Below are 72,089 nucleotides of genomic sequence, written 5' to 3' on the forward strand. Positions count from 1 at the left end.
ATAGGACCTTAGGAGATCCAACAACGTATCCTTTTTTTTTTTTAAACAATAATATTTGTCTCATCCCAAGATGGCGGTGCAGTCCCTACTTGTGCGTCTTGGAAGGTGGCCAATTATCTTCTTTTAATTCTTGAAAAAAAGTTTTGGAAACCTGCAATGGTAATTTATCAGGCCCAATCTGATAGGATCGTCCAGGATAGCTGCATCATCCTGGCTCAACAGTTCGCTACTTAGATTCTGCAGCATGGTCTCGCCTGTCTGCCCAACGGGGTTATTTTCTGTATACTATCCCTCAAAGAAGGTATGAAAAACACTTAAGATCTTGAACGGAATATCAACTAACTAACCCTGTGCATCTTTCATTGTATTGATTCTCTACGCCGCTTCCTTGGAGCGAAGCCTTTGCGCGAGGCACCGCCCAGTAGCCTCCCCATGCTGATACTCTTCCTTTTAAGCTTATTTTTAAGGGCAATTTCCTTGCTCCAATGTAAGTTTACTTCAACCTTACATCGGGCAACCTCGGTTTGCGACGAGGCGGTTACGACACCTGCTTGTATTCCCCGCATAAGGTTTTCTTCAGCTACTTTGAGCTTTGCAAATAAATCTTGGACCACCAATTTCAGTTGCCTCTGTTTAAGTAATCCAATGCTGAAGACCTCCCCCTAATCCCAGTCTTTAAGGCATCCCATACATAACCACATGAAGTCGATTTACTGTTGATTTCTAAAAATAGCCTAATCCAATTATTCAAATGGTTGACGAATGCTGCGCCCAGCAAGAGCTTCCTGTCAAACGAAAAAGATCTTGAAAGAGAAAGTGTGCTAATTGCTGGAATATCAATCACCAGTGGGCCATGATCCACGGTAATCCTAGGAAAGACCTGAATTTAAGCCCCAGCTAGTAGTGCTGTTGAGATCAAAAATAGTCTAACCTCACTAACTTATTATGTGGGTGGGAATAAAACGTAAATCCAGGGTCACGATCCTGTAATGCAGCCCATGCGTTGGTCAAGCCATTATCAACCAGAAGGTTCTGTAGTGTCTTAGAAACTATGGGTTTCCTGCCCCTATAGTTCTTCATACCCGACTGTAGATCCTGACAACACAAGTGTATATTAAAATCACCACATAAGATCAAAGGGGTGGACCATGATGCTGATTCTAAATTAAGCCCCTCCAGTATGGATACCTCATCCAAATTAGACCCATAAACTGAACACAAGGCACACTTAACTGCCCCCATTATGCATTCAATGATAACCCACTGGCCTTGCTTATCAACCAGTGTTCTACCCGAGCCCTGGATCCAATGTTTAGCTAAGACAGCTACCCCCAGTTCGTCGTAGACTGTTGTGTACATATCAACACTGAATAGCCTACTTCAGCTAAAAGCTTCAGTTTGCACCACGGGATGTGGGTTTCCTGTTGGCAAACCAGGTCAGGTTGCATTTCACGTAATTCAGCTGCCACCCGTTGCCTCTTCCCATTATTATTTAGCCCACAAACATTAAAAGAGCAGAAGCGCAATCCTGAAGGAATCATCCTATCCCCCAGCGTATGCTGCCAACTCCATCCAATTACTGACCCTGCTAAATAGCTCCACCAGCCTGTGTTCTTCTATCTTCTACATGTTATGGATTGCTTTTGTTTTTCCCCCTCTCTCGACCCCCACCTCTCCCGCCAGCCTCCCCGTGCTCCTCCACCCCCCTTGTATCCCCTGCCCACCCCTGCTCTCGATCTCCCCTTCACAGGGCTTCCAACGGCACCCCACTCCCTCTCCTCACCCTGTAATAAGGCTTTAGGACTAATGGTTCTGAAGATGAAAAGCTCCCACTACCCGCAATATCCCCCCTCACACACATTCATATATATAATCTAAGACAGCAGACCCCAACACCTGAATTAGAGAAGAAGAAAAAGAGAGAATGAGAAATATAATACAGAGAGACTGCCTAGAGCCTGAAAACCTATCGAAATAGATTGCAAATACTCTTTGGAATGCAATTCTGAGGTGAAAAACCAGGCATGCTCACAATGTAAGACCTTCAGTTTGGCTGGATTGAGCAAGAAGGCTTGGGACCCTTTGTCTTGAGTTGTCACAACTGCCATTGTTTTTCCAACACCTGGTGGTAGAAATCTGGTCTGACAAACAAATTCTGACCCCTTTCCAACCCTCTTTCTGTCTGGGCGTGCAGATTCGTACACTGCTTGGTGAGCCAAAAAATTATTGATTGAAATTAGGATTGCTCTGGGTCTCGTACGTTGCGTAAACGGGAATCGATGTGCTCTTTTGATCTCTTGATTCCAGTCCCATTTACTAATGTTATTGAGACCTGTGTAGTCTTTAGGGGAATCCACCATGACAGGGGTAGCAGTGAGGTGACCTCCACGTCAGCCCAGCCTCAGCATTAAAGACACTGTCACCCCCTATTTTACTCGGGCTCTTATGTTTACCGGGCGAGCTCATACCCTGGTGAACCATGCCCCCCTCAGCATGTCCCTGGCTGACAGAGGGATTCAGGGGTTTGCCAATCTCTCCTGCCTGTCCGACCACATCATTATCAGGAGGAGTATGTCGAGGGTTGTGGTGTTGTTTTTTTTCCTTTACCAGGTGAAACAAAGGGGGTATAATGCGCTTACTAGCATTCTCTCCAAGCGCACCCTCTCATTTCTCCCCTGTTGTTTCTCCAGTGCTGCCACTCTTGCCGCCTCGTTGTTGTGTTGAGCCACTCTTGCGGCTCCAGAGGTGTCGGCCAGGCGCCGAGGTTTCTCTCTAACAGATTCTGGAGGCAGCCGGGAGCAAAGCCTGCACAACTCCACCCTCAATCCACAGGCCTCCCTCAGCCATTGCAACAGCACAATACAGACGCGAAAATTAGAGAGGACGCCACACCAACCCGCAGCAATGTCGCAGCCAGGACAGGGGCATCCCCGAAATTCTCCAAATCATGTCACATCTGGGAGGCGGCAGGTCAGTTTTATTGACGGGGTTGCAAATTTCAGGTGCGGGGAGAGGGGTCTGGGAGCGCTAGCCTCTTCACCACAGTATTCGAATGAACCGGTTGTCTTATTACTTGTACTGTACATTTTTATTCTGGTCTTTTGTTATTAAATATTTTCACTAACAAGATACTCCTTACCAATCCGTCTTGATTACACCTTGCATTGACAGCTGCCATCTTCGCTTTACCTCTGCATGTCTGCTATCATCATCCGGTCCTCTGTGCACTTACTTGGTGTTGTTCATGTAAGTTACTATCTCACATGATGTAAAGCCAAGTTCCTCTAACATTAAAATATGCCTACCCTCTCATCATGTAAAACCTTATTAAAGCAAGATCTACTGGTTTATTTCTCTCAGACTCTGATTGTGGCCTTTTGTCATATTCTTATATTTGTTCGGTTTAAATTTGTACTGTACTTTAGATGAAGGCTCTGCAATAAATAAAATAAATAAATGCACACATAAATGAATAAATAAATGAAAATGTGATTTGCTTACACAGGAGAGATACAATTTTAAAGATATATATTATTTTGGGCAGAGTGTTCATCTTTAGTGTATATGTCCTATACCAGACTATATCAACGTTCAAGGTCATGTTAAATAGTCTGATACATTTTTAGACTAGTGGTGAAAAGGGTTTTACATTATGTGTGGCGGAAATTTCTGGGTATTTTAGATGTTTTGCTTCCCAGTTGAATACAAATGAGGCAGTCACTTTTTGTAACTATGCTCGAAATGAGCATTAAGACGACTTAGTTCACTTTATTTTATAAGCTGGGGAGCTGCCAAATGTTTCCATTATATCAGATATTTCAAGAATAGATAGGACTTTAATAAATTAAAATCCTGCTTTTTATCTTTGGGCGAGTTCAAAACTTGGTCTGCCAAATGATTTCTATGTGATTTTCTCTAAGAAAAAATTGGCAAAAGGACCCTGCCTTATTGTAGGAAGGCACACTCAGTTCTTTCACGGCGGTCATTACTCTTTTATTTTCCCCATTGTTTAATACAACGGTCTTGGTCGTAACTCCACTTTTCCATGCTTACATTTTGTACTCAGTATCTGTTGAAAGTTATTGTGCTGTTTACATTATCAGTAGATCTGTTAAAATTTAAGTTTTGGGACCAGCAGTTATCTGAAGAGATTCCCAGGTACATATAGGTAATATAAGTATAGCTGTGGTTCACAGGGAAGTCCAGAGGCCTACCTTGAACTTGTTGCAGGAGTTGGAAAGCAGCCGCACGGAATTGGGTATTTTTAAAGCAATGCGGGGAAGAGCAACCCCCCGCAACACTGGACAGTGTTTTAATTACATGACTACTTTGTATTCTTTTTATGACCAAAAAAAGCAGAGATTGCTGAATGGAAATCACAAGAGAAGTGCAAAAACTGCGCACTTACCAATCTCTTATCAAGAGTACCTCGTGTAACACCTTAAGACCACAAAATAAACATTGGGAAACATTGCCAAGGGGGCTCAGTTAGAACTAATCGCCAAGAAGGAAAGTCTTGTTCCATCTACAGTCATTACCAGTTTAAAGTGAAACTTTATTACTACATGGTAAATTACACCAAATCACAGTCTGGCTCAGCTTTTCCCCTTAGGGATGTACAGCTGTAAAACACACAGACATAGTGCTTAAAAAACATACAGCAATATCCGAGATTGTATGTTATCCTCCATATGGTGCCTCATTACGAACTGCCTTTAATTACTTGTGTTCTAAACCACAAGAGAAAAACTGCGACCACTAGGGACATGGGGTGCCACTTGAGTACAAGTGACAATGGTCCCTATGTAAATGAAGCTTACCTCATAAATAAGAAAATATTACTTCAGATGTAATATCAGTTGCAAAACAAATAACAACAGTCATCAAGAAGGGTTCAGTGAGGCGAAAACACTGTGCTAGGTGCTCAGGCAAGCACGATACACATGTTTAAGTACAGGTGTATATATGTATCACAATTATTTTATATAGGTACGCCTCATGTCACATATTGGTTTTAGCAAAAATGGATCGCTCTGAAAGGTCGAGGGCATTTTGATCCATGTAAATATTTGGATCATCTGCATGATTCTGAATTAACATGATCCCGATAAGTAGCTACGTTTGAATAAAGGGGAGAAGATAAAAATTGGGAAACATAATATTAACTGATTTGTGATATGCAATTTTTATTTTGCGATTGATGATTAAATGTGAAGTAATATTTTCTTATTTCATTACTTGTAGTAATCATGAACCTGGTAAAAACTGACAATCCAGAGTACAATATTTACTGCAGGCGGTACTACCAGATATTCTTATTTCTAACAATAAAATGAGAGGCAACACTATCACAAACAACGAACAACTTGACATCCAATAGTTTCAGTCCACAGTCTCCAGTACAAACTGCAAATCCTTTATTTTCTTTCACATTCAAAATTCTTTTTATTCAAGCAACAGGTGCAGCCAACAAGTTTCGCCCATAACTACGGGCTTCTTCAGGGCTGCAAATATATATGAATACATATATATATACACTAATGTAAACACACTTCGTGTCTCTGGGCAAATCTGCTTGAACTTACTCTGCGCTGTCTTTGGAGAGGCTGCTTCTGCTGCTGGGCTGCCGGTGAGACAGCGGAGGGGAGCTTACCTGGACTACATCTCCCAGGAGCGTGGGCGGTCACTCAGGTGTGTTGCGCCTGACCTCCCGCCCTCAATCACTTAAATACCTCGCGGAACCCGCTGTTGCGGGTCCCGCTTCGTGTCTCTGGGCAAATCTGCTGGAACTTACTCTGCGCTGTCTTTGGAGAGGCTGCTTCTGCTGCTGGGCTGCCGGTGAGACCGCGGAGGGGAGCTTACCTGGACTACATCTCCCAGGAGCGTGTGCGGTCACTCAGGTGTGTTGCGCCTGACCTCCCGCCCTCAATCACTTAAATACCTCGCGGAACCCGCTGTCGCGGGTCCCACTTCGTGTCTCTGGGCAAATCTGCTGGAACTTACTCTGCGCTGTCTTTGGAGAGGCTGCTTCTGCTGCTGGGCTGCCGGTGAGACCGCGGAGGGGAGCTTACCTGGACTACATCTCCCAGGAGCGTGTGCAGTCACTCAGGTGTGTTGCGCCTGACCTCCCGCTATTGGCCCATGCATTCTTTTAAACCAGACTTTTCATCCCGCAGCGCGGGACGCGCGCGGGCGCCGCCGGGCTAAGCCCGGGCAAAGGGCGGGCCGTCTGAGGCCGTCCGAGGACGACAGAGGACGGGACGGGCCACTTCACTTTTGTTTGTGGTAGAGTGATTCTTTCATCGATACTAAGTCCGAAAGGCACTACTGTTGACTGATATTGCTTACAGTTTTCACCATTATAATAATGTGCTGTCATTAGATATTGTTATAGTTCTGTGGTAGCATGTCAAAACCAAAAATGTCCTCAATTTCGAACACCATGGACAACTATCTGATACAGATTGTTAGTAAGATCAATAACGACAGGAGGGTGTCATTGGGGTCAACTTGTTCTACTAATCTTCCCTTACCGATTCCCCTGTCTGATTCGCTGCTGGCTTCTCCCTCACTGGTCAATAGTAGCACTCCAACTGACACAGAGGCCTTAGACAGTGACATCCTTGAACTAAGTGTGCACCCAATTGCCAATTCGCAATCTACTACTGATTTAGACTTGGCTATGGATGTTGATCTGGTCGCATCTAAGTCCCCCGCTCCTTCCCCTAGAGTTAGGGCAGTCAGAGCTTGTAGGAAATCCCAGATTAAAAACAACGGGACTCGCCCAGGGAAGAAAAAGGCTACATCCGTAATTAAAAACACGAAAAAGGCAGAGGCGCTAGAGCTACATGTAGTTAAAAACTCTGAGAATGAACTACCTACAAAAATAGTAAATATGATTGACACCAAAATTGAGAGTATTATCACTCCCTTGGTAGCCAAAATCGATAAACTAATGGCAGAGGTAGCTAGATTGAGTGCTCTAATAAATAGACCAGTGGAAGAAGTGACCAGAGTTATGTCCCCGGTATCAAGTAGATCTTCTCTAAATGTTCTGCCCGTTGGAGGCGAAGGAAGGGCTACGCAAAAAGAGATAGTGAATCCCTCACCTTTGCAATCTAGAAATGATAAGAATTCCCAGAAGGTATCCAAACCCGATCCTCCACCTAACCACATTGCCCATCGTCCAGTGAATGACCAATTCCAATGTATTGTTGAGGCCGACCCCCTTACATTGGTCCTTGCTAATGTACCTACTTTGCCGTCAGATAAAATAGAAACTACATCTTCTCTCATTAGCAAATCTTTGCACTGGATGGTAAACAACATGAGGATGTCCCCCGGGGGAGTGCAGCAATTAGCTGGGGAAATCATCATGGCAAGAAGAGTCTCATGGCTAGGGTATAATCCCAAAAAATACGCAGGAGACTGTGTGGTTGTTAACTTTTCTAACCCAGAAGTTCTTCCCAATGTTTTGAACAATATATTTCCCCCTCAACGAAGACATGGTGCTATCATTCCTCTAACACTAAAATATTTTTATTGTGGGAGGAACTGGGTAGCTCATCGAGCGACATTGAGGCCAGGGTGGATCCCAATGCCTAGCATAGGGGGTAGGAGTGACTCTACTAGGAAGTGGAACATCAGCTTAGAAAATAGGTATGGGGTCTTGTCAGATTTAAATGATTTTGATTGACTTGACGGGGAGGATAGACTAGAGAACAAAACCTTGGTATTGTTTGATAACTTGTCCACTCTCATAGCTCCCGCCAGCTGTCAAGAAAATAGCGTAACATGTAATTTCAGTAAAACCCAGTCAGACGCAATAGAACCGCGCAGGTTAATATACCCCAGCCACCCAGGACATGGAAACATAGGATCAAAAGTATTAATAAATGAATCATCAGGTATCCCTTGTATTAACGTTGAACACATGAATAGGATTGACGGTGAGCTCCAAAGCCCATTAACAATAAATGAGTTTTCTCGTTCTCTTGAAATCGAGTCACGCCTGACCCTCTTATCCTGGAATCTTGCAGGAATAGGCAATAAGCTACATTTAATTGAATGGTACAGTTTTGTTGACCAGTTCGACATAATCCTATTTCAAGAGTCGTGGTCCTTGGCTCCGGTTTATCGTTTGGGATTCCTTAATTTCTATATACCTGCCACCAAAAAAACTAAAGGCCGACCATCTGGTGGCCTAATAATTTGGATCCGCCAATCCCTATGTTGCAAAATTAATCAATATAGCCTTCAATCTAACGACATTTTGTCATTAAACATCACTTGGCCTAATGACCAGGGAATGGTTAAATCCAACATTTATGCTAGAGGGATGGTCGGAGGTACCTCATCCAACGTGACATCTGCCCTAGATCATCATCTTTCTACACTACCATTGGAGAAGCTTATTGTAGTGGGTGGTGATTTTAATACGACGTTCGAGCCCCTTGGCCCTGAGGACCAGTTCCTTGCTGAAGAGGAGGACAGTAGATGGGGCGTTCCTCAGCTGGATCTTCCTCCAGTTAAGAGATGGACCGCTGCGGCCATTCAACTTAAAGCACTCTGTTTAGAGAGAGGGCTCAGAGCTGCTAATGGGCGTACTAGGTCAGATCGCCAGGGTGCTAGTACATTTGACAATGGTAGGTCCACTAGCCGTATAGATTACTTCCTGGTGGACATTAGGATTTGGTATAGATTGAATGATATGACCATAATTGCACGGGAAGAAAGCGATCATAATGCCCTGTGCTTGGAACTACAAGCTCCTAACGGGCTTATTGAACCCAAAATTGGTGGGGCAAAAACTAGCCTAGATATTGTTGTATCAAACAACATGAGGCTTGTTAAATGGGGCAGATTTATAGAAAAGCCGGAGAAATTAGAGGACCATAAAAAATTGGTAATTGACGAAGTGGCTAATTTAAAAGCCCGATCGTCTGATAATAACTTTTCTTCATCTATGCTTGAGGCCCATACTATCCTTTTCTCAAATCTCCAAGGGTTTTTTATGAAGCCCTCTAGGGAGGGAAACTTAACAAGGGCAAACCATTTGAGGTGGGATGGTTTAACAAAACTTGTAGAGCAGCTCGCCAGAGATTAAGTGTAGCTCTCAGATCAAGAAACATCGAAGATGTGAGATCCGCTAGGAAGTCATATAGACAAGTACAGTTAGTGGCTAAGAAGGAATGGGACGAGGAGCACTGGCAAGACCTGAAATCTGCTTGCTTGGCCAAGGATCAGAAACAGTTTTGGGCTATAGTTAAGTGGGACAGAGGTGGGGTTGCGCCATCACCCCAAAATAATGTGGCAAATAACCAGTGGGTTGACTTCTTCAGACCGCAATATGCTTCAGTTTTGTCTGAGGGAGAGCACTCACTTCCTCCCGCTATCTATTTTCAAACGCAGGTGTTCTCGATTAAAGATGTTAATTTAGCCTTTGATTATATAACCAGGGGCCGTGCTCCTGGTATGGACGGGATACCTGCGGACGTATTTTTAACTGATAAATCATCTTGGTGTCAATATTTCCAATGGCTAGCTAATTCTATAGCTATCGGCGCACCCATTCCCCCTTCATGGAAAGGGGCTGAAATAATCCCAGTTTTCAAAAAAGGGGATAAATCATTACCAAGTAACTATAGACCTATTAGTCTTATTGACTCTGCTCAAAAACTCATAGGTCGATTAGTACAAAACAAATTACAAACTTGGATTGAAGAAAATAGCATTTTATCCCCGTTCCAAGCTGGGTTTAGACCGTGTACCAGTTCGGTTGATCAGGTATTTTATTTCCTAGCACTCTATTGGAGGAATGTGAAGCTGATCAATGGGACCCTTTATGCGGTCTTTATAGATTTGAAATCAGCATTTGACCTAGTGCCCCGCTCTAAACTTTGGAGGGTTCTCGACGATGCAGGGATAGCACCGGAACTACTAACGTTACTTGTCCGCCTGCATGAGAACAACTATGCACGAATTAGGTGGGGAACACAAGGGGAGGTGACTGACACATTTCCTGTAGAGCGTGGTGTTCGGCAGGGATGTGTCTTGACGCCCACGTTGTTCTCCCTGTTTATAAATGGCATTGTTGAACATCTGAGCCGTTCGCCCACAGATGCCCCTGTATTGGCTGGGTCTCGCGTGCCTGTTCTCATGTTTGCGGACGACACGTTGATAGTTTCACGGACACCAAGTGGCCTGCAGAAGGCACTAAATGCATTTGGTGACTTCTGTCGAGAACGCGGTCTTGAGATAAATACCTCCAAAACTAAGTTTATGTGTTTAAACCAGCGGCAAAGTTTTAGAGGTGTTATTAATTTTAACGGTACCCCGCTGGAGCAAGTTGAGGCATTTACATATCTAGGGATATCCCTCCAGAACAACATGAAATGGACTAACCATATTGACATGGCTGCTTTAAAATTTCATCAGCTAGCGGGCGCAATTGTCTCTAAATATAAATCTTCTCTGACAAAACCTATTACTCCAGCCTTGGAAATTTACAATATGAAAGTGATTAGTGCTTCACTATATGGTTCGGAACTATGGGGTTTTGGCAACCTGAATCAACTAAGATTAGCAGAAAACAAGTTTTTACGTTGTTTAACAGGAGTTCCCCAAAGTACCCCAATGATTCCATTAGCATATGACCTAGGCAGGAAAAAAGGAGAGGACTTGGCACGATTACGCCCACTCCTTTATTGGCGGCGGATCATGGTAACTCCGGAACTAGCTCATTATGCCATCGCCTTGAAGGATATTATTAGGGCTGATCGTTTTCATTCCATTGCATGGCTTAAAGAAATTAGAGATTTGCTAAAAAAACTAGAATTAGGGCATCTATGGAATGACCTAAATGGCTTAAGTTTTCCATCTAAGTCTGCACTCAAAAAATTGTACTGGGATATGATTTTGACTTCTGCCTTCAGTTCTGGTCAGAGTTCCAATCTAACAGGTCGTTTTCTTGACGTTAAATTTATTCCATCTTGTGAGGCATTTTGGGATTTTATAGAAAGGCCCATTGATAGAAAACTGTATTTTCAGTTTAGAATTGGGTCTCTTCCTGTAAATGCATTCACCTATAGATGGTCACCTATCCAGGACAACAAATGTCCCCATTGTCGAGACTTGATTGAGGACTCTGGTCATCTCCTGTTTGTCTGTCCATTGTATGTTGCTCCACGTCATAGGTGGATAAAACCAGTATGTTTAAATTTGGGAACACGCAGATATAAGGAAGCCCTAAGAATATTTGAATCTGATTGCACCCCTTGTTTGGCTATTGCTGTCGCAAAATTCTTGGGGTGGGCATGGATAATACGCACCCGTACCCTAAAAATTCTAGAAGCTGGTCAATGAGTATCGACACTAAACGTTGTTGATATATTTTAAATATTAAGATTTTACTTTTTTAATAGATAAATTGATGTTGCTAAAATCATTGGAACTATTCGCCAGCATTATGATTTAATGTAATTTTAAATTCATATATTGTATTTTAAAACAGTATTTATATTTATGGTATTGTTAGGATGTTAGTATGCTTTTATGACATGCTGTCGAATAAAGCTTTGAAATTTGATTCGTAAACACACTTACATCTAAAAACACATTTATATATTAAATGAACGATCAGACCAAAAGCAATAATGCAAAACGACATTTTAACCCCTTGAGTGCCCATGACGAGATGGTCTCGTCATGGGCCGCGGTTGCGCTGTGCCCATGACGAGACTATCTCGTCATGAGCCCCGCCCGCTAATGAAACGCCCGGCACAGGCCGTGGAAAGGGCGGGGCACTCAAGGGGTTAAAGACAAGTAATGGTCAATAAACAAACTACCCAACAGTGAAAACAATACTTGTAACAACACAGACAAGTGACATAATGTACATACATTTTAAAATATCTAATATCATTCTATTGATTTTATATTCTTTTTGCATTGAATCCAATTGCCAAGGCTGTGGGTTCATAAATAATACCCAACTACAGTTTGACAGATAAGCAGAACATAAGCGTGTAAGAAAATTTAGATAGAAAAAAAATTCTTATCTCCCAATATATACACTGATGACGAGTCAAATCGGGGCCAAAGTAAGATTACTAAAATGCGCACTTTTCTACTGTGTATCCCAGATAGTTACCCCAAAACTTACAAGACTGGTTGACACCATATATGATAAAACGAATTTTGCCACGGATCCAAAGTTCCTCTTCCACTGTCAACACTTGGCCATCCTTCAAGTAATACTAATAGTAAAAAATACAAAATATAAGTGCCCAAACGTATTTAGGTCTTACCATGTAATCCTCAACCTCAAGGGTGCAAAAAATAAGCAAACTTGAGAAACCCAAAATAGTGAAAAGTAAAGAACAGGTGATCCTCAGGGTGCAAATGCAGAGTCCTTGTTTTGCACATACTAAAGAAACTAGGCCACATCATGCAAAATAAACACAGTAATTCAAGGCAACTACCTGTTGTGGTGTCAATAAGTTTGTGCCCATTACATCAAGATTTCTTCAAAAGAAAAGTATACATCCCATAACTCAAGCCATCTTGTGTTGTCCCTTATGATATAAATAATTCACATGCATTGTACCTTAAGTTGCACAAATTGAGTAAAAGTACTCCAATGGGGTGTGATAACAAATCTTTTAAAGGAAAAGGTCCACGTAAGAGAGCAAACAGTCAAACTTCAAAACTCCATTGTCCTGTACCAATCAAGAAAGAAAAAAAGAAGAAAACAAGGTGGGGCGAGATGTAAGCCCACATATCTTTTCAAATGCACAGGACTAGACAAAAGCACCTATAAGTTTAGTACATATACACGGCCAAACAAACACACCTACTTGTCTGTTAAAGAATCTTGCAAAGGGTTCCACAACCCCACGCCATCATCACATGACCCGAACGATCCACTAGTGGGCACAATGTATCATATGCAACCTATTCTTAAATGCTGTCATTGCATGTTTTACACACGCAAGAATTGTCAGAGACATAGCTTCAATAGTGTTTTATGCACGCACTCATAATCGGAGACACAGCTTCAATTAATGTTACCATGCCAACTAGAGTATTTCCAGACCACACTCCTTTTATAATCCAATATGAATACACTGTCTGTAGTCTCAATTTATCGAACTACCTCGTCGTGTTGAAATGCCTCACAAGAGCCCCCTCAAACCTGTGTACAGAAACACTTGACCATGTTACAAATACACCCACATTGCACGCTATTTCCCAAGTAATCAGCACAGAACAAATTCAAACATCTCGATCTTTACTTACATGTTTTCAATTCCAAATTCCCCACCCTACGCAAAACATCTTGCTCATCGCACGTCTCTCCTTTGATTAAAACACATTCGACTTCCAAAAGTTTTACAAAGGAGGCTGCATCATTGTTTTGTAACACTAGACTGCTAACCAAGAAGTTCCTGACATTCAAAGCAGAAACCGCATCATTAATTTTGTAACACTAGACCACTGATCTAAACTGAATATTGCTTCTTTATAGCCTAAGTCTCTTTACGGTTCACATTGTGGCCCCCTTTTCAATATTCAGATTCTGCAAAAGGGCTACAATATTAAAAGTTGAGGGAAACCTAATCCCTAAAAAAGAATACCACAGTATTCTCACACATCCTTATTAGTAGAAACATTCTGGAAGGGCAACTAAGCGTAACCGCTAATTTCCTTACGTCAAGAGTTCCATCCCAGAAATGGGATTCAACTAAACTTCACATCTACAAAAAAAAAAAAAGAAACATACTGCGGAAAGCTGTATAGTTAGGAGATAGGATTCATCCAGTGGTCTGCTGTTGTGTCTTTCAAATTTTGCTGCTGCCCCCTGCAGCATGCAGCAGGAGCATTGGATCTGGGACATTAGCACACACGGTGGTTCCCTTTAGTGCAAGTGTTTTTGTTTTTATTTTATCATTTCTATAATGTTGCCTGATGTGATAACAGGACGCCTTTGGAGTGAGCACAGGCCACATTCCAGCTTTATAAGTTCCTGTCTCCTGCCAATGTCGTCGTAAATTTCATTTGTAGTAGCCTTGTTTTCCGCACTGCTGCTAACACATTTGTTCCTCAACTAGTTTTCAGCAATGGTTGTTTGATAAACTTTACCCAGGAAGACAACCAAACTACAATGTTTAATTTCCAGCACATTTGTAACACTTTTATTGGAATATAGGTGTGGTATAATTTGGGTTTTAGTATTTAAATATTTTATACTGTGTAACTCTCTTTAATTCTTTCTTTTTTTTCTTCTTTCTAGTCTTCTTTCTATCTTTCTAATTTGTTGTCTTCTTTCTTTTTTGACATCTTTAGTTTTTCTTTCCTTCTTTCCTCCTTTCTTTTTTATATTCTTTCTTTCTTATAAGCCTTATTTATTTCTATTTTCCCATCTTTCTTTTTTCTTTCCTTATTTCTCTTCCTTCTTTCTTTCTTTCTTTCTTTCTTGCTTTCGTTTTTTCTTCTTCATTCTATTTTGAATTATTTCTTTCTTGTGCCCATTATAACTTCTTTCTTTCTTTTTGCCTCCTTTTATACATTCTTTAATTTGTGTCCTCTTTTCTCATTTTTACCTTTTCATTATTTCTTTCATTTTTGCCTTCTTTCCTCTTTCTTTCAGTTTTTTGATCCTTCTATCTTTCTTTTCTTCCCTTTTTTCTTTTCAACTTTTTATGTATTTAATTTATTCACTCCTATCTTCCTTTCTTATTAGCCTTCCATCCTTTGTTCCTTTTTCTTTGTTACCTTCTTTCATCCCTTCCTTCTTTCTTGCCTTTATTACTTTTTCTTTTCTTCTTTCTTTTGTGCCTTCTTTCAGTTACTCTTTCTTTTTAGTCTTCTTCCATTCTTTTTTGCCTTTTCCCTTCATCTTCCCTTCTTTTCTTTTCCTTTTTTGTTGCTTCCCTCCTTTGTTTTCTTTTGCTCTTTCTTTCTTTCTCATTATCTTTACTTTTACTTTCCTTCTTTCTTCCCTTCTTTCTTTCTTGCTTTCTTTCCCTTACTTCTTTCCTTCTCTCTTTTTTAATTCTTCCATTCTTTCTTTTATGCTTTCTTTCTTGTCTTCTTTCCTTTTTTCTTGAGTCTATCTTGAATTATTTCTTTCTTTTTGCCAATACAACTCCATTCTTTATTTTTTTTTGCCATCCTGTTTCCTTTCATAAATTATTGTCTTCTGTCAGTCTTACTATCCCTTTTAATATTTGTTTCATTTTTTCTTTCTTCCCTTTTTTCTTTCATTCTTTCTTTTTGCCTTCCTTCCATTTTCTTTCCTTTTATATTTCTTGCCTTTGTCCCTTTTTCCTTTTCATCTTTCTTTCAGTATTTCTTTCTGCGCTCTTACCTTTCTTTCTTTTTTGCCTTCTTTCTTTTTCTTTTTTGCCTTCTTTCTTTCATTTCTTCTTTCTTCCCTTCTCTTTCTTTTTTGCCATCATTCCTCTTAATTTCTTCTTTCTTTTTTGCCTTCTTCCCTTTTTCTTTCCTTTTTTGTTCTTGCCTTCATTCCATTTTCTTTCATTTGTTGCCTTCTTTCTTTCATTCTTTCTTTTTGTTTTCTTTCCCTGTTTCTTTTTTGCCTTCGTTCCATTTTCCACTCCATATTTCCTCCTTCTTTATTCTGCCTTTCTTTCTTTCTTTCTTTCTTTCTTGTTACTTGCCTTCTTTCTCTATCTTTCTTCCTTATTTCTTCCTTCCTTCCATGTTTGTCTGCCTTTCTTCCTTACTTTTTTGTCTGTCTGCCTTACTTCTTTCCTCCCTTGCTTTCCTCCCTTCCTTTCTTTCCTTTTTTCTTGCCCTTTTTCTTTTCTGCCTTCATTTTCAACAAAAAGAAACTGGAAGCCAATATCAGGCCAACTGGATTTTTAAAGATCTGTGCTAGCCAATACCTTTTGATTTTTTACAAAAAGCATACATATTCTTCTAGTTACTTATAGGGGTTTTCAGCTCAACTTCATCCATGAGTACACAATTGTGTCATATACTTTTTTTCACCCACTACAGCATGCATCAAGGGGTCAAATGTCACCCATTTCAGCCATTGACTGACCTCAAGAATGAATTACCGCATGCTTCCCTTTCACAAGGACTACACCCACTCACAAAGTAGTTCCCTTTAGTACTATGGTAATGTGCATTTTTTTAGACAAAAACATTTTTTTCCTTTAGTCAATGTTTGTTTTTTTAGATTTGATCATGGCCCAGCAGCTTCACAAACAATACAGTTTCGCAAAAACCATGAAACATCAAAACAGGATTTGCCAAACGTCTGAGACTACCGCTAGACTTCTTGGCTTTGCTAATGCTTGTTTGTACATGTGGCTACTTCCTAATTAGTAGTGGCTGGGGCGGCTCCGAAAAGAAGCTCCAGGTCTGAAACGTTTCATTACATTTCGTTATTCTACTGGAAATAAACTCTCACAAAACTATGCAAGTGCTTATAAATAGATGTTGATAATTAAAGCTGTGTTTTCTTGGGTTAGAGGGCGACCGCTTGGGTGGGGGATGCAAACATATATCGACCATTTAAACTGGTTACTCTCTTACGCAACGTGGAGAAATTGAATTTTGACTGTACGTTTTTATGAATGTAAATTGCTTCCTCATAGATTTTTCATGTGATTTGTATGGAACTTACTAATGAAATAAATAATTCTGTGTGCCTGTGATCGATCACTGTAATTTAAAAATGTTATGTTCTGCCAAGGCCTCCTCAGCCAGACAACTGCACTGGATGTTCTTTTTTAATGAGTACATTTTGGAGATCAAGCTTGGTTCAGGCACAGAGAACAGGAGTAATATCCAGGGTCAATATCAGGACTCATCAGAGAATCCACATCAGCCCCGATGCCCATTCTCTCAAAGAGGGCTATTGCAGGGTCGACTCATGTGATAACATGAGACCTTAAAATTTGTTGAATAATGATTACAGGACACAGTCAGTTCTGTGTCCAATGGGCAATGGTTGAGGCATAAGGCATTACTGTTATCTCATCTTCATTACAAGACCATCTCCTAGAAAGGGGCTATTTTTTCATCTTTGGCCGGTAACCGAATAGAAGGCAACATTCTACATGTAGTTTGGCGCCATTTCTGGTGAGCATTGACGTCCAAATATGCGGAAAGGTTTGTATAAATGGATACCACTTCTCGACCCCATGGGAGAGTCTCCTTGCAAATCATGGAGGCTTCTACAACCAATCCCATACCAGACTGAAAACCTTCATATAGCCCGACTACACAAGGTTGCCGTCAGTGTTTACTGCTGGATGGAGACAATAAATAATGCTCCATTTCTAGAAGGAATTGCGCATGCGCCTAGTCGTCATTGCCGATCTCTGAGCCTGCTGTCCTCAGATGGACGGGCTAATATCCCCTGCTATAGCCCCAGAGGTATATTGCATAACATTAATATTGCACCTTTCTAACCACTACATTGCAGGGTAAGTAGAGATCAGTTGATGTGAAGGTGACGTTTGCGATTATACCCTCCCCCTGTGATGCAGTGGTTTGGTCAATGTACTTGGACGCAATTGTATTGTAGATCGATATTATCATGTCAAGATAGTGCCACCCAAATTAAGAGCCAACTGAGCATAACACCAAGGCCAGAAAACAGCATTTCTGATGTCACTCGTGCAGTATTTTCACCGTGGGGTATTGCTGCTGTATTGTTCACTTAAAAAAAAAATCTCCACCTTTGTCATTAGTGATGTCTTCTTTGTGCCTCTCTGAACATTATTCTAAGACCTTTCAACATCTCTGTCTTTATTATCAATCAGAACATATACATGAAGTGCAGCAAGCAGCACAGCAGAATCTAGCAAAAACCAGAGGACCCTACAACTCTGTGTGGCTGCTCACTTGGGCCCATGAACTCCATTACAAGTGCGTGATCATGTTTCATTTTCAATACACATCTATATCACACAGGCACAAGGAGAAGTGAAGCCTTCCTTTATGGGCCCGTACACGATTAGTTTAATGGTTAACCGAGTTGCTGCCATAATAAAACTGCGCAGGTACACCTATACATCCAGAATTGCATGTCTCTCTGCCAAAGCCATACATTGAACCTACAAGTCACTCTCAATCCCTGGATGCAGATGGTTATCAAGAATAGCGGGTTAAATGGTACTAGAACTGCATTAAGCTGTTTGTTTTCCCTCATATAAAATCATGGACTGGTCAGAGGAGCCAGTGCGACATGTGCATACCCCACCCTTAGAGCAGCTTTTTCATGGAACAGGGGATGGGAGATATCCTTAGGGTTGGGCTATCATGGTGTCCCTTCTGCCAGCTCTTTTTGGGAATCCCTGGTCTCTGTATCCTCTTGAACCTTACACTCGGGTTCCCAATCCCCCGGAGCTGAGCTCATTCAACAAATTCTATAGCTCGAACTACAACATTATCCATATTACATGGCACATATGCATCCCACGCTGATCTGATCCCGTCCGCGAGCTATTTCGAACAACCAAACCAGCTGGCTGCTCACAATCCCCTGCACTGTTCTAGACACTAAACAGATACTTGTGCAAGTCTTCTGACTTTTTTGTGTCTTTCTCAACTCACCGGATTCCTGACCATCAATTTAAAATGGTCAAAAGCTATAGGCTTGGAGGTTTTCACCACAGACCTTGAATGCTGTCACCCCACTCAAGAGCAGGTGCACGTACCAGTTGCGCAAATCCCAGTTCTGGCAGTGGTCCTAGACTGTTTGTGTGGTACCTGGCATGCAACAGCCCCAGATCGAGCCAGGGTCAGAAAAAAATATATTAGTTGCTACATCCAGAGAAACAGTATGTCACATTACATTCAGACACTAATAACTAAAAAGGATAATTACTAAGGGGCGTATTTAAAAGAGGCTTGCATTGCGTTTGCACCATGCAGCGTGGTACACACATGACGCAAACTGACAGATTTAAGAACCCATGCAAAGCCACTTTGCATGGCTCTGAATGGCTTCATAAATCTGGAGTAGCGCAACACAGATCAAATCGCTGCGCTGAGCTGCGCTACTCTGCACTAAGTAGGGGTTCACTGAGCATTGCAGTAGGTGTTGCCATGCAATTCCCATCGATTTTGACGCATTTCCAGATTTACAAGACAAAATCTTACTCCTTCCCAGGGGAGGCGTAACGAAGAGAAAGTATTTATTTCTCCTTGTTGCTTCCTCTTTGTATGTGTGCTGCTGAATAGAAAAATATGCCTCCCGGCACTGTTTTATGCAGGAAGGTGTCCCTACAATAAACCATGGTGCAAGGGGGCCTGTGCTGGTGCTAGTCTGCCTAAAGTGCGCCAGTGCAGGGTAAAAGCCAGGAATGAGCCATATCCCCATAAATATAGCGCATTCCTGCCCTTTCCCTATTGTGCGGCACAGTGCAGCAAGATGACTTGCTGCACTGCGTCAGAGTTTCTTAGATTTGCCCCTAAATGAAAAAGGAAATACACTAGCAAGGGCTTGAACTAACTGGTCATGCATGGGAGTATGCATATTGTAAGCCTTTATTTACTACTGATAAATATACATATTTTCAAGACTTGGGATGAATACTGGCCATCGCTGAGGATTAGTACAGAGAATGGCCTAGGACTGCAAAAAGATTGGGCTGAGCATAAGTATTACCCCCAGGTCCCTAAGTCCTCGTCCCATTCATTGACAACATGGAGATAACCATCTCCCAGACAGAAAAAAAGACCAGAGGAATGCTGGGACCCTAATACTGCCCCTCCCACCGGAGTACATATACAGTACTTACCCAGCATCCCGCCTGTTCTTTTTTTCTGTCTGTCGACAGAATGGACTTGAATGTGCAGGTGCTGCTCCTGCTGGGCAGGGGTGGCAGTTCTTCTCTCCTCCCCCCGCCAGGCTGCCTGGCTGTGCGGACGGTGGGGGTGTTTCCTGGTCTGCCTCCTGGCCTGCCGGACTTGCTGGGAGGCAGGACTGTTCATGGCCGGCTCTGCCTCTTGCCGCCCAGCCCTTTGCGGCTGGTGCGCGGCCTCCCGGTTGCTTCCGGGTCATGTGCGCATCTTCCTTTGGCCTGGCAGGGCGGGAGACGCACCATGCTTGCTGGTTTCCTGGCCTTCCCGGCTCTAATGGGACCGCCAGCTTGGATCCTTTGGGTGGGCTATTGGGAGGGGGGCCATGTTCTTGATGGTGTCTCGGCCCCCGCTCCGGGTGAGTACCACGTAGAGATCTTTTTTTCCCCTTCCTGCACTCCCTGTTGTGTGGTTTCGTGCCTGCCTTCCTTTGTTTGGTGGGGGGGCGCGGCGCTGGGAGGCGGTAGGTGGGTTTGTGTTGCAATCGCCAGTTGCTCAAACTGTTGCCATTGAGGCGTCTGACGCGAGCTGGTGCATATCGTGTGGTGCTTGTGTATGGTTTCACTGTAGTAGCCAACCCCATGCACTGAGTACGTACTTGGAGTTTGGCATTATTTACATTGCCCATGCTGTGCACCCTAGTGGCTGACCGGGTGGTAATTGCCACACATCACATTACCATGAGTTGAATTTGTGTGGCTCCAACGGTCTGTTTGAACCTCAGTGTGTGCTCCGCACTGAGTTGCGACCTTGGAGTTTGGGGGCCTCGATTCTGGTCTCGGCATCCCCACTTGGCTTGCTGCTTCCTACTTCATACTGCCCTTCCTGCCTTGCTGCGCCTGCTCTCGCCTGGTCTCTTCAGTGGTACTGTGTTCGTCTGTGTTGCAACTGGTGCTCATGTGTGAGTTGTGCACATGTTTGTATTGTACTAGTCATTGTGATGCGGTCCGTCACTTGGTTCCTGTGCAGCTTGATCTGCTTTAGCGGTTGTGGAGTGTCAGGCCTGGTTCATGCCTGGTTGGGGGGTTGCCTGGCATTACTGGGTGCTGTGGGCTTACATTGCCCTGGTTTTGGTTCCTGGGCTGGTGTCTTTGCCCGGCTGGTCCTCTGCGCCTCTGGTCGTGTCCTTCGAGGTTGCCTGGCTCTGGCCCGGTCGTCTTTTGGCAGTGGCCTGGGTGCCGGGGGTGTTGCGCCCTGCTGGGTGCTGCCTTGGGGCTGGCCCCCATGGCTCTTTTTGTCTCCCCGGGCCCTGCAGCCTGTGGTTGCTGGTTGACTGACATCTGTTGCTGCCCTCTTGGCTGGCCTGGTTTCCTTCTGCCTGCTGCTGGTGGGGTTGCGCTGATGCTGAGTGTTCCTTCTCTGCCGCCCTCCATGCCAGCCTGACTGCTCCTGCTCTTTTCTGGTCTTGGAAGTTTGGCGTGGGTTGCTTCCTGGATGTGTGGCTGCCTGGAGCTGCCAGGTGCTGTCAGACTTTGAGTTGGGTGTAGGTTGCCTGCGGCTGGCTTGGAGCCTGTTTGAATGTTTCTGGTCTGGTACCCTGTACCTGGGTCCCTCGGCTTCGGCCCTCCTGGTCGTGCTCTGGTGATCCCTGGCTTGATCTTTGGGTGCGGCGGCCCTGTTGTGTTGGTCCGGGGTTCGTCCCGCTGTCGGTCCCGGGCGGTCTGCGGCTCTGTGCCTGCTGGGCATGCCTTGGCGTGCTGGCCTCCTCTTTGGGGAGGGAGCTGGATTTCCTTTCTTGTCCCCTCCTGCTGCGCTGGCTTCTGTGTTCTTCTGTTCTTGGGAGCCCTGTGTGGCCAGGGGGTGCCGGGGTTTGTGCCTGGGGCCCCCTGCATGTGCGGTGCTCTTTTATTCCGCCCTGGCTTTGGCTGCGTGTGTTTGTCCTCTGCCTTTGGGCTGTTTCGTGCAGTCTGGTTGACTGCCGCCGTGTCCGGATACTTGTCTCTTCCGGGGTGGGGGCTGCTGTCTCTTGCGGTTGCATGGTTCCTGGCTTCCATGGGACCCTTGGCTTGGCCCTTGTGTTCCCCTTCTGTTGCGCTCCGCTTGCTTCTCGAGGGTTGCCCTGGTTCGTCTTCATGGTGTTCTGGGCTCTCCGCTGTTCGCATGCTTGCGTTTGTTGGCTGGGGCTTGCTTCGGTGGCCTCTGCCTTTTCTTTGGGTCGGGCTTCTCCTGTCTCCTGGTTCCACCGGTGGTGCTGCTCAGTCTGTGGTTACTCCTGCTGCAGCCCCTTTTTGCTGGGTGCTTCTGCCTGGTGCATGTGCCCTCCTGCTTCGCGGCTGGTGCTGGTGTTCGGTCCCTGTATTTTTCGGGGCCTGTTTCCTCTGTGTGCTCTTCCTTTCGGTAGTTGCTTCCTTTTCTGGGGGTCCATGGGGGTCCGGGATCCCCGTCTGTGCTGTTTCTGCCGGGCAGTTTTTCGCGGGTGGTTTATCCTGGTCCTTGGCACCTTGTTTTCCTGCTCCTCTGTTGTTCTCCCTGTATGGGGTCCACCTGGGGTTCTGGAGAGGTTGCTTGGCCTTGTACCTGTTTCCCCCTCAGTCCTTTCCTCCCTGGGAGCCTTCTTTTGGCCCTGCGTCCTTGCCCTGGGCGTTCTTGGGGTGTCCTGGCCTGACACGTCGGTGTTTCAGCTGTGCCCTTGTGTACCCTCCTGGGCCTCGTCCTGCCCGCTATTCTTCATGGGTTTGCTTCGTTGGAGTGGTGTTGGGCTCCGGTTTCTTCCATTGCCATGGCTTGAGGTTCCGTGTGGGACGGAACGACACTTTTGAGTGGTGACGAATATGGATGAGTTTGATGTCTACGAACCGCAAATGACGAGTATAGTGGGTGTACTCAGTTTCGCTATGCAACCACGTATGGTTCGTCTTATTTCTGGGTTTGTTCATCCGAACCCTCGGGTTCCATTTTAGATACAGCATCCATTTTGTTTCTTGCCCTCAAGTAGCCAGCGAACAGACTTTGTCCGCTTCGTGACCCTGGGATTCCCAAGCTTACACGAGGGACACGTGTTTCTTTGAGGGTGACTTTACGATGAGGGAAATGACACGGCGAAGGCAGATGGCCCCGCTCGAGGCTCATCTTGCCGTGCCGTTCTATTGTTTCAGTCATGCATACATTGGACACGAGGTCTTTGATCCCGTTATCAAGTTTCCTTTATTACTCCCAACACTCTTTCCTAATCTGTTGTGCATCCTTGTTCTTTCTTTGCATCTGTTTTCGTTCCCTTTTTCTAATGTGTTTACGGTCAGGATGAAATGTGTTTTATTGCGGAAAAGATATGTTTTTACAGTTGGGAACCGGCAATGCTGTTGTAATTATGTTCCGGCCTCCTGAAACATGAACACTATTTTGGTGAAGTTTATTGTGGGAACTGAGTTGTAACCTTTGTTCGCCATACTGTGCAATGGCAAAAATGTGTATAAAAGGAGCGATCCACTTTTGTAAATCGAAGCAGTCTCCGAGAACCTACACGTTGTGTACTTCTTGTGACTTCTGTATCCCTGCAGTAAATAAACGCTGATCTCTGACGTCGCTGGAAGTGTCCCGTGTCTCTGTGTTTTGTACGCCGGAACAGGTAACCCACAAAGGTTTCAGGTGTTGTTCCCTGGCACCGCTGGGTCTTAGAATAACCCAGTCCTTCAGTTGGCGCCCAACGTGGGGCGACATCAACGGTACCGGTCCAAAGCCCGACGATCGTGAGGAACTTCGTGTGAAATCTCCGAGGGAAGGTGCACCCCGCTTCATCGATCCAGTTGTCGAAATAAGTGGCCCGAAGACTTTTCCCGCGAAGATCCCCGCCTCCTGACGGCTGCGACGGACTGATGCCCTGACTGTCGACCTGTTTTGGCGCCTGGCGTAGTCCTTTGTACGGCGAGACGATAGACGGGCCTTCCTGGTGACGCCATTGTTCTCTCAGTTAAGTATTTGTGGGTCGCTCCCAGTGTTCCTTCGTTGTTTGCATGGTTCCATAGCATTTGTGGTTCTTAGTTGTTGGATTTTATTTGACGATTGCAATTGCCAAAAACCGAGGGTCTTGCATTTTTGTGCGAGGACATCATAATTCGATAGCCCTTGAAGTTTGTATACTCGGTTAGTGTGCACAATGCCTGGCCGTAGTACTTTGTTTGGGTTTTTCAAATGTTGCAGAATGGATTTCCGGCTGGAGGATTCGTGTCCGATACCTCCGGGTGGAACTCCAATTTACGAGCTCTATAGTCGCCATGGCGTGGGTCCTATCGTATATAATGAATATTGGGTCCGCTACACTAAAAATGACGGCGTTCTTAGTTGGCCATCACATGGTAGTTTCGAAACTGCCGTCTTAGATAATTTGGAAGCTAAACTGTTTAAAAAGAAGGCTAGGCCGGCCATGTTTGATTCCTTCCGGTTATGGCGGAAAGAGGCTAAGCAGAAAGAAATCAAACAGAGTAAGAAAAATAAAAAAGAAGGTGTCATTACGGTGATGCGAAATGCAGAACAGTATCAGCGAGACAAAGATGAGAAAGAGCAAGAAGTTAGTGCTCGACTTCATCATATGGCAGTGGATAAATGTTATCCGGTGTTACCGTCTAATGCCGATAAGACGGGAGAAGAAGCAATAGAGGATTCGCTACTATCTTATTTGTTGAAATCGCCACCTCCCTATGCTCCTGATACTGTGGGTCCTGTGATTCTACCTCTTCCTCAACCTGCTGTTTTGGCGGCTGCTGGTCAGCCCGCCGTTCCTCCCGCTCTCCCGAATCCTCTTGTACCGCAGATCGTTCATCCTCCTTTGCCGGCTTTTCTTCCTACTGCGCCTCTCCAAGTCCCTCCTCAGCCTGTCGTTCCCGCTACTCCTGGTGCCGCGTCTACTTCTACTGCCTCTACTCCTACTGTCGCTGCGCCTACACCTTCTTCCTCTTCTCCTTCTGTTCGTAGCCGTCTCCTGACTGCTGTTGCTACTCTTTATTCTCCGCTTTTTGGGCCAATACTCGGCTCGACTCTTTCAGATGTTGCCCAGAGGCGCAGCCAGCTTCCTGATGGTAGGGAACGTGAATCGTTGGTAAAAATGGCACGTAAATGGATTCGTAATCCTGTTAAATACTCTTCGCGTGTAGTGTTTGAAACATTTTCCCAGTTTAATGCGCCCACGCAACGACTCGTGTTTGAGGAAATGTGTAAATCGTTGAGGGAGGAGTGGGATCATGATGTTGTGGAAATATGGATTTTTCTGATCAGTTATGTCCCCTATCTTGGACCCCAACGGTTTCATGTATGAATCACAAGTACATGTATGTTCCCTCCAGTTCCAGTTATGAAGACGCAAACACATGTGCGTCCACCGTCAAACTGTCCTCTTTCAGATCCGCCACGAATAGGCCATTCCTAAGTATGAAAGGCCACCGGCTTTATGTGGTTCACTTATGCCATTTTACAGTCCAGGCAAGTAGGCCCTGATTCTGTCATCAAACTCTTCTTGCCTTCTACCTCTGAAAGCTCCAGTCTGAGCCTGCATCTGTGACCATGAACTTTGTCTCATTCCCTGCGCGGCTCACAAAGCCTGACATCAGCTTGCTGCCTGCCAAAAACTGTATTTCACCTTCGAAATTATCTGCTCCGTTCCCTGCCCAATGCATTCCTGTCTAGTAGTTTAAGTAAACATTCTTCCAGCTACCGAGCAAAGGCCCGGCTTCTCTGTCTTTATGCAAGTAATTCATAGCCCTATTACTATGGAAGATTTCTACCCACGCATCTAGTGTAGACACTTAGACGCTTGTACACGCACTAACAGTCAGTATAGTCAGTATAGAATAAGATTCTACTCTAAGAAGACCTCTCTTTTGGATAACATAGTTCTTTAAACATAGGATGTTAGATATGATTTGGGATTAGGTTGACTTGACCCTCCAGACTTCTGTCGCCACATGTAGAGCTAAATGTCAAGTCCCCTTCACCCCCTAGTTGCACGTCAACCACACGTCATGCTGCTGCGCGCGCATTTCTGCCAAGTATTTCTGCTGACATTGCGAAATTCTTTCATGTAACCACCCTCTTATGACATCACATCTGATGACGTTCTTCAATCACACCCAGTTACGCCTATTTTTGCTACGTATGAATATATTATCACCACTATCAATTGTTACGCCTCTTGTATTTGCTTCACTGTAATGCCTATTGTATAAAAGTAATTGATTGTCAATAACGTATGTACTTCACTTCCTGAACCTTCGTGGTGATGGAACTTGGAGCAACCGATTATAATCGACCACTGGAATAAAGCCCATTCCGAACCTCTAATACCACGGATTCTGCCTCTTATTTACTGAGCTATTTTATTATGTTTCTGTATCAAATTAAGTCCCGGTAATTAAATTATTTACCACATGAATGGCGCCCGAACAGGGACACTTTCTCATCTCACGCGCCGGCGGTGAGTTGCAGGCCCGGTCTCCTGCCACAGCTGGACGGACAACAACGCGTACCAGCAGGATTTCCTGTATCTCCCTCCGGTCAAGCGGGGGCGACTGAGGCTGCGATCAACACCCAGACGAGGCGGTGAGAAGTGCGAAGTATCCCGACCAGAGCCTAGCTGAGAGAGCAAGATCCGAGGTATACAGAGGCCCACCAGTTTCCGAAGTCCCGAGTCGAGTCCAGTTTCCGAAGTGTTCGAGTCGAGTCCAGTCCGGTTCAAGTTCAGTTCAGTTTTCCGAGGCCTTCCGTTTCCGAGCTACCCGGTGAGTACCATTACTGGGGAGGCGTTCTGACGTGCACATAGGTTGTGCCGGTCAAGACGGGTTTGGGTACACAAATCCGGTCTGCACTGTTTCAACAGTGTATCTGTACTGTGTAGCAGTATATCTAGTATATCAAGTATATAAAATTCAGAATAATTCAGTTAAAGTCGAGTATTATGTTTAGTGATTAAGTTTTCCTTAGACCGTCATCATCATTGTTGCTCAGTTAAATGTTAAATGTTAAATGTTTTAAAAAAAAACGTTCTGCATATCGTGGTATGAATGACTGTTCATTATTGTGTTTACTGTATTAAGTTTGTTCAAAATCAAGTATCAGATCAGTTTTCAATATGCCGCTCTTTTCGAAATTGAGACAGATCACAACTAGAAAAGGGGTACTCGAAGAAGCTGTTCCTATTCCTCCTAGGGACACTCCAGGGTATTTCATGTATCATAAACACGGCTTAGACGCTATATTATTTCTTGATTTATGGGTAGACTACACCAAGGAATTACCAGAAAGTCAGAGGTGGCCCGCAGCTGGGACCTGGGATGCAGAGTGCATCATGAAAGTAGAGGAAGAGTTATGGAAAAGAAAAGTCAGACAGTCACAGAAAGACGCCATTGAGTTATGGCGTAAAGAATCTCATAGACGTACAGAAAAAGCACTCCGACAGGAAGAGAAAAATAGAGAGAATATAAAAAAAGTCCGAGAAAATCTATTAATTGAAGAAGGTACCCGAGTGAAATCAGAACAAGTAGACAGACAAAGAAATGCCCTTATGAATGGTATGTATCCCCTTCTGGCTAAAGGAGTACCTAAGGCTACTCCGGAGATACCAAAAGACTTGCCACCCCCATTATTTCCAATAAAGGTACATCCTAAGGGGCATCCTAGAACCGCAGAAGATGTTTTTCTTTCCTCATATTTAGATGACGCAGCTCCCGAGTATGCTAATCCCGCCCCGCATAGACCGCCTGCCAGGGATATTCAACGCCAAGATCCAGTACCCGTATCTCTACAGCAACAAGTCTTGACACAAGTTCCGGCAAGCACATCTGTTTCTGCATCTGTTCCTACAGCTACTTCTATAGCTGTGTCCACACCTATAGTTGCTGTATCACGTTCAACGAACCCTTTCACACCCGATACCCCAGACGGGGCTACCGGAGGTGCTACCAATAATTTTTCTACGCCACCCAGAATAAATAAACTTACCTTTCAAGAGTCAGCACATTCACGTACCCCCAAACTCATAAATGCCCGTACGCTTAAGGAACTTCTTATATATTGTAGATATGACCCTGTGCCCGGCAAAGAGGACGAAATGATCATGGCATCATTACGTATCAGACGAGCCGCGGTGTATTTAGGGAAGTTACCAGGAATGACTGCGCATCTAGATAATATATACCATTTTGTCCAAACAGGGCGAGATTCAGAATGTATTAACAGAGCTATGGAATACCAGAAAGTGGAGATACAGGGGGAACTGTTACGTTTCCTCATAAATTGTGTGATCAGAAATCAAGACCGACCGGGGGTAGACCCGGAAGCAATGCAAATTCTTACCAGATGGAGCCAGAATATATCAGAAGGGAGACATGATAAGCAAAATTGTATAATAGCCATGTGCCGAAAGATCCGTAAAGAAATAGAACGCCTACACGAAGAGAGATTGGCGGTAGACCAGTTCGAACAAAGCGAGGAGGAAGGATCAGGACTGCCCGCAGGACAGTCAGACGCCATAGCCTATGTAGGTAGAGGAAGATCTTGTAATAGTACTAGATGTTTTATTGACCCGATACGTCCGATATCTCCAGATAATACCAGGAATTTCCAAACACCTATAAAAAATATAAGGTCCCCCGAGCACTCGTTCCAAACCGCTGACAAATTACTCCGAGAACGAAGGGGTTATCATTTTCTCGATTCTAGGGATGAACAAGAATTAGCCAGGTCAGCCGTTCAATGGGTTGATAGTCCCGGAATGTATGGTGATGATACAGTAGCACACACATTTTTGAATCTCACCCCAGCTGAACAGCGTTTAGCTGGGATTTATATGATTCAACAACTCCTTATACTATATCAGAGTCAGCATTCAGATCCTGGTCCTTTACCCGAAATACTGACTGAATTACTCAAGAATAGATGGAGAGGTTCAGGTACTAAGTTAATTAAAGAAATACTAGAATCAAGAAAGCAGTACATTCTTTTTGTATGCCCAGAACATGTCTCATTGCCCATCAAGGAAAGAACCACGTATTACATGGACAGACAGAATCCCTTACGAGAAGTACACCCAATAAAAGGCGAGGACAATGAGTTTAAACGTGTATTTGTATATACGCCCATATCAAAAATAGAATTGTTAGAAATGAAGAAAGTGGTACCCAGTCATGACAAAGACCCAGCAGGTTTTCACCGAGAAATTAAAGACATGTTACTCATGGGAGAGTATACCTATCCCGACATTATGACAATATTAAAGGTATTAATGCCTGCTGGCATTTATGAAAAACTCAGGGAAAAAGAGTGGGAGGTAGGCGACCAAAAGATAGAATGGTCAGCATTAGAAGCAGAAGAAAAGGCCCGAACTGCAGGAGCAGGACTTGGGGATAAAACTAAAGCACTACCAGGTTTACTAGTACAGGTACTGCCACGCTTATTAACTACGAAAAAGGAAGATTGGGGTACAATTTCAGCCTGTAAACAAAAGCAAGATGAAGACACTAGTGATTTCTATGCCCGATTTGAAAAATGTTTTGGTATAAATAGTGGCATAAAAGCAAGTAGCGAATCATACCCACATCTGTTCGTGACAAAATTAGTTGAAAATTCCTTGCCTCAAGTGAAGAATAGAGTATTAAAATTCGAGAGTACCTGGCAAGGTAACACTCCATCACAAATGTTACAAATGTTACAGTACCATCATAATAGAATTAGAGAGGAACAAGAACATGAACAAAGACGCATGAAAGACACGAAAATGAAAATGCTAGTCTCCCAGACAGTTCCAGCTGAAGGACATAAAAAGGGTACGACACATTCCGGTGATACAACAGGACCTATAAAAGGGACATGCAACTATTGTAAAAAGCCAGGTCATTACGTACACGATTGTCCAGTTTTGAAACATAATATCGCCATAGGTAATACAAAAGAAAGACCACGGCCACCTAGACAGGATCAGAATGAACAAGGAGCCCCGCAGCATGCACAGTCCATGCCAGCTCCACCACAGTCTATACAGTTTGTGCCAGCTGCACCAGCGCTGCCTGTTGCTACCACACAAACCACGACACGACAACTGTACCAGACCGCACAGTATGACTATCCTGATTATCAGCGATACGCATGAACCAGCCTAGAGAGGGAAGTTGACCTACCCCTTATCGAGGTCCCTGTAGACCAAGAAGGACCTTATGTACATAGTGAATTATTAGGCCAAGATAGAAAATTTTTACTCGATACAGGGGCAAGTCGAACAACCATAAAACGTAGTGAAGTTCCAGGGGCACCCCTCTCAGGCTCACAGAATATTTCCCTTGGTTTTTCAGGAAAACCTATTGTTAATGAAGTGTCACAACCTCTTCCACTTACGATAGGACCTTTGACCCGAACTACAGATTTATTGCTTACTAAATCATGTCCAGAAAACTTGTTAGGTATAAAAACACTGAAAGCTCTAGGAGCTATAATATGTTGTTCTCCGGAAGGAGTAAGATTGTTTTTACGTGATTTCAAAGGTCATTATGTGTCTAGAGACATGGATCCCCGATTGCAGACTTTACCTACACATCTATGGGCACAAGGCCCTACTGATGTTGGTTGCATGAATATTACACCATATCGAGTCACACTAAAAGCAGGAGTGGTACTACCACGAATGCGACAATACAAGTTACCACCAGATGCTGTAGTGGCATTACTGCAAATCATTGACGAGCTTATTGCCCAAGGAGTGGTTGTGGAAACAGACTCCAATGTATGTAATTCCCCGATAATTCCGATTCTTAAACGAACAGATCCGAAGGCCCCGCCAGTATATCGATTGGTTATTGATCTGCGCGAATTAAACAAATGCATTGTGCCACAATTCCCTGTGGTCCCAGATATCTCATCATTACTGACAGCTATTGTTTCCGAAGCAACATTCTTTACTGTAATTGATCTCAAGAATGCTTTTTTCAGCGTCCCAATAGATCCGGAAAGCCAATATTTGTTCGGATTTAGTTTAAATGGACGTAGCTTTAAATTCTCACGCGCACCTCAAGGATTTACAGAAAGCCCCAGCATCTATAGCCAAGCACTGAAACGAGAACTCGACAGTATCCACATGCCAGTTAACACTGCTTTGCTGCAATATGTCGATGATCTGCTGATCACCGCGAGAAGCGAACCCGAATGTGAGAAAGCATCACTGACAGTTTTAAAATTTCTAGCCGAAAAGGGGCACAAGGTGTCCCCTTCTAAGCTGCAATTCTGTGTCCAGCGAGTTGTTTATCTTGGACACTCGCTGTCCAAGGAGGGAAGGCAGCTTACACCCGACCGCATTCAGTTAATAGCTAACATGCCAATACCCAAGACACAAAAGGAGGTGCGGGCTTTCATAGGCCTCACTTCATATTGTAGGCAGTGGATCCCTCAGTATGCATTTCTAGCAAAACCACTCATTCAGTTGACAACACAGGAGGCAGCCACATCGACTGTTCTCCCTTGGACTCAGGAACATACACAAGCTTTTGAAAGCCTAAAGAAAGCTTTATGTCAAGCACCTGTTTTAGCAACACCATGTTACAGTAAACAGTTTACACTCTTTGTTACAGAACGCGAAGGTACTGCCTTATCAGTACTCACACAGGAACAAGCAGGAGCACACAAACCATGTGCTTATTTTTCTAGTACATTAGATCCCGTAGCTCAGGCTTTGCCCGCGTGCCTAAAATCAGTGGCAGCAACCGCTTTGGCAATCAGACAAAGCGATGCCATAGTGTTAGGACATCCATTGACAGTTCAAGTACCACATGCAGTAGAGGTTCTTGTAAATAGAACGCAAACACAACACTTGACTATAGCGCGACTTACAGGGTACGAATTAACATTGTTTCAGCCACATATAGAAATCAGACGTTGTAACACATTGAATCCTGCCACACTTTTACCTGTAATCGGAACAGACCCACTAGCCCATGACTGTATTGAAGTTATTACAATCACGACGAAACCCAGACAAGACTTGACAGATGTCCCATTGTCAGACCCAGACCTGACGTTGTATGTAGATGGTTCATGTATGAGAACAAGTACAGGAGAGTTAGTGGCCGCTTACGCAGTCACAACAGATACTGAAATTATTGAAACAAATTGCATAAATACCTTGTCAGCTCAAGCCGCAGAGCTCATCGCTCTGACACAAGCCTGTATTCAAGCCACAAATAAAAAAGTCAACATATACACTGATTCACGTTATGCATTCGGAGTTGTACATGACTTCGGCGTGCTGTGGCGAGAGAGAGGTTATTTAACTTCTCACGGTGCCCACATTCAGCACGGACCCCTCATTCATGCCTTATTAGATGCAATACATCTACCAACTGCAATATCAATTATGAAATGTAAAGCTCATACGAAAGTTACTGATATCATTTCTCAAGGCAATGATCTAGCTGACAGAACAGCTAAACAGACTGCTCAAACTCAAACATCCGACATGACAAAGACAATAGTCCTGACGCCAACACATTGCATGACGGTTAAAGATCCTACTCTTGACGTAATTGATATACAGACACATGCTACACCAGACGAAATAAAGAAATGGACTGAATTAGGAGGGATCCAAACGGATCAAGGATGGATGATGAAGGAAAAGTCTGTGTGGTTCCTTCCTGATTCAATGGTCCAGGTTATAATTAACACTGTACATAGTCCCGCACATCTAGGAGAAAAAGCTATGCTAGACAGCATTCAACACATTTGGTTCAATAAACATTTACGAGCAGCAGCCAAACAAAAAGTTCGTACCTGTATGATCTGTTGCCAGTTCAACCCAGGAAAAAGCGTTACCGTAGAACAGGGTGGATTTCAGCCTCCTGATCATCCTTTTGAAGTCCTCCAGATGGATTATATCCAGATGGAACGATGTAGAGGATTCAAATATGTTCTCGTAGTTGTTTGTGCTCTTTCCCGTTGGACAGAGGCATACCCGGTTTCAGATTACACTGCCCCGACTACTGCCAAACAGTTGGTTCGAGAATTCTTCCCACGATACGGTTTACCACGTGTTGTCTACTCAGATAACGGCCAGCCGTTCTCATCCGAATTAATGAAACACGTTTCACTTTTGTTAGGCTATCAGTGGAAATTCCACTGTGTCCGACACCCCGAGGCAGCAGGTCTCGTAGAAAGACATTATCAGATCCTGAAAATAAGATTGTCCAAAATATGCAGAGAGAAAGGTGTTGACTGGGTAGTAGCATTACCAGTTGCACTCTTTTACATGAGAATGGTAGCACACTCTCGAACAGGGCTATCCCCGTATGAAGTGATCTTCGGCAGACCACCAAATATGTGGGGGACGCCTATACCACGCAAAATAACTGATATTGACTGTAATATGCTGACAGATTACTTGGCTTCCTTGATGTCTGCACTACAATCTTGTCGTTCACAGGTAGCTGCAGCTTTTCCTGACAACACTGAGGTGAAACCCCATGACGTAGTCCCGGGGGACCTGGTCCTCGTGAGGAACTTTGATCGAAAGACTCAGCTGGATCCTAGGTGGAAGTCGCCTCAGCTGGTTTTGCTCACCACAAGGACAGCCGTGAAGATCGAGGGCAGAAAAGGCTGGATTCATTCAAGTCATATCAAGAAATTTCATGGACTACCAGCGGATGTGAATACCACACCTCGTGTGTCTTCACCCATTGACTCAAAACTTCCTTTTGTTGAAAAGAGTAATTCCGAACATTATAAACTAAAGCTCAGGTCCAATCAGTCAAGCAATTTGATTGTTTAAGTCCTCTCCGAGGTGAAGCGGTTGAATTGTCTCTGACATGTATCCCTTGGACCTGAATAGAGATAGCACCCGAAAAATGGTGAAACGACAGGCGTACTGTAAATCACTGCGTAGTCATTGCATAGTGACGTTATTAATTTTGTTTTCCTTAAGTCTTTTAATAATTACTGCAAGTATATTGTTGCACATATATTATCCTATTTCTAGACATGTTTACACTGTTACTGCTGAACATTCTTTTAGTGAATTACCTCCGCTTGAGTTGTCTTATAGATTTGCGCTGCGCAATAACACGTTTATCAGTATGTTACATCATTCCCATCAGGTTAGCAATGCTACAAATTGTTGGATATGTGGCCGACTCCCTCCCTATCAGAATTATAAAAGAATTCTACCTCTCTTTCCATACCCGTTCACACACAACGGCTCCTGTGGAGCATGGTTTAGTCTAATTAATTCTCTAGATTCGAATTCTGCAGTTTATCAAGATAACTGGGTATGGGGAAATTTGAACTTAGTTTTGCTTAAAGTCTGCTATCCTAACAAGGAGGGACTTCCCCAGAGAACAGGAACTGATCTAGAAAATGAAGTGTATGGATTAGGTAATTTTACGCTTAATCTTATGATCCTAAATGTCGAATCCGAAGCTACTCCAATTTTGCCCGCTATGTCAATATTTCCAGTAAAAGGTGAATTATGTGTAAGAAAGAATGGTTCCATAAATATGGGCCATAGCAAATGCACCACTGTAGTAGAATTTAGTGATCAAGGCAAGTCTACTTTCAGAGCTTCCCGCCATTCCTATTTCATATGTGGTCAGACGGCATATGTACGTTTGCCTCTAGATTGGGATGGTACTTGCTACATTGGATTCCTTCTGCCACCTGTTTTCCTAGCTCCTCCTGATTATCACAGAAATACTCATTTAGTATATAATAGAGTAAGGAGAGATCTCCCGATAGTCGATTACACTGAAACAGCATGGGAAAAATACACAGATTTCAATAAAGGTCTCTTTCCCTATATAGGTACCGTTACTAATAGTAAGCTGATACGTAGATTAACTAGAACCCTTGAAGCAGTAGTGAACGAAACTATTTCCGCCTTAGGCAATTTAACAGAAGAGCAGTCTGCTATGCGGATTGTTGTGCTTCAAAATCGTCTTGTCCTTGACGTCATCCTGGCCGATAGGGGCGGAGCTTGTAGGGTCATCGGATCAAGCTGTTGCATTTTCATACCAGAAAATTCGCCATCTGTATATAAAGCCATAACTCGCCTTCATAAGATTGTAAGCCAGATACACCAGAATCCAGGTACCTGGACTTGGTCCAGTTGGTTTTGGAGTGTATTATCTACCTTTGGATGGAAGGTCCTATCTTTCCTAGGTATTGGCCTTCTCATACTATTCAGTTGCTGTCTATGTCTACAATGTGGACCAGCGATCTGTGGTCTGTGTGCCACATCGTGTATTCCACCACCAGGATTTCATTCATCACGGAAGAAGAAAGAAGAACAAATGATGCTATATGAACAGATCAATGGATTGATGAAGATTGATATCTCTTAACGGGCAAGTAGGGGACAAGGAGGGAATGTGGAAATATGGATTTTTCTGATCAGTTATGTCCCCTATCTTGGACCCCAACGGTTTCATGTATGAATCACAAGTACATGTATGTTCCCTCCAGTTCCAGTTATGAAGACGCAAACACATGTGCGTCCACCGTCAAACTGTCCTCTTTCAGATCCGCCACGAATAGGCCATTCCTAAGTATGAAAGGCCACCGGCTTTATGTGGTTCACTTATGCCATTTTACAGTCCAGGCAAGTAGGCCCTGATTCTGTCATCAAACTCTTCTTGCCTTCTACCTCTGAAAGCTCCAGTCTGAGCCTGCATCTGTGACCATGAACTTTGTCTCATTCCCTGCGCGGCTCACAAAGCCTGACATCAGCTTGCTGCCTGCCAAAAACTGTATTTCACCTTCGAAATTATCTGCTCCGTTCCCTGCCCAATGCATTCCTGTCTAGTAGTTTAAGTAAACATTCTTCCAGCTACCGAGCAAAGGCCCGGCTTCTCTGTCTTTATGCAAGTAATTCATAGCCCTATTACTATGGAAGATTTCTACCCACGCATCTAGTGTAGACACTTAGACGCTTGTACACGCACTAACAGTCAGTATAGTCAGTATAGAATAAGATTCTACTCTAAGAAGACCTCTCTTTTGGATAACATAGTTCTTTAAACATAGGATGTTAGATATGATTTGGGATTAGGTTGACTTGACCCTCCAGACTTCTGTCGCCACATGTAGAGCTAAATGTCAAGTCCCCTTCACCCCCTAGTTGCACGTCAACCACACGTCATGCTGCTGCGCGCGCATTTCTGCCAAGTATTTCTGCTGACATTGCGAAATTCTTTCATGTAACCACCCTCTTATGACATCACATCTGATGACGTTCTTCAATCACACCCAGTTACGCCTATTTTTGCTACGTATGAATATATTATCACCACTATCAATTGTTACGCCTCTTGTATTTGCTTCACTGTAATGCCTATTGTATAAAAGTAATTGATTGTCAATAACGTATGTACTTCACTTCCTGAACCTTCGTGGTGATGGAACTTGGAGCAACCGATTATAATCGACCACTGGAATAAAGCCCATTCCGAACCTCTAATACCACGGATTCTGCCTCTTATTTACTGAGCTATTTTATTATGTTTCTGTATCAAATTAAGTCCCGGTAATTAAATTATTTACCACAATGTGGTCGATAATGTACCGTTTGAGGTTTCTGAGCTCCAGCATCAATTCACGACTGGCGTGATTGTAGGTGATAAGGTTCGAGATGCTCTAGAATGCCTGTTATCCTTTCGGTGTACAGTGCAACCTCGAGCATTGTTTAAAGAAGAGACCGCAGAGTGGATGGCGCAACCTGGTCAATATCCTATGCGGGAAGTTCCTCCAGTGTGGATGCCAGGTGATCCTAATGCTAACCCTGCTGTCCCAGGCCGTTTTCAGAGAGTGTGGATACACCTCCCTTGGAAACGATCGGAAGTTTTACAGGTGAAGCAAACTTTGCCTGATCCTCGTAAAAATCCTGCAGGTTATTATAAGGAGCAGTCCCCCAATTAGTGGATGCTACTGTTATGAATCTTGCTGATATTGACATGTTGTTTGGTAATGTGGTGCCTCAGCCGATATGGGCGAAAATTCGTCACGAGAATCACGCGGCCGAGTTAGGCGGTGACTGGGCTGCCCTTACGGCGGCAGACGCTCAGCAAGTTGGTGGGGCTAAACCTGAACAGCTTATTGTGGAGCTGCCCCAGAGGATAATTACCCTCATGAAGACGCTTATGTCAGCGATGCGTGTCAATTGGGACAAGTTGTCCGCGTGCAAGCAAAAGAGGGATGAAAGCGTCTCCGATTTCTTTACGAGATTCGAGGAAGCATTTGTTGATCATAGTGGTCAAGACATGAGTTCGGAGGGTGGTCAGCGGTTGTTCGTTGATAAGTTTGTATCGAACTTGTTGCCCGAACTTAGCAACAAGTTGAAAAATTCTGAGAGTTCGTGGACTGTTTCTACCACTGCTCAAATATTGGCTACGGCCCAATATTACGAAAATAGAGAAAAGGAAGAAAGTGAACGTGCAGATAAGAAAACAAAGGATCTTAAAACTAAGGTCTTATTGCAGCAAGCGTATCCTCCGCGCTCAAATTTCAGTGACTCGCAACAGCCAAATCGATCACAATCACAGTTTTCCAGGTCGCAGACGCGAAATGACTCTCCCGCACCTCGTTTTGTGTTGGGATATAATCAGTGCGCGTATTGTCGAGGGGAGGGCCATGTGAAGTTTAATTGTCCAGTTCTCCGTGATAGGAACAATGGTGTGTCAGCTCGAGGAGGTCGTAGTGGTCCTCAACAAGCTTCACGTGGTAGAGGTCGTGGAGTTACTCAGAATCAGGCCGAGCGTCTTGCCACTTCCTCAGACTCGCAGAATTGTTTCGATCGACGCGACCTCTCGTCTGGTAGATCTGCACAGTATCATGTGGATGACTATTACGTCGAGCGTGATGTTGATACGGATGGTATCTACTAGGACAGCCATAGACAAAGGAAGGGAGAAGTATCAGTTCCGGTTGATCAGAGAGGGCCCTATGTTGCAGTTGCTGCATTGGGCGTCGTTGAGCCTTTTCTGTTGGACACTGGTGCAGCGAAAAGTTCCATTATGCATTCGAAACTCCCTGGCGCACCTTTGTCTGGCTTAACGAATGTTTCCGTTGGATTCTCTGGCGCCCCCGTTAGCAATCCAGTTTCTAGCCCCTTGCCCCTTACGATTGGGTCTCATGAGTTAGAAGCTCCTTTGATTTTGACTACTGGTTGTGGTGAGAATCTTCTGGGCTTGGATTTGTTGAAGAGGTTACATGCGACTTTGTACTGCTCTCCTACAGGTGTGGAGCTTACATTGGGTGAGAGGGTGATTTCTCCTATGTATCTATCGATCGATCAGCTCCCACCGGAATTGAGTTCTCTTCCGGCTTCTTTGTGGGCGACAGGTCCCAATGATGTGGGCCTGCTGGATATACCACCTTATGTTGTTCAATTGAAAGTTGATGCGCGCTTACCACGCATACCACAGTATCGTATCTCCCTTGATGGTGAACGGGCACTATTAGCGATCATTTATGATCTGATCGATAAAGATGTTATCGAGGAGACACGAGGTAACGTGTGTAATAGTCCCGTGTTGCCTATTTTGAAGCGAACTGATCCCTCCAAGCCTCCCGTGTACCGTCTAGTCATTGACTTACGGGAAGTAAATAAAATTGTTGTCCCGCAGTTTCCTGTGGTACCCGACATTACAGCTTTACTGACTCTGATTCCAGCCTCTGCATCATGGTTTTCGGTAATCGATTTGAAGAATGCGTTCTTTAGCATTCCGATTGCTGTGGAAAGTCGTGATTTGTTCGGCTTTTCATTAGGAGGTCGTAGCTTCCGGTTCAAACGTGCACCTCAAGGCTACTGTGAGAGCCCATCGATCTACAGCCAAGCTCTTAAGAGTCAACTGGATGCATTTGTGCTGCCGACTGGTGCGGCTTTGATTCAGTATGTTGACGATTTGTTGGTAGCTGCAGACACTGAACAAGTTTGCAAGACTGCTACTGTGTCACTGTTACAGCATCTCTGTGGTTTACACCACAAAGTGTCTCCTTCTAAACTACAATATTGTTGTCAAGAAGTTACCTACTTAGGTCACTTATTGTCAAAGGCGGGAAGAAGGTTGACCCCTGAAAGAATCGCAGCAATTGCTCGAATGGCTGTGCCGACAACTCAGAGAGATGTGCGTGCCTTTTTAGGTATCACGTCATACGGTAGACAGTGGATTCCGAATTTTTCACTGTTAGCGAAGCCATTGATAGCTCTCACGTGCAAGGATGTTTCGACTCCCTTGCCATGGACGGAGGAATGTCAGAAAAGTTTTTCTGAACTACGTGATGCGTTGTGTTCGGCTCCTGTGTTAGGTACTCCTGATTACAGCAAGCCATTCACACTATACGTCCACGAGAGGGAAGGTTGTGCGTTAAGTGTTTTAACGCAACAATTTGGTGGCAAGCAGCGCCCATGTGCATATTTTTCCTCGACCTTAGACCCGGTAGCCAGAGCGTTGCCAAGTTGCTTGAGGGCGACAGCGGCAGCAGCGGCGTCTATTCGGCAGTCTGCAGGTCTTGTCATGGATAATATGCTCATGGTGATGGTTCCGCATGCGGTTGACACTCTCTTGAATCGGACAAAGACTCAACATCTGACGAGTGCAAGGTTGTCTGGGTACGAGCTGACCCTTTTGGCAAGTCATATACAGATTAAACGTTGTAATGTACTGAATCCGGCGACATTGTTGCCGATTAATATGGAATCAGATGATATAACACCACATGATTGTTATTTACGAACTGAGGAAGAAACAAAGGGTCGTGTGGACCTGAAAAACACTCCCTTGACAGATCCTGATGGTACTTTGTATGTGGATGGTTCCTGCTTCAAATTGCCGAATGGCGATGTGACGACTGCGTATGCTGTAGTGACGTTGAGCACGGTTGTGGAAACTGCGAGATTGAATCAGAATTCAGCACAAGCGGCAGAATTGATTGCATTGACAAGAGCGTGTGTTTTGTCTAAAGGAAAGCGAGTGAATGTGTTTACCGATAGTCAGTACGCATTCGGCGTTGCGCATAACTTTGGAAGACTGTGGAGAGAAAGAGGATTTATGACATCGCATGGTACGAAGATCCAACATGGGCAGCTCGTGAATGACCTTTTGGATGCACTTACATTGCCTAAACAAGTGGCGATCGTTAAATGTAGTGCACATCGAAAAGTGACGGATGACATTGGTCGTGGTAATGCGTTTGCGGATGAGATTGCTAAGGAAACGGCTAAGGATTGTACGACCCGAATGTATGTTACGAGTTCTGTGAGGTGGCCGACGGAGACTGGTATGTGTGAAAATACTGTCGAGAGTGTGAAAGCAATTCAGAACGAAGCTACTAAAGCTGAAAAGACCAAGTGGAAAGAAAGTACGGGGAAGTTGGATATGCATGGATGTTGGGTTGACCTGACGGAATGTCAGAGGTGGATGTTACCAGATGCGTACGTATTAGCTGTTGTGACGATGGCTCATGGGTTGTCACATATTAGTGCAAAAGGAATATGTAGGTTTTTGTCCCCTGTATGGAAGAATGAGGGTATTGCTAAGTGTGCCGAGAGAGTGGTTAAGAATTGTATGGTGTGTTTGATGCACAATCCTGGCAAGGGCACCCCCACCCCACCTGGTCATTTTGCTCCTCCTGTCTGTCCCTTTGAGGTTATCCAACTGGACTTTATCCATATGGAGAGATGCAATAACTTGAAGTATGTTTTGGTTGTGGTTTGTGCGTTCTCCAGATGGATTGAGGCCTATCCTCTTAAGGATAATACTGCCCTGTCCACAGCGAAAATCCTGCTGAAGGAATACTTTCCTCGGTATGGAATGCCACGGATCGTGTGGTCGGATAATGGAAGCGAGTTTGTGGGAAGTGTAATGCAGAGTGTGTGTAAGGGCCTTGGAATTCGTCAAAAATTCCATAGCGCTAATCATCCTCAGGCAGCGGGTTTGGTTGAAGGGTACAATGGTACCCTGAAACTCAAACTCGCCAAGATACAGGCTACGACTGGTCTATCATGGCCAGATGCCTTGCCTCTGGCTCTCCTATCAACCAGAGCGACTGTACACTCTCGAGTAGGGCTTAGCCCATATGAGATTGTGTTCGGCCGCCCTGGGAACATTTGGGGAGTCCCGAGACCTAAGGCTTTTGATAGTCTTGAGTATCCAATGCTAATTGATTACCTTCATGATTTGACCACTAAATTACGGTTAATCCATCAACAGGTCTTTGAAGCTCTACCGGCGCAGACAGAGGGTCCTGGACATCAGCTCCGGCCAGGGGACTGGGTCGTTACCCGAAATTTTGGTCGGAAACGTAACTTGGAGCCCAGATTCGTAGGACCCTTTCAAGTCTTGTTGACAACGAGGACTGCGGTTCGACTGGAGGGCCGGAAAAACTGGGTCCACGCCAGCCACACGAAAAAGGTACCGATCCCCTTACCAACAGATGGTTGGGTGAGAGCTGGGATTTCGGCAACGGAAACTGAGACTCCTTTACACTTTGTGCCGTTTAGTGACGCCCAACCTGTAAGAGATGATTTGTCACTGCCAAATCCACATGTGGAGTCATCAGTAGCAGAGAACCCAAGGTCCGACTCGTTGTCCATTTTATCAAATACTGTTGCGCCAGCTGAACAATTGTTTACAGAACAAACTCGACCTGGAAGAAGTCGATACTTTCTTCGTTGAAGGACTAATAAAAATTAAGTTGTATATTGTTTTTTTTTGTTCCTTTTCCGATGCGATGAGCATTCTGGACAATTACATCCTTTCTTTTTGAGTTTTTTTACGTTTTCCACTGCTAAAGAGATTTGTATTTAAATTGAACGTTTTGAGAAATACCTACCATCCGGGTTACCGTAGGGCCGTGCGGGTACTCCTTTCTGTTTAGCAGGTTTCTGACGCTAGGTCGGTTACTTTTGTCGATTCCTGGGAACTCCTGGGGATTGATAATCGCTACTCAGAACGAAGTGCGTCAAGTACGTCACGGACGGTTTGTAGAGGATGGCATTCTCTAAGCTGTTGGAAGTAGAAAGGATGTCGGCGCAGAGATTAGAGTTATATAGGGTTGTACGAACAAAATGTTTTCTGTTTCAGGTGTTCCTACTGTTTCTGACCGTATCTATGCTAGTGGTGGGTGGAGTGTATTTTGGAGTACCGTTGTTATTACCTTCTGTTCCACCTACTCTTTCTCCCAAACTAAGCTCCCTCACCACTGTTTCCCCACATTCTTTTCACCCGTTGCCTCAACATGAACAGGTTAGACGTGCGGAATTTATGAATAACTCCTTCGTTTAACTTCTACATCAGCATCAGCTGGTGATGAATACTACCAATTGTTGGGTGTGTGGGTTAATGCCACATACCATGGATAGGGGTATTCCGTATTTGGTCCTTCCTTACAGCTCCCAGGGCTCAGCTCGAGCATTCCAAACTATGTTCCGTAGTGCACTAGATTCCTACCCCAGTCGAGAGCCACGTTCTGTCAATTTTGGTTCCGGGCCGTATCACAAGCCTTTGGCGATAGCGATAGCGGATTTAGATAGAGATGTTTTTGATGCATCGCTAATCCCAGATGAAGAAGTGCAGGCCTATAAGGATCTGAGCGAGGCTGAGTATAGTACATCAGTGGGTGATAGACAGCTTAAGAGCTCGTCCCCAATATGGATTGTACCACACCTCGGTAATTTCTGCTTGAAAGGTTTGGGTCAAAATCCGAGAGTACAACTTGGGAACAGCGCTTGCACTGACACGTATGTTCTACCGATGCTCTCTTCCCCTGTTTTTCTGACCGCTAAGGGCACCTATTTCGTATGTTATGAACGCGCATATACATGGTTACCCCGTGATTTTTCGGGTACCTGTTATATTGCGAATCTTTTACCACCGACTTTCACAGTTGCCTCAGACTATCACAAAACTAGAGTTGTGAGAGGCATTATTAGCAAAGAGGATACTGCCGGTCAAGAAGCAGGAGACTTCTTTAAGGGTTTCTTGCTGTTTTGGGGACCTATGGTTAATAGTAGGAACCTAAGACAGTTGACCCGTGTAGTTGAGTCGACTGCTAATATTACTGCAAGTGCCCTTGGTAATTTAACAGCTGAACTTCAGGCGGATAGACTCATGACATTGCAGAACCGTATGGTTCTAGATGTTGTTCTTGCAGATAGAGGTGGTGTGTGTAAAGTTATCCATTCGAGTTGTTGCATTTTTATTCCTGACAATGCTCCAACTGTTTACCAAGCCATCTCGAAGTTGCACAAGATTTCCGAGTCCATACACGTGGACAAAGGTAATTGGACGCTTCTAGGATGGTTTTGGGGCCTGATGTCAACTTGGGGTTGGAAGATTCTGATGATCGTAGGGGTTGTTGTAACGTTTCTGTTCACGTGTTGTCTGTGTGTACAGTGTGGTCCTGCCTTATGTGGCCTTTGTGCTACAACGTGTATAAGACGGCCATCTGTTACTAAGGAGACGTTGATGAATAGAATGATGTTTCAGCAGCAGCTGAACGATTTGATGAATATTGAAATAGATTCCGATCTTGACTAGTGCTTGCCTACATGAGGGCAAAAGGAGCGTCTGAGGTTCCGTGTGGGACGGAACGACACTTTTGAGTGGTGACGAATATGGATGAGTTTGATGTCTACGAACCGCAAATGACGAGTATAGTGGGTGTACTCAGTTTCCCTATGCAACCACGTATGGTTCGTCTTATTTCTGGGTTTGTTCATCCGAACCCTCGGGTTCCATTTTAGATACAGCATCCATTTTGTTTCTTGCCCTCAAGTAGCCAGCGAACGGACTTTGTCCGCTTCGTGACCCTGGGATTCCCAAGCTTACACGAGGGACATGTGTTTCTTTGAGGGTGACTTTACGATGAGGGAAATGACACGGCGAAGGCAGATGGCCCCGCTCGAGGCTCAACTTGCCGTGCCGTTCTATTGTTTCAGTCATGCATACATTGGACACGAGGTCTTTGATCCCGTTATCAAGTTTCCTTTATTACTCCCAACACTCTTTCCTAATCTGTTGTGCATCCTTGTTCTTTCTTTGCATCTGTTTTCGTTCCCTTTTTCTAATGTGTTTACGGTCAGGATGGAATGTGTTTTATTGCGGAAAAGATATGTTTTTACAGTTGGGAACCGGCAATGCTGTTGTAATTATGTTCCGGCCTCCTGAAACATGAACACTATTTTGGTGAAGTTTATTGTGGGAACTGAGTTGTAACCTTTGTTCGCCATACTGTGCAATGGCAAAAATGTGTATAAAAGGAGCGATCCACTTTTGTAAATCGAAGCAGTCTCCGAGAACCTACACGTTGTGTACTTCTTGTGACTTCTGTATCCCTGCAGTAAATAAACGCTGATCTCTGACGTCGCTGGAAGTGTCCCGTGTCTCTGTGTTTTGTACGCCGGAACAGGTAACCCACGAAGGTTTCAGGTGTTGTTCCCTGGCACCGCTGGGTCTTAGAATAACCCAGTCTTTCAGTCTCTCATCCTTGGTTTGGTCCTTCTTGTGGCTGGCGGTGTTTCCGCTCTGTTTGCCCCTGGGTTGCTTCTGGTCTCGTTCCGGCTTGTGGGGCCCTGGTGTTCTGTGGTCCCTTCTGGCTCCCGCTTTCCTTCCGGGTTGTCGTGTCCGGGGTTGCCTCCTGTTCCTCCTGGTCTGCCGGCTGGGGGCTGGTTTGGCTTGGCCTCCGGCTGTACCTCCTGGGTTTTGGCGAGCTGTGCTGTGGCTTCTGTGCTGCCTCTGAAGTGTGTTTCCTGGATTGCCCAGTCCCTTTCCTGGTGGTTGGTGTCCTGGCTCGCTCCTGTCTTCCCTGCTGGCTCCCCCGGGTTCTGCTCCTGGTGTGGGGTGCCTTCCGGCATGACCCCTCCCCTGTTGGGTGGGGTGGGGTTGGATGGTGTTGTCTTGCCCGCTCTGGGGGTGTGTTCTCCTGGCGGCTGGTTTTCCGGAGTCTGGTGCTGCTTGTGCCTCTGGCTTCTCTGCTTCCTCCGGGTTCCGCTTTGACTGTTGCCTCTGTGGCCTCCCTCCCCTTTGCTTCGGCTTCTCTTGTCTGCCCCCTGTGGTTCGGCGGGTTTGTGCCTAGTTGGTTCCTGTTTGGGTTCTTCCAGGGGTTCCTGGTTGCCCTTGGCTTACGCCCTGCCTGTTTTTTTCCTTCCCTTTGGGGTTGGGGGTTCCGAGGTTGTGGGGGTTGGCCCTGACCCCGACCTGGCTGTGCCTGTTCGGTTCCCTTTCTTGGTTTTGTAGTTTTTGCTGGCCTCTTTGTTGTTTGGTCAGCTGTCTGCTGTTGTTTTTGGGGTTGACCTCCTCTGCCCCTGCTGCTCGGGGGTTTTGTGTCCGGTCCTGGTGCTGTTTGCTGCCTTCTTTCCTGTGAAACTTTGGCCTCCTGGGGTTTCTGTGCGGCTGCCGGGGCCTGTGTTCCTTCCTCGTGGTTCTGGGGTGGTCGGCCTTTTCCGGCGGCTTCCCTTGGCTCTGTCCTTTTGGGTTTTCGGCCTGGTTGCGCTGTCTCTGGTTTCTCTGGTTGGCTGCCTCCTTGTTGTGGCTCTGGCCTTCTGTTTTTTCTTGGTTGTTTCCGGTCCTTGTTTGTGTCCCTGCTGTCCTGTTCTGGGTTGCTGGCCGGTTGCTTCATGTGGGTCCCTCTTTCTGTGTTCCCTTGGGTCACTGCATTTGTGTGGTTTCCTGGGTGCGCTTGGGGGTTCGGAAGGCCGGGGTTTCTGCTTCGGTATTTTCCACGTTGTCAGTGAATGGGACGAGGACTTAGGGACCTGGGGGTAATGCTCTATTACTTACCGGTAATCTTCATTACTCCGGGTCCCGTTGTCCTCGTCCCATTCATGCGCCCCTCCCTCCCTCCCGGGCTGCCGGCCTTCCTTTGTGGGCTTGGTTGTACAGGTGGGATGCTGGGTAAGTACTGCTTATGTACTCCAGGTGGGAGGGGCAGTATTAGGGTCCCAGCTTGCCTCTGGTCTTTTTTTCTGTTGGGGAGATGGTTATTTCCACGTTGTCAATAAATGGGTCGAGGACAACGGGACCCAGAGTAGTGAAGATTACCTGTAAGTAATAGAGCATTATCCAGGGATACCATCCACATATAACATTATTTTTGTCTGTGAAACCCTTTGCATGGAACAAGTCCATATATTCTAAGTTTCTAAGGTAAAATAAAGATATTGTCATACAGCGGTTGTCCATTAATTAATTATCAAAAGGATAATTCATTAACACACTTGTGGTCGATATAAAGAGACACAAGAAAATATTTCAGATGTCACATGTAGAACAAATTCATTAGAGAACAAAAGCAACAATTTACAGCAGTGAAGAATGAGATTATTTAAAAGTATCTCTAAACCAGGAATCAGCGTGACAAGCCATTCATTTACAGGGGCCCATATTCATAATTCTTCATAGTTTCCGTCACTGCTGATTGTTTCATATGATAGGAATTTCCAGGCTGCAACAGAAACAAATTCCTGTCACCATGCTTTGTAATCAGGGGTTCCCTTTGTAGGCACGTGCTAGCAATCCCCAAGCTCACCACAGTGATAGCAAAAAACAAGACCCTGTTATGTGAAATGGTATACTGGGTGAATAACCCAGCATAATAATTTTAGATTTAGAAAGAATATTCGTTTAGATTATTGCGTTTGTTAAATGTTAATTTCGGGTACAAACCCATAAAACATATCAATAAAATAACTGAAAATACTCGTAGACACATTTGTAATTTAAAAGCAAAATACATTACAGCTGAAATTCATTTGCCACACTATAATGCAATGTTTAAAAGAACTGTGTTAAAGAATTAAAATAAATGCATGCAATTTTCAACAAGCATATCATTCAGCGATGCACAATTTAATAGGTACTTTAAAGTGCTAGAGTGTAATTCCCGGTATTTGTGCTTATCCGCTAGACAACGTGCAGATAGCTGGCGAGACCTAGTGCAGTCGAGCGGCTAGAATCTGTCCTTATGATTTTGGAAGCTTCTCTGTAGTGTCTCACGCCCAGGGAAATACAGATGGGTCTAAGCCAAGACCTCCAGGCTTTAATGTAAGCCAGACAGAAAAAAAGTATGTGCTCTACATTTCTGCATTATTATCGCAGAATGGACAATTTTTAAAATTGAAGTGGCTGGAGTTTTATTTATAGGTAAACCTATTAACCATTAGTGTGCCTACTATAAGTTTCAAAAGTAATGTACGCGCCATAGGTACGTATATGTACATTTCTAGTTGAGGAGAAGGTTTAAATGATAAGAACTCTTCAACTAGCCTGCCTGCTCTCTGCGTTCTGGTGATAGAAGTGGGTCATGTTGGCCCAATATGTCTCTTTGTCCACCACCTTCGTGTTTTGGGGACCAATGTGTGCCTATTGCTATTATTCCTAATTGCTGTTTGTTATAATGTAGTCATGGGATGGAGCTGGTGTTCCTAAAGCTGAGAACCTCCTTCAAAGCTGTTCTATACGAAGCAAATTCCAGAGTAGACCACAGTCTAAGCAGAAGAGTAGCAGCTTCAGCCTAGCCAGATCTCCAATCCTTTTAGGGCCAGTATCGAAAAATATAGGAACAGTCGGATTGTTACTTGGCTGTTTGAATAATGATTTAATGAGACTGGTCTCTTTGGAAATCAGCCCACTTAGATTCTCTATACCCCAAATTTCTAAGCCGTAAAGGGAAGGCGATTATGTCATTTGCCCAATATATCTCTATAGCTGGGGATACTGACTTTGGGGTTCTAGCTTTGTAGCGTTTAATAATTACAGAAGTGCTATGAACGAGGGACAATTCCGATTTCAGTATTTGAGCCTTCCATTTGGTAGCTTTATCAACCCAAACTCCCAAGTAATCAAAGTGATCTACCTGTTGGAGATTAGTCCCTCTCGTATGGAATCCCATTTTAAAGGATCTATGTGCTTTCAGGGCTGCTATCTTTGTTTTAGAAGGGTTTACTTCCAGTCCTTGTGAATCAGAACAGTCGGAGAAGCTATTCAAAAGATTCTGCAGGGCAGATGGAGTGTGAGATATTAACACAGTATCATTTCCAAATAATAATGCAGAAATAGACAGAACCTTAAGTTTAGGGCAATCATGGATACAAGTGGAGAAAATTACCACATCGTTTAAGTAGAGGGAAAACAGAGTGGGGGCAAGCACACATCCCTGACTCATACCGCGATTGATGGGAATGCGGACTGTGAGCTCCCTCCTTCCCCCCACCTTACTTGGGCAAAATCCCCATTATGAAAAATGATGAGAACATCCAGTTGGCTAGGTTCTACACCCATTCTTTGTAGGGTCGGTCACATAATTGGTGTCTGGGGACCAGGCGGAAGGCGGCCCTCAGATCTACAAATGCTATTTCGAGATAACATTAGAAAGCCCCACGTATTTCCAGACTATGAGATTTAATCAAAAGACCTGATCAATGGTACTTATATTAGGGGAAAACCCTGCTTCGAGCGGGAACAGGACCTTTGATTTATCAAGCCAAGTTATTAGTCTATATAGGACTTGTTGCCAGATTACCTTTTGGAGGTTGTCAATCAGGGCTTATTGGTCTGTAATTATTGGAAAGTTCTTTTGCCCCATTTTAATAGATGGAAATGATTTTGGTGCCCAACCAAGAAGTTGGGAGGCTGTCACCTTCCATGATTTTATTGGAGGGTGCATTGATTCATGGGCCCCATACCTTGGGCTCTGTACGAAAGAGGTCCCCAGGGACCTTGTCTGGACCTGGTGCTTTACCCGGACATGGAGATTGAACAGCTCTATGTGTTTCTTCTAATGTGAATGGGTAGATTTTGTGAGATATTGCAGTAGCCAAATTGTGTGCCTCAATTACCTGTTCAGCTCTAAGCGGTGGCATCTGGGGGATTGCAGTATGCATCCCCCAAAAATGGTCCACCAGTTGCTCGGTTTGTCCTGCATATTACATCACCATGGGAGAAAATCTGCCAGAACATTTTCTGGTCTTTATGTTTGGATGCTGTAATCAAAACGAACTAATTTGAATCAATCCAATCCTGTTTGAGTGTGGCGAAAGTTGATTTGCAATTGGCCCGCAATTGCTGTATTTGGTCGCGGCCAGCCAGCTTGATTGAATGATGCAAAAATTCCCACTTGACCTGTATACCTTCAATAATAGCTCACAGTGCACAATGTCTCGACCAACAGCTTTTACAAATACAACAACATGAACTTGAATTTATATGTTTTTATTTAATTTTATCAATCAATTTTGTCCAACAAACAAGCACAAATCTTGGTGAGGCATACCCAGTTTCCTTTACCTGAGAACCACCTTATTGCACTGATGACAGACATCATATAACTGTGGACGACACTAACCCAAGACTGATAGAACCGAGGGCACACAAAAGCTATTGCCCCAGTAGTCGTACTGATGAGAAGAAGTGTGGAGGTGATACACACAGCATTAGATAAAAGTACTTTGGAAAGTCTGATTACCCCATATTGTTTCGCCATATGATATGGTGCACAGTGAATGGGCCCGACGAAGGTGTTTTTTAAATTTCTGATACCATCAAAATGTTCGTTGGCTTAATGTTTGGAAAACCCCAGTCCACAAAAATATAAAGAAATTGGAGATCTTTCCTGAATATACTCTAAGGTGTATGTGAGAACAGGCTGGGACACGAATGAGTGGCTGTAGTGCAAATGTGTTTGTGTGGTGTTGGAAGTAGAGAGTGATTTGAAATATGGGGGTTGCACAGTAAACACTATGATGTAAAGTGTGTACATATTAGTGTGCATTACACTGTCTTTCTGTTTTGTATGTATGCATTCTTGATAAAAATGTGAAACTTTTTTTTACTAAACACCTACATTTTTATGGTTAAATACAACTATAAATGATGTTGGAAAATGAGAGAAGACAAAAATGATTCATAAATAAAATAAAAACATATAAATTACATTTTATGTCGTATACAGGACAAGTGGGAATTTTCGCATCATTTTGTCTTACTTTTTCCCCATTTCCCAGACCTAGAACAAATTTCCAGGGTTATCTTTTTTTCTATTTTTCACCCAGCTTGATTGCCCCGATTAGGTGCTCCTAAGCGTTTCAGCACTCGCCTGCGTACCAGGAGGGAGATTGGTTTATGCTTCCCTTCCTTGTCATTGTTTCATTAGTACAAAGGGAATGCAAAGCCTTGAACTGGTCCTTATGGAGATTGCCCAATGGTACCTTGCGGGGGAAAAAGTCTTGAATGGGCCTAATATACTGCTAAATGCCGCATATATTTTTGAAAAATGTTTTGTGGTTAGAACCTAGCTTGGACCATCTAACAGCTCGCATATTATCTGTGAGAGTTAGAGTCACCTCAGATTGAGTCACTAGATTTGTATTGGACAGGAACAGGTTATCTTTCTTCATTAGTTTGAGATCATCATGAGCACTATCTGTTTGTGGAACAATTTCAAAAGCAAGTGCGATAGATCTAAGTCTACAATGAAGTAATTGATACAACTGTGGCTTGTCGCTCTTTTGAAAGAGAGTTGCAAGTTGAGAATCAGACCTAAATCTGCCATTACAGGCATGTAGGCCGAAAGTCATGGTAAGGAAGAGTAGCTGTCGCGCGGTGGACGATCAATTTCTAAGTGGTTTTGCTTTCAGCCTCCAGATACCCCTTGCCTCATCTCCCCATCGGAGATGGCTGTTAACCCTTCCAGGGGCTCGAATTCTGGTCTTGAATTTGTCTGCGAGCACAACAGTCAATGTGTCAGGGCATTCTGAGAGGTAGTGAGCCAGCAATTATAGTGTGTGTGATTCTGTGCTGCTGCTCGTAGAGGGGTTATAGATGTTAAAATACTTCACACTATGCCCATTTTGCCCTTTAAAGATCAAGCCCATGATGTCTTTACTGTCAAGCACTATTCTTTTTATAGAAACATCTGGCATGCTTTAAACCCATATCGATAGCCCAGCAGACAGGCGGCCCCCTTTGGAGGGTTCAGTCAATGTGCAGACAAAACGTGGATGCCACTAAAAGATGCTAGTACTTGAATGTTCACAGATGGGCATGGTGAGGTACTTGAGCATACATGACAAATCGTAGATGGAATACCAGTCAGTTAGTCAACTTCGTTCAAATGGGACATCTCTGTTTTAGTTGGACTGGTTACCTTCTCGCAAGCAAGCACCCTACCCCGGGCACCTGGGTCTTGGGGTTCTAAGATTCTAGGGTGTGTGGGGGGGGAGTAAACGATTGTTTTACTAGAATGTCAGCCCATGGTACTCTTGGATTGGATTTTTGAGCCTATAGATGGGTAGGATCGAGCGTCCAATGCCAGTAAGCCATTAACCAATTAAATGTCCCTAAGTGAGAGCTTGATTATATCCCAAATCTCTTTAGGGTTGGAGAAATGTTGAGAAGAAACAATGTGTGAATGCACAATTGAAAGGCACTTTGTGTTCTAGTTCAATGAGTCACCATATGGACCAAGGTCACACATCAAACATTATTCAGTTTCTTCAGTTAAAACCATAAAAGTCGTACAAACATCAATAAAACTCTGCATATGTACAGAATAGCAATACAGTACGACCATTGTAACATAATTACAAGATAAAAAATGAGTCCCACAATCGAAGTTAATCACAACTTGACCTAAGCCTGATAGCAGCCCTTAGAAAACTAAACGTGTACAGTGCAGTATCATTTGAGAGAAGTTGTAAAAAGATAAAAGCAGGTCTCATCCACCTAATACAAGCCTTTTTAAGAATAGGAATAATTAAAGACTTTCTAGGGACCTGGGTGAAAAACATATAGTACCTCAGCTAAGACATTATTGTCATCTGCCCAGGTTACAAGTCTATCTACAACCATACAACCCACCACCTTCACCACAGAGTCCAGAAGGGAGATGGGCCAATAGCAAATAGTGCTATCCTGATCACCCTTTTTAAAGACTGGGACAATGGTCGATAGGGCCCAGGAATCTGGGTGGATGGCCTGAACCGATGCATTAATAACTGCTGTGAGTACAAGCACCCAGGTTTCCACATTCGCAATATAAAGGTCTGGCGGAATTCCATCGGGGCTTGGGGCCTTATTTTTAGACAGTCCTAAAATGCCAGCTCATACCGCTTATGCTAAAAAAATGACATCAGATTTACCCCCACCCTTTCCTGCCCTTGTGTCGGTGGTATGTCAGTCTGGAACATGCCCTCACAGTCATTTACGCAATCTTCCTCTGAGATGTGGGCATCCATTAGGTTGCAAGTGTCTCCTATTAAGAAAACACTATTGATAATGCTCCAGGACTTTTAACTGTTGCTCAAAGTGCTGGCCTCTACTAGTTCTGGCCAGACCTCCTCTTTCCAGGCAGACTTAGGCTTTACTAGAGCAGCCTTATAGGCTCTCCGGAGGCGCTTATCAACCACCTGGTCTCGAGGTGTCACTCCCAAGGCCTCTTTCAGTTTTCTGGCAGCACAAGAGCACTCTGAGTCAAACCATCTTGGTCCTAAGTGTGGTGAATACCTACCCTGGACCCAAAGTAGCTTCAATAAACACTGGACATATTTCCAAAGGCCTCCATGACGTCCAATGGAGTACCTTCACTATCTAAACAGGTGGCAAACTCCCCATAACACTAAGTTAGAAGGGACTCATGGAGCCGCTCCAGGATAATTTGACCCCACTTCAGTCTCCTCCTCCCTTCCACCACTTTTAGAGGAACCCCCAAGGACTCCTTAATGTGCTTATTTGCTTGAGGCCATCCTATTGAAACACACACAGGATTAACTGAAAAGTCCTTGATCAGAAAATAAAATAGTGTGGAAGCAAAGATAAAGCCAATAAAATTCTCACACCCTCTCCCAATAAAGGTGGGAACAATATCAGTTTTCTCCGGAGGCAGCTTGTTCATGGCAGATGTTAAGTCGAATTCATGCAGGATAGCATTTAGTGTGGTTCCCTGAGGGGTGTGTTCCATGTGCAAACCAGCTTGTTGCGTGCAACCCATATTGTTCAGGTTACTTTGCCCTCTCAGGGTAATGTTCCGTAATACGGACCCCAGCCGTGTGATGTTACTTTCTTCCATATGAGTGACTACCGCATTAAGAAAGTTTAAGAGCAGGAGCTTGCTCTTTCCGCTGGATAATATCATGGCATGTAGAGTAGAGAAAATATGGGGCAATATAACAGAGCTGCCTCGGACTGCTACTGAGATATAATTCACAAGGCCCCCCTTTGCTCGTTGCCCCATAGAGGGGGTAGCTGGCACAAAGAAAGTTCTGTAACCTTCCAGATGAAATCTATTCTTTACAACCAATGTTTCCGGGAGAAAGATCACATCAAAGCATTTAACAATGAGTAACCAGTCAGGATCCTCAATCTTGCTCACAAGCCCTGCGATATTGCAGGAGATGAACTTACACCCTTTACACTCATGTAGTCCCAGGTCCAAGGGCCGTGCCACCCCCTGTGATGGAAGAACATCTTATTCCTGGGAGCGAGCACACCGGCAATCACAACCTTCTAGTGAGCGCAGGGGCATTAACTTATTCGCTAAACTTACCCCTATTGTCACCTCATGTTGATTCCGTAAGCCTGCATCTTCGGGCCGCCCCTGTGGGTTGCTGAGAAAGGAAAGAAGGTGACTCCGGGGCCTACAAAAGTAGTCCAGCGGGAGTGCCACAATTGCTGAGTTCCAACTCCTGTAATAAGATTGCGCAACTGAACATAAAATTATATTTACCATAAAATAATTGTTCAAAAGAATGATAACACAGTACCTAGCCCAAGCTTTCTTAGCACTGCCGACCCAAGATACTCTACACACCATGAGGATTTGATTTTCCACCTTCGGCCCAGGAGCAATGTTCGAATTTAACCAATCCCCCACCTTATTCTTCAGTTGGTCAAAATCTTCATTGATCCCAGGTCAAGACGGGGTACATTGGCTAAGACCACAACAAGCGGGGTAGACTCTGGTAGCAGGTGGACAGTACACAAACTCTGAGAAGGGGTGCTGAGTTCCCCTAGGATCATCCCTCCCCGTCTGTCATCAGGAAAGCTGTTAGACCCACCAGCTTCGGGACCTTGAGGCTGATGAAACTCTGGGTTCAAAAGACCCCCCCTTACGGTTAACTTGACGAGCAAGAAGTTTTTCACTGATCATAGATGGTATTCTCAAGGCAAGCTTCAGGCCCTAAGTGACTTGTTCATTTCAACAACCTCTGTCACAGATCCGGGAGAGAGCCTAGGACCAGGCACCCTACCATTACCACAGAAATTGTTGTCCATGGCCCTTGGGAATGGGTGGCTTATACGTGGTGGAATGCAGTCCCTTTGTAGTGAGGCAGTTAGTTTTGTTATGTTGTTTTTCCAGTACGGATAGATGGAGTGAGATTGGATCTAATTTAATATCCATTGCTGATAACAAAGCTGCTTTAAACGTGTCAAACAAGGGAGTAGTATCCGTATTGGGTCCTGCATGGGGCACTGTTGTATTCACCATATGTACCAAGGACTTAGTGAGCTCTATTTGATTTGGTTTGAGCCTCAATACGTTTGTCATATATATTAGAAATTGTTTGTTATGCCAGCACTGGTAAAATGCCATTTGACTGTTGATCGATGAGAAGTTTGCCATTTCCTGCCATGCTGCTGATTATAAATTCCATAATGGCTACCTGCTATTGCTGGATGAATAGGAATCTCGCAGGTGTGTGGCAGAGGAGAATAAGTCCTTAGGTTACTCTTATGCTCGCGAGGTATATTTTGTGGCATGTTAATTCTTGGCACTTCTCTGCTGCTTCATTACGCTGTGGTACATCCATAATCAGGTGCTTTTGCAGGTTGGGAGGCTTTGGGTACGGTGGGTGCTGGATGTGTCTTATGAATGTCAACCAGCATCTCTGTGGGGCATGGCCAGCAGGCTTGGCAATATTGGCAGTGTTGGCAATTTTGGCTTGCATCACAGGTTCCAGTTAAATGTTTTTTAAGTTCCCTCAATAAAATTGTGTTCAACTTGTAGAGCTCTAAGACCTCTTGGTTAGTTGTGTGCAAGGTGATCTTCATGTCAATAATATTCTTCCTCAATGTTTCAATGACCAAAGTTGTATCCACCGAACAGCTGGCTGGTATCATTTTCCTAGGAGATGATAAAGGTAGACCATTTCTTGGCTCAGCAAGTGTAGCAAAATGATTGCTACATGTGATATTAGGGACAGAGGCTGTTTGTTTTACTGGTAGTCCAGGTTGGGGTAGATGTTCATTGCCAGTGGGTGGCTGCATTGGTTAAGATTTTGCTGGGCACTCACACTGTGGTGCTTCCAGGGCTGTCAGAGTGAGGGCAGGACTTTTGGTGTTTTTACTTGCATTGGCCTCCTTAGCTTTTAACAAATGGGCTATTTTTGGTTTTCTCCCTTGCTCTTGGCTTGTGATTTCCCTTTATTAGACATATCTTCCATCTCTTCCATTAGATTATCTATGTCATCCAGTGTGCAATTTTCAGCAGCATGTTTTTTTGACAGACTTAGGCTTAGGCTCTGGGCCCTTTGAGGGCTCTGTGGCCTTCCTTTTTCCTGTTTAGGTGCTCAGAAGTAAACGTAGAAAGGAAATAGATGGAAATACTCATAATTCCTTCTCAGGTGAGCCTGGACGCATGATAATCCCAAAGGGGAAGCCAAAGGGTGTGGGTCTGACCTGGCTCTTCCTGGCTCTGACGGGCGCAGGATGGGCCCGCTTCACCCACATGCTGCTCACGTAGCAGGTAATTCAGGGGCGCTTTAAGCGGTATTGGTGTAGGCTCCCCCTCATTCCAAGCGTTTATGCCTTTGGGTGTGCAGTCCAGTGGGGATTGGAGACCCTGACAAGAGCTGGTGCCAAAGTTTACATTTGGTGCAGCAGGAGAGTCAGCAGCGCTATAAGCGCTGTGGGTCATGGCTCCTCCCCCTTCCCAGCTAAATGCATTCGGGCATGGTATCCAATGGGGATTGGAGTCCTGAACAAGAACTGGTGCAAGAGTTTACGCCCCACGCTGCAGTAGAGTCAGCAGCACTATAAGTGCAGTTGGTCCAGACTCCACTCTCTTCCCAGGTTTGGCACCTCCAGGCACAACAGTGGGGATTGGAGTCCACGACAAGAGCTGGTACCAACGTTTACATTATTGATTTGATCTAACACTTAAGTCCAGCAAGGTAAGATAATTGGCCGTGAGACAATAAGAATCATGTCAGTTTCTGGGCCTTGACAGCGAAAGCAGTTCAAGTTTTCTCTGAGGCCCCATTTGTGCATGGACCTTAAGATAAGCGATATGGAGAATAGTTTGTGCAAACTGATTGCTCAAGCAGATGCCTCCGAGGGAGACATTCATGCCCAGATTTCTGGCCCATTTACTGGCATGATGGCTGAAGTTATGTTCCTGTTTCCTGTTATTCATAAGAATTTGATAAAGTATCAGAATAGAGTCACTTCTAGATACCTTGCTAAAGCTTTTTCAAGAATTCAATACGTGCCAGATCCAGCTAATTTATGGAAAGATGTAGAAGGAAATCCCTTAGCTGTAGAAATCTAATACACACTTGCATAGGCATCCTGTATTCATTTTGTAGCTCCTCAAATGGTCATTATATATCATCTGTATCAAGTTGGCCTACAGTGTGAAATTGTAAGTCATGCCAGCAATGGCGGGAGCTATCATGCACAAAAGGCAGCATATTGTTGTTGTAGACAAGAAAGGTATATTGAATAGAGCAAGAGTGTGACATATAGTCCTTGTCTTAAAACACCTAGTCCTCATTTTGAATGTTGATGGACCTATGCAAAATGTCTACAAATATGGATATAATTCATAGCTGGTTAAACGACATTCAAGCATGATTTTTGAGCCTTCCAGAGTCAGGATGAGTAACTCAAAATCAAGTTGGTAAATATGAAGTCAAGTTAAGGAATATGGTATATAGGATGGAAAACATGGAGAACCACATGTGACGTTTCAACCTTTGAGTGTTAGGCATCCATGAGGGGAACAAGGGAAGGGGCACAGGACCGTACATTCAAACAGTCCTCAACTTAATGACTGGAATGTGGATTGCCAAATCCAAAGAGCTCACAGATTTTGCTTTTAAAAGCTAAAACAAAAAGAGCCTCACAGTATCCCTATGCTATTTTGATCGATGTAGTGAATTATATTTTCAGGAAACTTATTTTTCAGCTTGCAAAATCACATTAAACAATGCAGCATTGAGTTTCTTGTCAGATAATACTTCAGCCACAAGACTATGGATTGCCGCTGGCACCTGTACAAGATGAATTCATTTTTTCAGAAAATTGCCACAACAGTTTCTTTGTTTGAGCCCACGAACTTGAGGATCTGCTTCCAGAGTCAAACATTATTTTGTTAGGATCTGTCTAAGGCACAATAACTCCTAAACCAATGGGTGTATAACAAAACCATATGATCCTCAGTGTACCTTATGGCTTTTTGGCAAAAATGGAATATAGCTTAAGTCAGGAAATGTGACTTGAACACATATTCCCTGAAAAAATACATCTGTTTATCTTGTTTCCCTTTTTGTCTTTTTCTTTTTTCATCTTTGTACAATCATATTGCATTACTTTGTTCTCTTTTCTCCTCTCCAATAGTTGTTAGAATCCACTTGCTTACTTGCTGTCAACACCCATTGTGGCATCAGTGCTGACCATAGTCATAGTTGCACCGAAACGCGTTGGCGTTATTGATTCTGCAGCTAAGAAAAACAAATTAGCAACTGCACCAGAGTGCTGAGGTTTTCTGTTACTTGTTGCTGGAAACCGTTTGTGCATTTATAACAGCGCGCGGCGATGCGCTGTAAACTCAGCACCACCGGTGGTTTGGAAGCCGGAAGGAAACTCGCCGAAACCAGGAGGATCTATATATATATTTTTTTTTTAACAACTTATTCAGTGATATTTTAAATGGAATATTATGAACTTTAGACAAATCATGAAAATGGCCACTTCTCAACTTTTTTGTCAATGAAAAAATATTTCCCGCAGGACAAGACAAAACTGTTCAGGACTGGACCTGCATCTCTCCAGCCCAGAACCAAAGTGACTACAAGGTCTTGGTGGCTTCCCCCTTCTTTGAAGGCTCAGATACATCAAAGACTTCTGCCTACAGCACCTGGACTCTGCCATCCGAGAGTCTTGACCTGCCAAGTGGTGCCGCTCCAGTCTTGGGCCCTTAAATAAAGTTCCGCAACTGCCAAAATCCACACATCAATGAAGTTCTTCTGCCCAGAACTGGCGCATCTCCATCAACGCCAATGCATCCACACTGCTGTGTGGATCAAAGACACCGCATCCCCATTGACAGTAAGGCATCACTGCTGGTGTGAGAACATCGCATTGCTGATGGTGCGGCGCATTGCCTCCATTCTCGATGAATCTCCGATATTGTGCATCTCGGAGCCAATGCATCACCTACATCTGAAGGATCGACACCAACGCATCGCTTCCTTTGCTCCTTGCATCTCGCCCTCGACGTAACCACAAATCAAGGTACTGTTTCAGGAGGCCAAGGCTGGTCCCTGCATCCGTTCGATGCTTCATCGCGGTAGGACTGAATTTTTGAATTTGACCTGGTCAACCACGACCAGATAGCCCCGGTTGGCGCTTTAAGCTTTTTAAGCACTACATTTCAGTGTATTATTTAAAATGTCATAACTCCGGTTATACTTATTGGATTTTTGTTATTTCGGAAAGTTTTGTTCATTAAATTAAGCTCTATTTTTCCAACGAGGTGTGGTATCTTTTTGTGTGGTGTTTTCACTGTTTAAAGTGTTGCACACATACCTTACTGATTTCCTATTAAGTTGAGACCGACTACTCTGTGCCTCTGTGCCAAGCTGCCAGAGGGCGAGCAAAGGCTACTTTTTGGTGTGTAGTCTGGTTGCCCTGACTAGGATTGTGCTTTCTGCTTTGAGAGGGTGCATACCTCTGCCAACCAGAAACCCAATTTCTGGCATGTTTCAATTCTGAAATTATGAGACTGTGAATTAAACGTTACTGAGGACTGTGGAAGGAGTAGTGGTCTTCAGAGTGTCTCAATCCCTTAATTTATTTTCACTCTGTTAGAGACCTCATAATTGTACTCTCCAACTCCCTGTTTTCACTCCCTCCTGAATGCATTTTCTTGAATGTCCTTCATGTCACCACCCCCAAAACACACAACACACCCACTCACCTGTAAGCCCTACACCTTATTTTACTTTCACCTTGTCAATAGTTTTACAACTGGATACCTCTTTCATGCACGTTTGCACCCAATCACAATTGCAACTGGAATACGTGACCTCATTGCTCTGCACTCTGTAGAGAAACCAAGGATTGGATGACCATGAATTCTGAACACTGTTTTGACCCACTGTTAGAGTCGGGGATCTCTGGTTGGCGCAAGGTTGCCCTTGTGTCAAGCAGGAACCCTCTCCTCCACGTCAGGGCGCAGGATAACCCCTCGCGAATGACCCTTGCTCACCCTCTAGGTGCGTGGCGTGAGCAGCCAAGGCGATTCCTCAGTCGTTGTTGGTTAAGCACTTACAATCATACACACAGTAAATACATCAATCCCCCCAGAAACGGACACCAGACTTGGATATATATAAAAATACGCTTCTTTATGTAAAAATAGGTATATATATCTCAGCAGACTTATCACAAGACCAATAACGTTTTCGCTAGGCCACCAGGTTGTAAAGCAGGCAAATGTTCTTTGTTCGTAGCTTCAAATGGATACTTTGTAGTCTCTTGCAAATGTTACTTGTGGTTCCAGTACTCACAGAGATCGGCTCCTGCGAACGGGGAAATAAGGCGTTGCGGGCCCCGAGCCCGATACTGGAACTTCTTTCGTGATGTGGAGAGTCGGCACAGGTCGGTGCGACTCTCAGCTTGGGAAGTGTTCTTGGGTCCTCAATCAGCAGGTGTGGGCACGTAGGCAGGCGCGGCCAGCGACCCTTTAGCACGGCGGTGCCGGAGGGTCTCCACAGCGGGGGCGGCGCGGCCTGAGATGTCCGGGGATAGCGAAGCGGGGTCGCAGGGCACGGTCAGTGCAGCTGGATGACCCGGCGTAGATCACAGTCGTCGGACGGCTTCCGGCGGGAGGGGTGATAGCGCTGTCAGTGCGCTCCAGTAGCAGGCGGTGACAGGGATGCCGGCGGCCTGGCCCGGGGACAGAGAGCGGCTCTGGACGGAGCGGGGCTCTCACGGGTTTGAGGCAGGCAAGCTTCTGAGTGTCACGGCCCTAGGAGGGGCGATGAGGGGCGCAGTCTCTTTCCAGCGGGATGCACACACGGCTCGAATTGGAGGACGAGCAAAAGCACTGAGAACCCACTGGTCCTGGGGTTCAGTTCAGGGGGCAAGCTCAGATCAAGCCCTTGGAGAATGTTCAAGCACAAAGTAGCAAAGTCTTTTCAGTAAGTCTCTTCCTCTCCTTTCTCAGCAAGGCAAGCAGCAGGCCAGCTCCTCCAGCGTCTTCTTCTCCTTCTAGTCGGGCAGAGGTTCTTTGTGGTAAACAGGATTCTGATTTCTTAGGAGCCAGGCTCCTACTTTTATACCATGATTCTTTTGTTCTTTAGCACCAGGGGGCCTAGGCCTGGCTCAGTCCAGTTCTGGAGCACTTTGTTATGGTGACTCTGCTCTTTCCTTTCAGCAGCAGGGCAGAGACATCAGCCGCTCCACAGGGGGCGGCGCCGGCTTTGTGGTGGCAGAGCACAGGTCTATTCAAGAGTCAAGGTGTACTCCTCCCACCCATCCAGGTGTCACCTCTCTACCCACCACCTGGCAGCCAACCTGTCTCTGGGGATTCCCCAACCCTGCTCCTTACTGTTGCTAGGCAGAACACACACACACAGCAGAGGCGGACTGAGATGGTCAGGTCAGTAAATACTAACTTTCTAAAAGTAGTATTTACAAACCCAGGATATTAAAATAAACTTGACTACAAGAAGTATTTTATTATTCTGAGCTCAGGCATGCTAAACTTGACACTCTACCATGCTCTCTGAGTCCACTGGGGTCACAGCGTTGGCGTGATCCCAGCAGCCCATTCTGGCCTATGGAGAGCAGGTAGCCTTCAATAGTGAAAAACGGAAAGGGCTGTAATTCACTACTAAGACATGCCACACACATCAGGGCATGTCCTACCTTATGCCTACAACGCACCCTGCCCTTGGGCCTACCAGAGGGTTGGCTAATATGTAGGTAAGGGAAGGTTTAGGGACCGGCAAGTGGGGGCACTTGCACAGTCAGCGCGACGGTCCCGGACCGCGCACAGGGTCTGCGGTGGCAGACCCTAGACACATTTTACAAAGCCGCTTTCTGTGGGTGGCGCAACCAGCGCTGCAAGCCCACCAGCAGCATTGGCATTCACAAGCCCTGGCACCCCTGGTGCACTTTACTGGGGACTGACAGTGAATCCAATAAACCAATCATGAACACCAATTACAGGTACACTTTACCTAGGGAGCACTTGCACTGCGGCACGGATTTGCCGTGGCGCAGTGCCCTGAGCGGACAACACCAGCAAAACAATCGAGGCACACCATCAAAAAGTGGAAGGGAAACTCACGCCAAGGTGCCAGGTCTAACACGTGTCCCCTCCAGCTGAAATGTGGGGAGAACTACCCTTGCCCAGGGGGTTCCTCGTCACTAAGGCGGAAATACCTGGACAGACCGTCAGCGTTGGCGTGATCTGTACCAGGACGGTGTTCCACCGTAAAGTCCATACCCTGTAGGGAGATGGACCACCTCAACAGCTTCGGGTTCTCACCCCTCATTTGCATCAACCATCTGAGGGGCCTGTGGTCCGTCTGAACCCGGAAGTGAGACCCAAACAAGTAGGGTCTTAGCTTCTTCAGCGCCCAGACCACAGCAAATGCTTCTCGCTCAATTGCACTCCACCTACTTTCCCGTGGAAGTAACCTCCTACTGATGAAGGCTACGGGTTGGTCCCAGCCCTCCTCAGTCATCTGTGAGAGAACAGCCCCTACACCATGCTCTGAAGCGTCCGTCTGCACTAGGAATTCCTTGGAGAAGTCAGGGGCCAAGAGCACGGGCGCCGTGCACATGGCAGTCTTCAGGGTGTCGAAAGCTTTCTGACAGGTGTCAGTCCAAATCACGTTCCTGGGCTGCTTCTTGGAAGTCAGCTCTGTCAAGGGGGCAACAATCGTTCCATAGCCCTTGACAAACCTCCTGTAGTACCCAGTGAGCCCCAGGAAGGCCCTCACTGCGGTCTGCGTCTTGGGGGGTTCCCAAGCCAGGATGGTCTCAATTTTGGGTTGCAAGGGTGCCACCTTGCCACTCCCCACTTGGTGTCCCAAGTACACCACGGAACCCTGCCCGATCTGGCACTTGCTTGCCTTGATCGTGAGGCCTGCTCGGCGCAGAGCCATCAACACTTCCCAGAGGTGGCGCAGGTGTTCGGGCCAGGTGGCACTGAACACTGCGATGTCATCCAGGTAGGCGGCACTGAACGCATCCAGCCCAACCAGTACCTGGTTGACCAACCTCTGAAAGGTGGCAGGGGCATTCTTCATCCCAAATGGCATGACTCGGAACTGGAAGTGCCCATCTGGTGTAGAGAATGCTGACCTCTCTTTGGCCCCATCGGTCAAGGCGATCTGCCAGTACCCAGATGTTAAGTCAAACGTGCTGAGGAACCGGGCAGCCCCCAGCCGATCAATGAGCTCATCAGCTCTGGGGATGGGGTGCGCGTCAGTCTTCGTTACTGAATTGAGTCCTCTGTAGTCCACACAGAACCGGAGTTCAGGTGTGGCTCCCGGCGCAGCAGCTTTGGGGACCAAGACCACGGGGCTGGACCAAGGACTGCTGGAGGACTCAACCACCCCTAGCGCAAGCATCTTGGAGACCTCCTCCTTGATGCAAGCTCTGACCCTGTCAGTTACCCTGTAAGCCTTGTGCTTCACGGGTAAGCTGTCTCCTGTGTCCACATCATGGACGCACCAATCTGTGACACCAGGAACCAGGGAGAACCTATCGGAAAACTGCCCCAGCAAGTGGCGGCAATCTTCCTGTTGTTCGGGCGTCAGGGTGGGTGAGAGGTTAACTCCATCCACTGACCCATCTCTCTCAGAGGCCACTAAGAGGTCAGGAAGAGGCTCGGTCTCCTCTTCCATTCCATCATCAGTGGCCAGCAGCAGGCCCACTTCGGTCCTCTCTAAGTGGGGCTTAAGGCGGTTAACATGTAGGACCCTCAAAGGGTTCCTGGGAGACTGCATGTCCACCAAGTAGGTGATAGGACTTTTGCGCTCCACAACCTCAAATGGACCTGTCCACTTATCCTGAAGTGCACAAGGCTCCACTGGGGCCAAGACCCACACCTTTTGTCCAGGTTGAAGCTCTACCAGAGTGGCATTCCGGTCGTACCACCGCTTCATCTCCTCCTGGCTGGCTTCCAGATTTGCCTCAGCAAGTTGCCTGAAACGCCGAGTCTGGTTTCGGAAGGCCAGCATGTAACTGTATACATTCTGGGAAGGTTTCCTGGGAGATTGCTCCCAGCCTTCCTTTACCAAACTCAGAGGTCCTCTTACCGGGTGACCGTACAGAAGCTCAAAGGGGCTGAATCCTAGAGACTTCTGTGGCACCTCTCGGTAAGCGAAGAGCAGGCATGGCAAGAGGACGTCCCACTTATGCCTCATTGGACCGTCTAGGCCCATGATCATGCCTTTGAGGGTTCGGTTGAATCTCTCAACCAACCCATTTCCTTGGGGGTGGTAAGGAGTGGTGAACTTGTAAGTTACCCCACACTCCCTCCACAGGGATTTCATATATGTGGATATGAAATTGGTCCCCCTGTCGCTCACCACCTCTAGAGGGAATCCCACTCGGGAGAAAATTCCCATCAGTGCCCGTCCCACCATGGGGGCCGTCACTGTCCTCAGAGGGATGGCTTCAGGGTACCGGGTGGCATGGTCCACCAAGACCAGGATGAACCTGTTGCCCAGGGCTGTCTTGGGGTCCAGAGGCCCCACAATATCAATACCCACTTGCTGGAATGGCGTACCGACCACAGGGAAAGGTTGCAGAGGAGCCTTGTGCTTCCCTCCGCTCTTACCACTTGCCTGGCAAGTCTGACAGGTTCTGCAGTAGGAATCTGAATTCTTGTGCATTTGGGGCCAGTAAAAGTGGGTGACAAGCCTGTCATAGGTCTTGTCCATCCCCAAAGGTCCTGCTAAAGGCACATCATGAGCCAGCCCCAGTAGGAAGGTTCTGAACTTCTGGGGTACCACCAGCACACGGGCTGACCCAGGTTCAGCAGCCTTAGGCTCGGAATACAGGAGGTCACTCTCCCAGTACACGTAGTGTGTTTTGGCCTGAACACCATTGGCCTGGTCTGCAGCCTGCTGCCGCATACCCACGAGAGAAGGGCATTTTTTCTGCTCCCTGCAGAATTCCTCCCTGGAGGGACCTCCTTCTTGCTGCCAATGGGTCAGCTCAGGCAGGTCTCCCAGCTCGGCAATCTGTTCCCCGGTAGGCTCCAGAGCATCCCCCTCAGGGTCTACTTCCTCCTGGGCCGTGGGAACTTCGGGGGCCGGTTTCCCGCGCCTCCTGCGCCTTCTCCCTAAGGCCGGTTCCTGGACCTCTCCCTCAGGCTCCAGGACCCTCTCAACACCCCTACTGGCTGCCATGGACCTGGTGGTCACGCACGCCCAGTCGGGTAGACCCACCATCCTCAGATGCGTGGTCTTCTCCACCTTTTCCCAAGGGGAGCTCTCCAGATCGTTCCCTAGCAGACAGTCTACAGGCATGTCAGTTCTCACAGCGACTTGTAGAGTACCAGAGACCTCCCCCCACTCAAAGGGAACTTGAGCCATTGGACAACGACTCTCTATGTTGTCAGCATTGACAACCCTACAGTAGGCATTGGGTACAATCTGCTCTTGAGACACCAGGTGTTGCCTCACCGAGGTCACGCTGGCTCCTGTATCTCTAAGAGCCTCAACCTTCTTTCCATTGATGGTCACTACTTGCCCATATTTCTTAGTGTTAGAGGGCAGGTAGGTTACAGGGACCATCTCACTGTCTCCTAGCGAGACTAGGGTCATCTGCCTGGGACCCCCACCCTCCTGGACTGCTACCTCCTCCCCAAAGTTAACACTAGCTACTTGCCGGGGTGGAGCACCAGTGGGTGCGGTCTTACCAAACAGGCGACACTTAGGATCAGAGGCAATGTGACCCGGGTCACCACACCTATAACAATTGAAGGGCCCCTTTGGAACAGGTCTACCTGTCGGGGCCCCGTTCTGCTGCGGGGGTGGGGGAGGCTGAGAACCCTTCGGCTGGTTCCCTTGGGAATTACTTTGGGGGCCTTTTTGGAACCCCTTCTGTTTACCCCTGTCCCCCCCACTCTTCTGCTGGGGACCCTGCCCACCTTTGGCGGAGTCTCCCACTTGACCCTTGTGGACCCTGGTGCTGAGCCAGCGGTCCGCCTCCTCAGCAAGCTTCCTCGGGTTGGACAGCTTGCTATCAATCAGGTGCTGGCGTAGCTCAGGAAAACATTGACTGGACAAGTGCTCCCATGCAATTAAATCAAGCAGCCCTTGATAATCATTCACTTTGCTACCCTTCACCCAACCATCCAGTGCTCTGCAGAAAAAGGTTACATACTCCACATACGTACTCTCAGGGATCTTCTTAGTCTCCCTGAACCGCTGTCTATATAGCTCAGGAGTTAACCCATACCTGGTCATTAAAGCTTCCTTCATATGGGGGTATGAGGCTTGGAGATCTAAGGGCAAATCTAACAGGGTGTCACGCCCTTCAGCAAGGAACCTTCCCCACAACCCCGCTCCCCAGTCTTTCTCAGGGACCCGGTGTGAAGACATGGCCACCTCGTAGGCTCTAAACCACTGCCCTATGTCATCCTTTCTAAAATACTCCTTTACTACATCTTTGGGGATGTACACCTTGGACTCTACCTGCACCGGTGGAGTGCTGCCACCAGAAGGAGCGGTCTCCAAACTTTTCGCCTTCAGCTCCAACTCCTTAAATCTGATATCATGATCCATTTGGCGTTGTTGTGCCTCCAGGGCCAACTTCTGCTTTTCCATTTCCATTTGTCCTGCCAACTTTGCCATCTCCATTGCATGCGCCCTGTCTGCTGCCCTGTCTGCCAGCTCCTCTGGCGACCGGACTCTGCTGGGCTCCTCAAGGTTGTCGGGTGGAACGATGTCCCCCGCATTCCGTGGGTCTCGTGACTCCTTCCAGGCTCTCAGCGCCTTGGCGTACTGGGTTCTCCTCTTGAATCCAGCATGGGGAACTCGGAATTTTACACTGTAGCCTTTCAATTGCTCCATTGAGTAGCCTTCCAGTCTCTCCCAATCCACCTCATCTATTCCAGAAATCACAGAGAGTGCTCTCCCAGCGGAGAGTGAGCTAGGCATGGTTGCAGTAATGGCAGATGTCTCGACAAAGTTCAAAAATGAAAACCTGTGGCTGCGTTACTTGGTCTGCTCTCACTATCTGGTGATTAATAATTCACTGTATGTAAATTATAAATGCAAATCCGAAATCCCACCCGCTGCCACCAATATTAGAGTCGGGGATCTCTGGTTGGCGCAAGGTTGCCCTTGTGTCAAGCAGGAACCCTCTCCTCCACGTCAGGGCGCAGGATAACCCCTCGCGAATGACCCTTGCTCACCCTCTAGGTGCATGGCATGAGCAGCCAAGGCGATTCCTCAGGCGTTGTTGGTTAAGCACTTACAATCATACACACAGTAAATACATCAATCCCCCCAGAAACGGACACCAGACTTGGATATATATAAAAATACGCTTCTTTATGTAAAAATAGGTATATATATCTCAGCAGACTTATCACAAGACCAATAACGTTTTCGCTAGGCCACCAGGTTGTAAAGCAGGCAAATGTTCTTTGTTCGTAGCTTCAAATGGATACTTTGTAGTCTCTTGCAAATGTTACTTGTGGTTCCAGTACTCACAGAGATCGGCTCCTGCGAACGGGGAAATAAGGCGTTGCGGGCCCCGAGCCCGATACTGGAACTTCTTTCGTGATGTGGAGAGTCGGCACAGGTCGGTGCGACTCTCAGCTTGGGAAGTGTTCTTGGGTCCTCAATCAGCAGGTGTGGGCACGTAGGCAGGCGCGGCCAGCGACCCTTTAGCACGGCGGTGCCGGAGGGTCTCCACAGCGGGGGCGGCGCGGCCTGAGATGTCCGGGGATAGCGAAGCGGGGTCGCAGGGCACGGTCAGTGCAGCTGGATGACCCGGCGTAGATCACAGTCGTCGGATGGCTTCCGGCGGGAGGGGTGATAGCGCGGTCAGCGCGCTCCAGTAGCAGGCGGTGACAGGGATGCCGGCGGCCTGGCCCGGGGACAGAGAGCGGCTCTGGACGGAGCGGGGCTCTCACGGGTTTGAGGCAGGCAAGCTTCTGAGTGTCACGGCCCTAGGAGGGGCGATGAGGGGCGCAGTCTCTTTCCAGCGGGATGCACACACGGCTCGAATTGGAGGACGAGCAAAAGCACTGAGAACCCACTGGTCCTGGGGTTCAGTTCAGGGGGCAAGCTCAGATCAAGCCCTTGGAGAATGTTCAAGCACAAAGTAGCAAAGTCTTTTCAGTAAGTCTCTTCCTCTCCTTTCTCAGCAAGGCAAGCAGCAGGCCAGCTCCTCCAGCGTCTTCTTCTCCTTCTAGTCGGGCAGAGGTTCTTTGTGGTAAACAGGATTCTGATTTCTTAGGAGCCAGGCTCCTACTTTTATACCATGATTCTTTTGTTCTTTAGCGCCAGGGGGCCTAGGCCTGGCTCAGTCCAGTCCTGGAGCACTTTGTTATGGTGACTCTGCTCTTTCCTTTCAGCAGCAGGGCAGAGACATCAGCCGCTCCACAGGGGGCGGCGCCGGCTTTGTGGTGGCAGAGCACAGGTCTATTCAAGAGTCAAGGTGTACTCCTCCCACCCATCCAGGTGTCACCTCTCTACCCACCACCTGGCAGCCAACCTGTCTCTGGGGATTCCCCAACCCTGCTCCTTACTGTTGCTAGGCAGAACACACACACACAGCAGAGGCGGACTGAGATGGTCAGGTCAGTAAATACTAACTTTCTAAAAGTAGTATTTACAAACCCAGGATATTAAAATAAACTTGACTACAAGAAGTATTTTATTATTCTGAGCTCAGGCATGCTAAACTTGACACTCTACCATGCTCTCTGAGTCCACTGGGGTCACAGCGTTGGCGTGATCCCAGCAGCCCATTCTGGCCTATGGAGAGCAGGTAGCCTTCAATAGTGAAAAACGGAAAGGGCTGTAATTCACTACTAAGACATGCCACACACATCAGGGCATGTCCTACCTTATGCCTACAATGCACCCTGCCCTTGGGCCTACCAGAGGGGTGGCTAATATGTAGGTAAGGGAAGGTTTAGGGACCGGCAAGTGGGGGCACTTGCACAGTCAGCGCGACGGTCCCGGACCGCGCACAGGGTCTGCGGTGGCAGACCCTAGACACATTTTACAAAGCCGCTTTCTGTGGGTGGCGCAACCAGCGCTGCAAGCCCACCAGCAGCATTGGCATTCACAAGCCCTGGCACCCCTGGTGCACTTTACTGGGGACTGACAGTGAATCCAATAAACCAATCATGAACACCAATTACAGGTACACTTTACCTAGGGAGCACTTGCACTGCGGCACGGATTAGCCGTGGCGCAGTGCCCTGAGCGGACAACACCAGCAAAACAATCGAGGCACACCATCAAAAAGTGGAAGGGAAACTCACGCCAAGGTGCCAGGTCTAACACCCACTGACAGACACAGTGAGAAAATCACACTGCCTTCAGACCCAACACCAGGAGGTGACTCAGTTGAAAGTTTGCACTATATAACAGTTTTACGGTACTATAAAAAAAAATAAAGAAATGCAGCATTTTAAAAATAGCCAATATTCTAATAGACGTAATATATTAACTAAATCGCTGTATTTGATGTTTGCTGTTTTTAACATTCATTGGTTAGTCTTCAATCAGGGCCCAATCTGCAAATGAATGCTTAGACTTCAAATCGAAGTTTAAACCTGAAGTCCAAGTTTTCACCTAAAGATTAAGGTTAGACATAAAGTTTAAATTTAGACCTAAATTCTAACTTTAGATCTAAAGTCTTTTTTAGGCCTGAGCTCTATCTTTAGACCAGAAGTGTAAGTTTAGACCTGAAGTCTAAACTTACACTTTATGTCTAAACTCAGACTTTAGGTCTAAACTTAGGGCCTGATTCACAAAGGTAAACTTAGTCCTGAAGTGATTTTTCTATTGCAATTAAGGATACAAATATATATCCCAATAGGGACCTGTATCAATGTCTGGTTTTATTTACTAACGGGTATGAGATCCGGAGGGACCCAGTCCATTTAAAGCCCTGCTTGCATGCTTTCTCTACTTTCATGTGGATTTTAACCAGAATATATTATATGCTTTCAACAATCTGTCTGGATGGAAGAACTCAGAATGTTCAGGGTTCCAGCAATACTTGTAATTCTGATGGGGCTGGTAAATCCTTACATCAAGCTGAAAGACTGCTCATGCTTTCCCTAGCCACGACCTAAAAATCACTTAATTATTTTACATATGTTCAATATTTATTATACTCAAAACCAACCGCATCATTCAATTCCATTAACACTTCAAGTTGCACTGACAGAGAACTATTGACAAATGTTTACACTCTGCTTCCCGAAGTGTGAATGAATTCCTTTTTTTTACGGATCCAACAAATGCTTGATTTAAATATATGTGGTATCACATTTCCAGGAAATTACGTTTTGCGTGCCTTGCATAACACAATTCTTTTTATAGGGGACTATAGATCGAATTCATTAAAGAAAAAAATATGTAATCTGATAGCTATCGTTTCAGGACAAATATCCTATCACTAAACAATGAGGATTGTTCGGAGGTGTGAATAGATGTTAAATTGCTGTTCAGAAGCTATGACACAAGGTGACAAAACGCGTTAGGGGATACTCCAGGCAAAGTGAAACCTTCCCCTGCATCTTCCACTCCCTGAGATCTTGAGAGAAGTGTTGCAATCCGACTGACTCTCATTACCCATCTTTTACATTGCCGGCAGAGATCGAATGTGACTTCAGTGAGACATCAACATATTTTCAGGTAGATTAACTATTTATGCACGCAACACAGCACAGCAACCACGTTTGCTGTGCTGCGTTGCACAAGAAGGGAAACGCAGTTCCCGGTCATAACCACTGAGATTGTCCTTCAGCTGCTGGCATCCCCTGTGTTGGTACTCTAATTAGGCTGCCTTGCACAACACACAGCCTCACACCATGGCGCAGAGACGAGTGTGCGCTCTCTAGCATGGATTTGTATTGGTAGCATACCCTCCAGTACAAACTACTATACCTAGATGAACTAAGTCAGTGTGTGTTGTACACACCAGCCCACGTGCAAATGAATAGTTTTTTGTGAGAAATGAAAACATTTCACCTATTTCATGCCTTCTTTAAGGAGGCATTCGTTTTTGACACAAAGGGGCCTACTACGATGACGGGCACGGAATGCGGGACCGTCCACAAGGGGTGCGGCGGTCCCGCACCTGACATTAGGATGCCACCGCCACCGTGACGGTGGCAAACCCTATTCCCAGCATTGTAGTGGGCAGTGCTCATAGCACCGCCCGCCACAATGCTGGGAATGCACATCGTGCATTTGCATGCACAACGTGACAGGCATCACGCGGTGCCTGCCCCCTTGTGCATGCAAATGCAGGGGGGTACCATAGGTACCCCCCATGGGTACCCCCACCCCTCCAACATCCTGGGGGCCCGCTACAGGCCCCCGCAGGAAAGACCACATGCCTTTCCATGGCGGCAACACCGCCAATGAAAAGCACACCTCCGCACGCATTGTAATATGGATGGTGGTGTCTTGCAGACACCGCCACCATATTAACTTTGTTTTCCGCCGGGCGTTTGGGCAGACGGTCTTTATGGTGGGGGGTCTTTGCTGTGTGGATGGCTGGCGGATCGCCCCCACCGCCCGGCGGTGACTACCGCCGGCCCTGTGGGGGCGATCCGCCCACCATCCTAATGGGCCCCAAAGTCCGGCCCGACTATCTTGGTGGAGCAGGTTTTGGGTAAAAACTTATAGGTATTGATGCTGATCCACTCACATAAGGGTGCTTTGAAGCACAGTGCTTTTTACACTGACAAAAGGGCACCTTTCCAGCACGAAATACCTTTTGTTCGAAAATAAATACCAGTGCATTGCTTTGCATCACTTTTCGATTGGCACGAAGCCTTAGCAAATCATGGCCTTAGTTTTTAGGCAAGGAATGGTGCATAAACCCCACTATGAAGAATTAATGCCGATATATGCAGAACCTTTTATCTAAGAGAGCTATCTCCTGCAACAGCAGCAGTAACAGCGTAAATTGTATTAAGATATTCAAGCACTGCTTTAGTAGGTTCATTCACTTAGGTATGCTCAGACCTGATGTGTTTTGTTTTTGCCGTGTAGATGTCTGCATATGTATTCATCCTCTCACTTCCAATATGTATTTCCAGTACTGCATTGCTTGATTGAATATGCACACGCTGGTCGGCAGCTGTGTTATGCATAGTCAATTGCTGCCGTTCTTGCAGGGTAGAGGGGAAACACACCGAAGATTGAAGGAAGCCTGCGTTGAACAAAGTTAGTGAAACCAAAGCAAACAGTATATTCCCAATTCTCAAAATGTGATGTACCTTTATCAATGTAATAAACAAACTCTGGTTAGGCCACACAACTGTTCTAGATAAATGTCCGCTCAACAGTTGGTAGTAATGGCACAGATAACAGGTCGTTACCCAGAGAAATGTGTATTAAGCTTGTGCAACACCAAATGACACAGAAACACGTAAAACAATACACTAAAATTGCCAGACTAATTAAAAAAATAGATACATAGCTAAGGAGCAAGAAGCCAAAGAGATGTCTCAAAGCGAGTAAGGATAACTGGAAATGTGAAATAGTGCCAAGAAACCACAAAGCCCCAATCGAAAGGCAATGTTCGGAGTAGACCAGACCCAAAGCTCGATTTTGGGCTAGTTTAATGATGAATAAACCAAGCGAGTTACAAAATATCAAGGGGCATATCAACAATAACCGGCGATAATTATCGCTGAGCGCACTTAGCGCTAGGATAGTTATCGCAGGCTAGCGCCGATTTTTATCGCTGAGATAGCGTGCTATTAGCAACGCTTATCTCATCAGCGATAAAAATCCTAGCGCTAACTGGCTAACGTGAGATTATCGCTGGAAA

The sequence above is a fragment of the Triturus cristatus genome, chromosome 1_2, assembly GCF_964204655.1.
Source record: "Triturus cristatus chromosome 1_2, aTriCri1.1, whole genome shotgun sequence".
In the NCBI taxonomy this organism is placed as follows: Eukaryota; Metazoa; Chordata; class Amphibia; order Caudata; family Salamandridae; genus Triturus; species Triturus cristatus.